We start from the raw sequence: 71,398 nt of genomic DNA, 5'->3' as shown, positions 1-71,398 counted from the left end.
GAGTCCACTAAGCACGCAAGTAAGCCGCTTTCTAGTTCCGCTAGTTTACTTCCTAAATATTTTAAGGCATATGCTGAGTATGTAGATAGCCCATAACCGTATATGTAGTTGAACCAGCTGCACTTCGTTTACGAAGACCGACTGTCAAATAAATAGTATTCCTCTGTTGTTGTTTGGGTTGGTCTTTTTACGACAGTTCCGACCATATTTGTCATCCAAACATTCTCTAGGCTTTCTGAAATGCCTACAATTTATAGTTTCAGCTCATGCCAAACGCTCTCCTCACCATATACTCACACTACCGATATATATGCGTTGTATCAAAATGTGACCTTAAATTACAATTTTTCATCGGTTGATTTGTATTCCGAGCTGATAAGGTTTTCAGTGTGCCAAGAAAGACGAAGCGCAAAACCTTCCAGATTTGGTTTGACATTCTGCATCTTTAATACTCACATTCTTTTCGATGCTGTGTAAACAAAATCTTAGGAACGAAACCGAACGACTAAAAAATTTGAGTTTCGCGGATGCCGGATGATTGCCTATACAGACAATGCGGAACTCATGGTCGACGAAAAGTTTCTGAGTACATGTACAAGTTGACGAAAGTGTAATTTAGTGACTGAAAACTTTCACTCTATTAAACAAAATAAAACCGAGTTGGTTTATTTATTAAAAGATACAACGTCCCGGAGGCATAGCTGTACCGGATGGGAAGCATGCGTCGGCTGCCTTTAGATATGGAGTCTGCAGTATTTAAGTCTCGTCCTAGATAGAAGGCTTCATATAGAAGAGAGAGCAAGAAATTAATTTATTGTCTTTTAGTGCTGCAGAAGAACCATTGGCAAAGGGTGGATCTCTCATCGAATAGTACGAGGAGAGTGACAGTGAGCTTCTTTACAGATGCATCAAAGATTGAGCGGAAGGTTGATGAAGGGATATATTGTCAGTCAATTTCCATCAACTTTAGTTTCATGCTTGAGGTTGCTGCTGTTAAGGCAGTGGTATATTTGTTGCTCCTCCAACCTACAACCTTCTTCAGAGAGGTAACTATTGAATCTGATATCAATATCACTAGCCTATCGGCCTCCATACTGTAAGGTTGAGAATCTTACTGGATGCCAGTGGCAGAAGCTAAATGAATAAAGCCAATGTAGATCAATCTCAACACTTTCTTATTAACTGTTCCGCCTTTGCGAGATGAAGGATTAAACACTTGTTAGCTTACCTTGGTTGCTTCACTGTGTAGTGGGTTGCTGCGTATAGGACTCAACGCGCATTGTGGTCTAATAAAACCGGATAAAGACTATTATTTAATAGCTTTACAAAGCACTTCATACAGAAGTCCAAGCGCGATCGCCATCTTAAGGATCTGCCATCGAACCTAACTTAACCTATTTCATCACTTGAATTATTTAATCTCACAATTTTATTATAAAGGAAGTGAGCTAAAAGCATAGTTATTTAAGTGTATGATTTATTTTTATATCCCAGAAGCTGTATACTTCAATAAAAATTTGTTTAAAAGTCTGTTTCGTTCCACATTATGTATTACATACTTTCAGCAGCATAAGTTTAAGACATCACATTAAAGAGAGTCAGCCTATAGGTTTATTGACGCTGCAGTCTTTATTCGAGTTCTGAGAAATGAATAAGGTGGTAGAGGAACTTATCAGATATCAAGTGATTAGAACTAACTTTAAGCTAAAATTGAACCATGCATGAATTCCGACAGCAAGTCCCACATATTCAAGAAGACGTGATGAGAAAAACAGATTCGTTTCTATTCATATTTTGATTTACTTGTGACACGCTTATTTCTGTGTACCATACCTTTGTATTCGATAGACTTCAATACAGTCAACAATTCAATGTGAAAATAAATACTTATGCAGGTATTTTCAGCATAAGCCTTAATAGCCACTACTAAGTATGAACTATCCATCTCCATTAACCTTAGAATTACCTCAACTATTAGTGTATACATATCTTCTTATATATGCGTTGATTCCCTATCATTTGCACTACATTCAAAGTACATTTGCGGTTTTTATGCTTAATCATCTTAAGAGTAAATAAAATATGAACCCAAGCCACGAAGATTGTAAGACATGTAATGGAGGGCACACATGCATGTACGAATACAACTACCGTTGAATATAACTGTACAAATGCATGCATAAAAGCAGCAGACATCTTTACGCCACCACTACTCACGTACTGCTGCAATTTATATGTCTAATATAGATGAACATATAATACTATATGTATGAAAGGCTCTCTAAGAAATGTGCAGTATGTTAGTTAAGATATATAAAGTAATGGTAATGGTATTGATAAGGTAATGCTGGTAATTAAAAAATATTAATAAATGTAAAGATATTGAAAAACCATAATAGTAATGGAAATAATAATAATAACGATGTTGGTAATGGTAATGGTAGTGGTAATGGTGTTGATAATGTTAAGAGTATTGGTATTTGTAATCGCAATTCATATATGAGAAAAGAATGGTAATGGTAATAAAAAAATTAATGATATTGGTACTGGTAATCTTAAAGATGAAAATATTGATAATTGTAATGATAATAAAATAAAGAATAGTTATTGTAATGCTAATAATTATCTGATTGCTTTGTTATTAAATAAGTATTATTATCACTAAAAACAACATCGTTTATTTCTGGGAGAGGGCAAATTATTATGATATTAGTAATGGTAGTAGTAATGCTAATGACTATTAGTAATGATAATAGTATTGGTAATGTTAATGATTATTTGATTACTTGACTATTTTATTATTAAATAGGTGTACAGAGAGTATTGTTAGTAGTAATAGAGAATGTAATGGAGAAATAATGTAATGCTAATTATTATGTTGTTATTATACATATCAGATTAATTATCAATGGCAACAACATTTTTATTTCTTGAAGAGCGCAAAGAGTAATGATAATAGTATTGGTAATGTTAATGATTATTTGATTACTTGACTATTTTATTATTAAATAGGTGTTATTATCAATAAAAAAGGATCGTTTATTTCATAAAGTACACAAAGAGTATTGTTAGTAGTAATGGTGAATGTAATGGTAATAATAATGCTAATTATTATGTTGTTATTATATAAGATTAATTATCAATGAAAACAACATTTTAATTTCTTACAGGGCACAAAGTAACACTCTCGCAACAATTTGTACGCGAAAATTTGTTGCATGCCACACCCCATATATGGAGAAGCATTTACGCATGCCACACACGTCAACTTTTTTCATAAAATTGCATTACAACACATTATTTTGGTCACAAAAAGAAAATAACAAAAACAACAAACACATACGACATTGAGACAATGGCAGGAAGGCACAGGGGTGATGGTTTGTTGGTAAATAAAAATAAAATAAAAGCACCCACAAGTCCATTTCACAAATGCGCATAAATTGTAACTCATAACGGTTAGATACAAGTGCTGCCAACTGCCGTTGCTGCTGGCGTATTTCACTGTTATTTAACGTATATTTCATTTTATATATTCAGTTTACAGCTACATGCATACATTGCACCAGTAGTGCGTTATGCGTGCGCCTAAAAGCGTGCTTTCACTTTCTTAAGCCTGCTGACTTCACGGCAATGGTTGATGGTTTCATTTAAAAATTCAGTGCACGTACACTTTCGTTGCAAGGAATACAAATAGTACAACAAAAAACATAAAAATTGCTATAAAGCAGCGGTAGCAGCTAAAAATAGAGCGTAGCAACAGCTGGTGCAAAAACATTGAAAACAACAACAATATTTGTGTCGCTTCTTCAGCGTTTCTCATAAAAATGTTGCTGGGCGATGTGCTCGCTATCTTACATTGACTGCGCCACTATGCATAGAGTAAAAGTCATTTGTCTGTGCGCCCGTAAGTATGCTTCAGTCTGTGCATTACTCCCGTAGCTGTAAATCAGTTGCCATTTCGTACATATTCTGATTGAAGTTAAGTACTGAACTTATTTCAACAATACTCGAGCGTCAATTTTACTACTAACTTATCATTAATATAAGCATGATGTGGTGTTTAATATATTGAGTGGCCAGCACTACGGTGAAATTGTACCAAGTCATTTCGAATAGAAGTTGTTAAGAGGTCTATAGAGAGACAGACAACCTCAATAGTAAGTACCATAAGTAAAAAAAAAATATTTATAGAGCAAGTTAATTCATTTAAACTTTTCAGGACTGCCGCACTTATGCTTGGAGTTCCAGATCAATAAAATACGTTTTGAGACTAATGCGTCTACTTGTGTCTAATGCAAATATCTACCTTAATGTACTCAGCACATTCTGTCTTTTTTTAAGCATTTTGTTGTAGTCTATGTATAGTGATTAAGTGGATCTTAACTTGATTTGAGGATCTTAACTTTGATTGAGGTCAAAGCAAACTGACTGAGGTGGGGTTTAAAAGAGTAATCATATCGATTTTATATATTGAGATAATACGCTGGATTGTTATTTGAAACAGTTATCGTGTTTATTTGCTTTGTCGGAAAAGTTGTAAGACTTCTTTTAACAGTTTGCGAAATATAAAAGAGGAATATTTTAAATGTTCAACAGAGTTTTGGTCATCGTTCCTCATATTGCAGGTGCTTTATGTCTGAGCCATGGGATATAACTAGGCCCACTACTGTTGTAGTTTCAGATATTCAAATGATACTACTTCTTCCTCTTTTAATATACCGATTACACTACATTATATGACGGATCGACTTAGCAAGCAAAATTGTTTTAATTTTAGTTCTAAGACATGGTAGTCTAGACAGATGGTAGACAGAACTGAAACCAATCTCATTTTATTTAGTTTCAAAATCTACTTATTTATTCGATTTAATCTTTCTTGGCTACTGCAAATTCGGATTTCTAACAGTCATTCATCAAGTGGTGTGTTCATCAATGAAGAAAATAAGAAGAATCTTCGAAGATTATTATTATATTTCAAGTAAGTCGTTTTAAACGCTTTTGTTTAAGAATTACCCTTTGGTATCAGCAAACGTACATACATAGCTCAGACACATTGAGGTTGGCATTGGAGCAACACGATTTTTACCCTCGGACAACAGAAAAACTGGTACAACCACAAGAACAGGGCAGTTTGTCATAGACAAAACGTAATTTCATACTCACAAAGCTTAGAATCGTCTAATGAGTTTACTATATATTTAAGATTTTCGCTGAATTTGACTTACAAACTAGAACCAATATTCATCTAAATATATTCGAAAGAAATGTAAAAACCCTTTAATATAAAGCAAGATTAAAACTAGCATGAGGAAGTTGCTGAGAAACCTTTGAAAATATAAACATATGAAGGCATCACGAGAAATAACTTAACTTTCGAACTCATGAGCAAGGGTTTTAAAACTTAGATTCTACACAATTAGTCAGGTGAAACAGTTTCTTAAGAACCTGTATTTTGAGCAGAGAGAATAAGTATTATATAAAATAATTATTTTTCTTTTCTTGTGTAGTATGTTTAAAAAATGTATAATGTTATAATATCGAATACTTAAACTGCTGATTTTCCTGACTATGAAGTCCATTCGACAACTTAGACTTCATAGTCACGAAAATCAGCACTTGCCGATATTGTTCATCGGTTCTCTCGAGAGTTATCTCTCGAAACTCTAGTCGTGAGTACGAAGAGATGGATTGAAGTAACGCAACATTTCCTCTATCTCCTCAGGGGTAGCGGGTTCAGATAGAGGCCAGATGGGAGCGCTTTGTCGCAAGAAAATATTCGCTTTATCCAAAGTCTTTAGCATAGCTCCCATCCACATATCTTACCCCATGTACCGCTTCTTTACGCAAAGAGGCCGACTATTGTTTGCCAAACCAACTTCTGAATACATGGTGCCGACCCGCACTCTTATACCTATACTCCTCTTTGGAAATGGTCATATCTTCCCTACTACGATCACACACCCCTAGCTGAGACAGTCAGCTGTTTAGCGAGCTCACTGGACATTAGTGTTGCTCTCAAGCGAGGCTTCTTACCGAGGGACGATTCCCCTACATACGACCTCTGCCGCTTAACTATAAGTTGGAACTCAATTGAGCCTGCTATTCCAAAGCCCTTGACGCCACAATCTGTCTGCTACCATACTGAGCTACTGTTTTTGCTGTCATGTCTGACTTCAGCATAATTGCTGTCGTCTCCTTCTTTGTAGCGGGGCTTTTAACATTGCCTGTGGTCCGCAAACCTTTAATGAACCTTTTTTATTTTCAATTTTCTTAACTATTGTCTCACTCAGAGCTGTTATCCAACTTTCGCGAGAGCGACCTCCCTGTTAAGAAGCCAAGGCAAAGGCTGAACCAACCCTTTATGAGTAAATCCCGACAACCCCAAAATTGAGTCCTCTCAACCTACATATTCCGAGACCTATCAAGGTTGTAAGTAGTTTCAGAATTAAATCTCCAGCCATTCCTTCAGAGTGTCATACTTATAAGCTCAGGCGACGTAATGTCCAGGTTTCAATCCAAACAAGCTTCTATCTTTCAATCATAGTCCGAATCCTTCCTTCGAATCCGAGGTGAAGTTCTGTCTCAAAGCCATTGTTTTATATTTTATGCATTCATATATGGGTTCAATTGTGCTCAAAAAATTTCCAAAAAAAAAAATCATTCCAAACCAACTTTTTAAAAATAATGTATCAACAGATAATAAAGTTTTTTTAAACTTTGAATTCCTTTCTCTGTGTGCCAAAGCAGCTCTTAACCAATTCATAAATAAATTAATATATTTTCATCACATCTGAACTTCCGTCATCAAGGGGTTAGTCTTGCTCAAAGATAAGAGAACTTATACTTGAAAAAAATAAAAACAAAACAAACAGCGCACCAGCTTAACACTATGGTACAATTTATTTATACCTAATCCAATAAAAACAACCCTGAAGTAACATTACATATTTAAAATTCAACCCAACGCCCAGCAGACGGAGCAACAAATTAACGCAGAGGTAATTAAAGAAAAACTTAACAACAATAAAAAGCATATCAAATTTATATTAAAGACGAGAATGGAAAAGCAGCTCGGCAGAAGAGAGTGTACTTTAAGTTTGGCGAAACGTTGAGAACTTTTGAGAGAAGACGGTGCGGGCAGTTAATCGGAAAAGTTTTCAGCTCCAGGCGACTGTCAAAAGAAAGACCCAAAATGGCATTGGAATACAAAACACGCGCTAACACAAAAAACTCTGACAAGTAGGTGGACAGGCAAACGTTGTTGGAGTTGTTAAGAGCAGCAGGCGGGTTGGCAGGTGATTCCGCGTTGTGTCAGGCTGTTATTATCACCCAGCTGAGTAATTGAACTACATAATTGAACGTGGTATTTGAAATTTGGTAATGAGTACAATGGGAGCAACAAAAAGAACGTGCATACTTCAAGCAAATGAAAGTGAAGCCAATGACCGGTAAATTACTTGGTGTAAATAAAAATATAATAAAAGTGAAAGTAAGGCAAAATAAGAAATAGTTTATGAGTCCGCTATTTATCATTTTGCCTTCACTCGGTGTGAAATTTTGTGCCACATATTTTCAGGAATCGTATGTGCCAGCTGTAACTGATGACCATTTGGGCAAGTAAATAGAAACAAAATCTACTTTTCTTTTAAGGCCTTGCAAGGGTGGCAGTAATCAAATAAATACAAGCAAGGCAGAGAGCATTTTGGTGGAGATGAGTTGGAGAGAACACCTTGAGAGCAGGGCTTCCAATACCCTTCGAGTACATATTCAACTGAAGTTTGATGCAATGATGCAATATCGGCCAGCCGGTTCATGATTTTAGGTGGACATGGTATTACAGTCGAACTTCTTAATGAACTCGGTTTAAATTGGCAATGCGACCGAGAAAGGAAGATCTATGAGGAATTAAACAAAACGTTTTTACTCCCCAGTAGAGAAAAATGGACCAATAGTTCTGTAATTAATAGGTCCAACCGTGAAATCTACATATCCACCGACATATCATAGATTAAATAAGGAACAGGAGCAGACCTCTTCTGTAGTATTCCATACGCTGAAGGTAGCTTTAAACTAAATGACATCAATTCATTCCTTCAGGCCGAAAGTTTTGTCATAGCAGAATGTGTCAAGTGGGTTTATTCTCTAACAAGGTTTTGCAAGCAGTTAATAACTATACTCTTAGTAGGTAACTCTGTTAGTATAATCTGGATAGCCTGTTATATAGGAATAAAAGAAAACGAAAAGACAGACCAGCTGCCCTGCGTGGGAACGCAATTTACTTAAGCTGCCCGAGACCATTTGGCTACCCTCAAGAATGGTGTGAGGCAATGGACCCTAGAGGAACACTTCAGGCCTTGGAACACTAGCAAAACAGGGCATAACACAAAGTTACTTAGGGGTAGTGTTGATGATGGAAAAACCAAATTGTTTCTACTTCTAGGCAAATAGGAACTTAGTAATATTGTAGAGATGCACACAGGGCATGTGCCCTTAAGATTACATCTTCACATAATTGAATATTTGGAATCGGCGTAATGTAGAGCGTGCATGGAGGATGTTGAGACATTAGAACATTTTCTTTGCGAATGCCTACCCTTCAACCGGATGAGACGGGATATATTCCATGGCTTCCAGTTCTCCAACATATAAAATCATTAAGTAGCTGGGTTGGATAAAAATTTCATATTTTACCAAATTGAATGAGCTTAGGGCACTTGAGGCTCACTAAAGTCAAGAATAAAAGCAGTTTTTAAGGGATCACCTCAGTGTGAAGTTGTTTTGGGTTGCATTATCGGATAGTATGTATATACTGTAATAAACATTCTCACAAATTTTGAATTCGAAATTCAAATTATTACCATCGCTATAGGGTTTCTTGTAAAAAGGGAACGGTTTTCACTCTCAAATGAAGAGTTTTAAAGATATCCAGTTCCAAGTTGAATAGAACATTTTTAATGTCATTCTCTATTGCGCCTATTTTTTTCTACGAAAAACATATCGGGAGTTGTGCGCAGACTGGAGGCCAGGCATAAGTAGGTGTTTGAATAAGCTACGATCTACAAATCTGCAGAAGATTTAGTACTTTGGAAAATGACAATCCACCGAAGCGCAATTAAATCTTAAAAGCGCAATTGGGATAATATTACAAACGACTATACCAAACATGCTCTAAAAATTATTTGATCTATGATTGCTTCAATAAACAAGATTTTTTATTGCTATTTAACTTCACATATATGTAGATTTGAGACCACTAAATCGTTGAAAACCAGTTTCCCTCTTCGGCCTCTGCGGTTACTTAAATAGTTATACTAGTAAATTCTAGATGAAAGTGATGTTAAGTAGATCTCTGGGTAAACAAACTGAACTGTGGAAGCTGCAACGGTAAAATATTTGTTTGCGCGGGCATGAGACTAGGCACAGATCCAAACGAAAATGGTAAAGCTGCTTGTTGCGGTAAAATGTTTGATTGCACGGGTATTATGCTAGGCATGGAACCAAAGGAAAATGGTGAAGCTGCTTGTTGCGGTAAAATATTTGGTTGTATCGGCATCATAATCGGTGCGGAGGCAAAGAAAAATGGTGCAGTTGGTTGTGGCGGTGAAAGAATTGATTGCGCTGATATCATACCTGCTTGAAGTCCACAATTCTGACTTTGAGCGGCCAAAGGAATAGGAAACGAATATGGGAATGGTGGGAATGGCATATATGGCATACTTGGATAGTATGGAGGACAGTTCTGCTGAGTAGTTGGTGGATTAGGTAAGCAAGGTGGTGTCGTTGCCGGAAAGTTGCAACAATTACATGCTGGTGGTGGGCATATGGGAGAACTTGGAGCGGGGGTATCAGGTAAAGTTGGCGGCAATGTTGTAACAATAATTAGAGGCACTGTTGTTGGCTTCGTCGTAGTTAGTGTTGTTTTCAAATCGTCTACAAATATACCCGCTGTTACTGTAGGTTGAGTTGTTGGCACTGTTGTGGGATCTGTTGGTGGGGTCGTTGGTGCTAGAGTTGTTGTGAGCTGTGTTGTTGGTACAGTTGTTGGATCTGTTGGTGATACAGTTGTGGGGGCTAAAGTTGTTGTGGGCTGTGTTGTTGATACAGTCGTTGGATCTGTTGGTGATACAGTCGTTGGTGCTAAAGTTGTTGTGGGCTGTGTTGTTGGTTGAGTCGTTGGATCTGTTGGTGATACAGTCGTTGGTGCTAAAGTTGTTGTGGGCTGTGTTGTTGGTACAGTCGTTGGATCTGTTGGTGATACAGTCGTTGGTGCTAAAGTTGTTGTGGGCTGTGTTGTTGGTTGAGTCGTTGGATCTGTTGGTGATACAGTCGTTGGTGCTAAAGTTGTTGTGGGCTGTGTTGTTGGTTGAGTCGTTGGATCTGTTGGTGATACAGTCGTTGGTTCTACAGTTGTGGTAGACTGTGTTGTTGGTTGAGTCGTTGGATCTGTTGGTGCTACAGTCGTTGGTGCTGAAGTTGTTGTGGGCTGTGTTGTTGGTACAGTCGTTGGATCTGTTGGTGCTACAGTCGTTGGTGCTGAAGTTGTTGTGGGCTGTGTTGTTGGTACAGTCGTTGGATCTGTTGGTGATACAGTCGTTGGTGCTAAAGTTGTTGTGGGCTGTGTTGTTGGTTGAGTCGTTGGATCTGTTGGTGATACAGTCGTTGGTGCTAAAGTTGAGGTATGCTGTGTTGTTGGTTGAGTCGTTGAATCTGTTGGTGATACAGTCGTTGGTGCTAAAGTTGTTGGAAGTTGTGTTGTTGAATCTGTGATTCCTAAATCAGCATCTGGAGCCACCGAAGGTATAACGAATATCTGAACTTTATTTCCTTTAATATAAAATTTGTGTTTGAGAAAATAAAAAATTAGAGGAATTATTTCTTGTTTGTTTAAATTCTGTCTTTACTTACGTCCGTTAGTAGCTCTTGCTCTGCGTATAGTATTTCCACCGTGTGTCAATGACTGTAAAGAACTCCAAAAAGGACTAAGGTGTAAGAAACTTGTGGCGCTGCTGACATCTCCTGGAGAATTATAGATAGCCTTTGTGGTATTACCATAATTACTAATAAATTACTGTATAACGTAATACGTACTGACATTTTTCCTGACACTGGCTTGCAGTATTCTGCTCAAGAGTCGGTTGGGTCGCACATCAAATTCACTGGTAGCCAAATTTTTGCTGCTGGTGACATGAGGTTCATAAAGCGCTGGAAAATTGTTTTTGTTTTTTAAATTCATAATTTATGAAACTAAAATTGTGGAGTATATGATCTTCACGCTTACAAATCTGCTTTGTTCGGAATAGATGTGCTTCACTGGAATGTAGTAGGGCGAATGTTGCCACCAACAGTCTTATAGTGGCAGATGCCATCACAGTTCTTACTTTTTAGAAGTGATGTGTCTGAAAATATATGAAAGCAACTTGATATGAAAAGTGTTTATGCTTCTTTTGTTTAGCTTAATTTTTAAAGTCACTGTTATATTATATATAGTAGGCTGTATTGATCTTCAGCTTGAATTTCGCGATCGATCGTGATCTTTAGATTTTGTTATAAAGTTTTAAATGCTTAAGGATTCATCAGCTGTACAGAGATTGCTTGCAATATTAGATTTTAGAAGCTTCAGAACTATTGTATTAGTAAGCTAATTATCGTGCGCTGAGTGGATGATTTTGTTCCTATCACATGGGGTCTATATTTAATTCCCAATACTGGACTTACTTCATATATTACTGGTTTTTCTGCTGCTATCCTTTGCTGTCACATATGACGCCTTCAAGCTTGGATGCGCACTGAACTTTAGCCTCTATTATTTCAATTACCTTCACCAAATATTAACTGGCAGTGAGACGGTTTAACCGTCTGTATTTATAGATGAACGTAGCCCTGCAACGCTTTGAAATATGTGCGTACGAGCGACGAACGTGCTTATATTGATACACATAACTGTGAAACAATGAAAGCCCGTGCACTAAACTATTTTATTAAACAATTAACTAACTAATTACATGTGTTAAGTGGGGAAAAACACATTTTTCAGTGACACTGGAAAACTATAAAGAAGCATTCAAACATATTAAGATATGAAAACTTAATTGTTCATATTAATCTATTAATATTATGTACCCACCCTTCACTCTCCAAAATATTGCAGTTCCAGAGTAAGTTATGTTTACAATTTTTCCAAAGCGTGATCCATTTCGGGGTTGCCGACGTTTTTAAAGGAAAAACACATAAATCTTTTGTTTAATGGGGTATATTTATTATAATTCGAAAAAACATTATTTGGCATTTAGTTTTTGAAGATTATCTTTTTCAAATGCTAGACGCGGCTACGTCTCAGATGGTCCATCCGTTGAGGCCAATTTTCGATGACTCGTTCGAGCATTGCGACTGGTAACTGGCGAATGTAACGCATGTGTTTTGCATCAAACCTGAATCGAAGCGGGATTGTCCGCATAGACTTTAGATCCCCACAGGAGAAGCCTAACAGTGTGATATTACACGAACTTGGTGGCCAATCGACCGTCCCAAAATGGGAAATTATCTGCTCACTGTAGGGTTTTCTCAATAAATCCATTGATTGATGCGATGTGTGGGAAGTGGCGCCACCCTTTTGAAACCAAATGTCGCGAGATCAGGAGTTGCACTTTCAGGCATCAAATATTCGGCTATCATCAAAGTTGTTGACGGTTACGTTCTCACCGGTATCATATTTGAAGGAATACGAACCGATAATTCCACCGGCCCGCAAACCACACCAAACTGTTTTTTTTCTGGAAGAAATGGGAGCTTTTGAATCTCAGTTCAGGTTGTTCTTTGTCCCAAATCCAGCAATTTTGTTTATTTACATACACATTGAACCAGAAATGTGCCTCAGTGCTGAGAAAAAATTGGCTCGAAAACGTAGGATCTTCTTGGAACTATTCAAAGGCCCATAGATCAATCCCTTGGCAAGGTCGAGCGGCTTCAGTTCTTTCACAAACTGTATTTTGTGCGCTTTCACCTTAAGATCTCGACGTAAAATACGCCAAGTCGTTCCATACGTCAGTTCGAGCTTACTCTCAGCCACGGCTGCTATAATTTCTTTACTGCGTGCTGGACGTGGTCTTTCTGTCGAATATTATCCAATAATGAATGCATATTGAAGTTTTACATATCCGGACATGAGACTGACAAACCAAATATAGGTGCGGCCTATTACATACCTCTTCCTCAATGGTTCAAATTTCAGCGTTCCAAAACTGAGATATTTTACTATTATTGTAGACAATACTCGACAGATTTTAATATACAAGTATTTTCGAGACCACTAAAGAATACAACAGTATATGTGTCGCTGTTTTGTGGGTTAAATCTTTACAGAAAGAAAAATTCTATTCAAATAAACATGGAAATATGGTCGGCAACATTTTTTGTGAATATTTACTTTAGCGTTTGATACTGTTTAATGGGACGGCCAACGATTGAAAAAACTTTTTCATAACATGCATTAACTAAAGGTGAGCCCATATTAGCGATATAATCATCAAAATTTTGTAATATTACTATATATCGGTAGAGAGGTAAGTAAATATTTAAGTTCACTAAGGCTATGAAGGTTTCAAGACCGGAGCATACTCTTGTAGAACCCCCAAAGGTGATCTAGTGACCGATGCCCAGAGCTTACTTAAATTATGGAGGCAACACTTCTCCAGCCTGCTAAATGGCAGTGAACGCACACCGCCAGGAGAAGGCGAACCCGATTCCCCAATCGATGACGATGGAGCAGACGTTCCATTGCCCGACCATGAAGAAGTTCGAATAGCAATTACCCGCCTGAAGAACAACAAAGCGGCGGTGGCCGATGGATTGCCGGCCGAGCTATTCAAACACGGCGGCGAAGAACTGATAAGGAGCATGCATCAGCTTCTTTGTTAAATATGGTCGGACGAAAGCATGCCCAACGATTGTTATTTAAGTGTGCTCTGCCCAATCCACAAAAAGGGAGACCCTTCAATCTACGCCAACTACCGTGGGATAAGCCTCCTCAACATCGAGTATAAGGTTCTATCGAGCGTATTGTGTGAAAGATTAAAGCTCACCGTCAACAAACTGATTGGACCTTATCAGTGTGGCTTTAGACCTGGCAAATCAACAACCGACCAGATATTCACCATGCGCCAAATTTTGGAAAAGACCCGTAAAAGGAGAATCGACACTCACCACCTTGTCGCTGATTTCAAAGCTGCTTTCGACAGCACGAAAAGGAGCTGCCTTTATGCCGCGATGTCTGAATTTGGTATCCCCGCAAAACTAATACGGCTGTGTAAACTGACGTTGAGCGACACCAAAAGCCGTTCAATAACAAACGAGGTTTCAGACAAGGCGACTCCTTATCGTGCGACTTCTTCAACCTGCTGCTGGAGAAAATAATTCGAGCTGCAGAACTTAATCGAGCAGGTACAATCTTTTATAAGAGTGAACCGCTGCTGGCGTATGCCGATGATATTGATATCATCGGCCTCAACACCAGCGCCGTTAGTTCTGCTTTCTCCAGACTGGATAAAGAAGCAAACAGTCGTCGCACTCGCGACTTGGCTCTCACGTCACTGTTGACAGTCACAACTTCGAAGTTGTAGATAATTTCGTCTATCTTGGAAGCAGCGTAAGCACCACCAACAATGTCAGCCTGGAAACTCAACGCAGGATAACTCTTGCCAACAGGTGCTACTTCCGACTGAGTAGGCAATTGAAAAGTAAAGAGAGGACCTCTCGACGAACAAAAACCACACTCTGTAAGTCACTCATAATTCCCGTCCTGCTATATGGTATACAGGCTTGGCCGATGACAACAACTCATGAGTCGACTTTGCGAGTTTTCGAGAGGAAAGTTCTGCGAAAGATTTATGATCCTTTGTACATTGGCCACTGCGAATATCGCATTCGATGGAACGATGAGCTGTACGAGATATACGACGACATCGACATAGTTCAGCGAATTAAACGGACGAAAACACTCCAGCTCTGAACAAGATTTCGACGCAGTACCCGCCGGGGGAAGCAAAGGAAGAGGAAGACCTCCACTCCGTTGGAAGGACCAGGTGGAGAAGGACCTAGCTTCGCTTGGAATATCCAATTGGCAGCACGTAGCGAAAAGAAGAAACGACTGGCGCGCTGTTGTTAACTCGGCTATAATCGCGTAAGCGGTGTCTACGCCAATAAAGAAGAAGAAGGCTATGCTGAGTCCCAAACTCTGTTCTGATCTACATTATATATATTATTTAAGAAGTTTGGTAACTTGCTAAATATTTCCGACTTTGTAAGTTTTGAGCGGATGTGATCTAAACCTGAACAATATTTTGGGTTTTGCTGTCACTGATTCCTTAAAAATTCTCAGATCAGAGAGTGGGTAAAGAAGTTTAAAAAATATCTAGACAATTTTTCATTACGATTTTGATAAATTGATATCTTTATTTTTAGTTAAAAAATACACTTTTAGTTCACTAAAATAAATTAAACTTATTTTTTTTTTAATATATTACAACATCCCATGACAAAGGCACTCAAATTATCCATAGTTTATTGGCCGTCTAACTGGTGCACGCGATAAGAATTTACGGCTTGGCGCTGGATAATACACTGGCTTTCTGGCATAAACATTACTTCCAATGCAGCAACCATTTTGTTGAGGGGTTTCTCCTCTATTGCAACGACGACCATTGCAACGCCGCGCTGCGTAAGGTACTGGAAGTGGTTTCGGTGGCTGAACTATTCGCGGTGTTATAATCCTTGCGGGAGCTGCTTGCACCGGAAAGCAGACTATACGAGTACTTCCTCTTCTTCCAGCTGGTCCATTATCGCTTATTCTCATACAATTATTAGGTGCTGAAGCTCCGGGGTAATTTCGCATTGATGGATAACTATGAGGAACTTTAGGTCGGGAGTACACATACGAAGAACGTGGAGGAACAGGACGATATGAAGGGATCTTTACGTAGGGTGAGTGTGGTGGACATGGAACAGCTGTTGGACGTAGAGTTGGCGGCAAAGTAGGTGCAGCGGTTGGTGTTGCAGAAGGTGGCACAGTAGTTGGTGAAGTTGGTGGTACAGCTGTTGGTTCAGTAGGTGCTGAAGTTGGTGCAGCAGTAGGTGCCACAGTAGTTGGTGAAGCTGGTGGTACAGTTGTTGGTTCAGTAGGTGCTGAGGTTGGTGGTGATGTAGGCGTTGATGTTAACGATTCAGTTATTGGTTGAATAGTTGGTGCTGCAGTAGGTGGCACAGTTGTTGGTGAAGTTGGTGGTGCGGTTGTTGGTTTAGTAGGTGCTGAAGTTGGTGCAGCAGTAGATGCGGCGGTTGGTGCTGCAGTAGGTGGCACAGTAGTTGGTGAAGTTAGTGGTGCGGTTGTTAGTTCAGTAGGTGCTGAGGTTGATGCAGCAGTAGGTGCCACAGTAGTTGTTGAAGTTGGTGATACAGTTGTTGGTTCAGTAGGTGCTGAGGTTGGCGCAGCAGTAGATGCGGCGGTTGGTGCAGCAGTAGGTGGCACAGTAGTTGGTGGTAGAGTTGTTGGTTCAGTAGGTGCTGAGGTTGGTGCAGCAGTAGATGCGGCGGTTGGTGCTGCAGTAGGTGGCACAGTAGTTGATGATGTTGGTGGTGCGGTTGTTGGTTCAGTAGGTGCTGAGGTTGGCGCAGCAGTAGATGCGGCGGTTGGTGCTGCAGTAGGTGGCACAGTAGTTGGTGATGTTGGTGATACAGTTGTTGGTTCTGTAGGTGCTGAGGTTGGTGCAGCAGTAGATGCGGCGGTTGGTGCTGCAGTAGGTGGCACAGTTGTTGGTGAAGTTGGTGGTGCGGTTGTTGGTTCAGTAGGTGCTGAGGTTGGCGCAGCAGTAGATGCGGCGGTTGGTGCTGCAGTAGGTGGCACAGTAGTTGGTGATGTTGGTGATACAGTTGTTGGTTCAGTAGGTGATGAAGTTGGTGCAGCAGTAGATGCGGCGGTTGGTGCAGCAGTAGGTGGCACAGTAGTTGATGATGTTGGTGGTGCGGTTGTTAGTTCAGTAGGTGCTGAGGTTGGTGCAGCAGTAGATGCGGCGGTTGGTGCTGCAGTAGGTGGCACAGTTGTTGGTGAAGTTGGTGGTGCGAGTTGTTGGTTCAGTAGGTGCTGAGGTTGGTGCAGCAGTAGATGCGGCGGTTGGTGCTGCAGTAGGTGGCACAGTAGTTGATGATGTTGGTGGTACAGTTGTTGGTTCAGTAGGTGCTGCCGGTTGGTGCAGCAGTAGGTGGCACAGTAGATTGGTGATGTTGGTGCAGGCGTACAGTTGTGCTGGTTTGTAGGTGCTGAGGTTGGCGCAGCAGTAGATGCTGGCAGCCGTTGGTGCTGGCAGCAGTAGGTGGCACAGTAGTTGGTGAAGTTGGTGATACAGTTGTTGGTTCAGTAGGTGCTGAGGTTGGTGCAGCAGTAGATGCGGCGTTGGTTCAGTGCTGCTGCAGTAGTGTGCAGCACGGGCGGTTGGTGCAGCAGTTGTTGGTGGTAACAGTTGTTGGTTCAGTAGGTGCTGAGGTTGGTGCGGTTGTTGGTCCAGTAGGTGCACGGCTGTTGGTGCTGCAGCTGGTGGTGCGGTTGTTGGTCAGCAGTTGGTGGTGACAGTTGTTGGTTGCGCAGTAGCTCTGTGGCTGAGGTTGGCACCAGCAGTAGATGCGGCGGTTGGTGCAGCAGGTAGCTGGTGCAGCAGCATGCGGCGGTTGGTGGTTGAGTGCACAGTTGGTGGTACAGTTGTTGGTTCAGTAGGTGATGAGGTTGGTGCAGCAGTAGATGCAGCTGGCGGTTGGTGCAGCAGTAGGATTGGCACAGTAGTTAGTGAAGTTGGTGGTACAGTTGTTGGTTCAGTAGGTGCTGCAGATGCTGGCGGTTGCAGCGCAGCAGTAGATGCGCGCTGGGGTTGGTGCAGCAGTAGGCGGCACACCTGGCGATAGGCTGGTGCGGTTGTTGGTGCAGGTGCCAGGCCGCGCCAGTCGGTCAGTTGCTGGCTGGCAGCAGTTGTTGGTCCAGCAGGTGCTGCGGTTGCTTGCAGCAGTAGGCTGGTTGCTGTTGGTCTGTGCAGGCGCCGAAGTTGGCAGCAGTCCAGATGCGAAGCTGGCAGTTGGTGCCGCAGAAGGTAAGTACAGCACAGAAACTGGTGGCGGCCAGCTGGTTGGTGCAGTAGGCGATGGAACTGGTGCGTGCAGCAGGTGGCACAGTTGTTGGTAGCTGGTGGGCGGTTGTTAGTTCAGTAGGTGCTGAGGCTGGTGCCGTTGCAGGTTGGCGCAGCAGCAGATGCGGCGATTTGTGCTGCTGCAGTGGCGGTGCTACAGTGGTTGGTGCTGGTCCAGCATTGCTGAGGCTGCAGCAGTTGATGCGGCGGCTGGTGCCGCAGCAAGTGCGGCACAGCAGCTGGTGATCTGGTGGTACAGTGTTGGTCCAGCAGGTGCTGAGGTGGGCACAGTGCGGTTGCGGATTGGTGGTAAGTTGAGCAGGTGGTGGCAGGCGGTTGTTGGTTCAGTGGTCCAGCAGGCGCTGAGGCTTTCAGCAGCGCGTTGCAATGGTGCGTGCAGCGTTAGTGATACAGCTGCTGGTCCAGCTGCTGGTAGCACAGCAGTTGGTGACAGTTGGTGGTAAAGTTGTTGGTTCAGCAGGTGCTTAGATGCGAGCTGGCTGCAGTGCGGCGGTTGAGCCAGCAGCAGTGGCACAGCTTGCTGGTGAAGCTGGTGGCGCGGTTGTTACTCCAGGTGCAGGTAGCACAGTAGTTGATGCATGTTGGCGGTGATACAGTTGCTAACTGGTTCAAGTAGGAGGTGCTGAGGTTGGTGCAGCAGCAGTAGATGCGGCGGCTGGTGCTGCAGTAGGTGGCACATGTGTTGTTGGTGAAGTTGATGCAGCAGGTGGTACTGGTTTGTTGGTCCAGCAGGTGCTGAAACTGGTGCTGCGCACGCGGCGGCTGGTGGCACAGGCCAGCAGTTGGTGAAGCTGGTGGACAGTTGCTGGTCCAGGACAGTCCGAAGCAGGGCGGCACAGCTGTTGGAAAGAAAGGATTGCTGGTGCAGTAGGTGCTGAGGTTTGCACAGCAGTTGGTGATGTATGGTTGGTACAGTTGTTGGTTCAGTAGGTGCTGAGGTTGGCGCAGCAGCAGATGCGGCGGCTGGTGCCGCAGCAATATAGGTGGCAGGGTGGCAGCAGCTTGTTGGCACCAGCTTGTTGGTGAAGCTTGCGGCGCGGCAGTTGGGTCCAGCAGGTGCTGCAGTTTGAGATGCAGGCGCTTCACATTTGGTGGTGTGCATTGCTGGTCTGTTGGTGAGGATTGGTGCAGCAGGTGCAGAAGCAGATGCTGGTGATACAGTAGGTGCTGAAGTTGGTGCAGCAGTAGGTGGCAGGTGGTGCAGCACAGTAGGTGAAGAGGCTGGTGGTGATAGTTGGTGGTGCAGTTGTTGGTTCAGCGCCAGCTATGAAGTGCTGAGGTTGGCGCAGCAGCTGGTGCTGCAGCAGATGCGGCGGTTGGTGCAGCAGTAGGTGGCACAGTGATGTTAGGTGGTGCTGCAGCAGGTGCGCAGTTGTTGGTTCAACTGTTGGTCCAGCAGTCGGTGCGGTGCAGCAGATGAGGTTGGTGCAGCAGGTAGATGCGGTGAAGCGGTTGGTGCTGCGCAGTAGGTTGTTGGCGGCTGGTAGTTGGTGAGGCCGAGGTTGGTGCAGTTGGTGGAAGCTGCGCTGGTTGTTGGTTCAGTAGGTGCTGAGGTTGGTGCAGCAGTAGATGCGGCGCAGTTGAGCGGTTGCTGCAGCAGTAGGTGGTGATGCTGGTGATAGCTGGTAGTGAAGTTGGCGGCGCGACTACTGGTCCAGCAGGTTGTTGGTTGCAGATGCCGCGGCTGGCGCCGCAGCAGCAACAGGTTGGTGGCAACGCCACGGTTCAGTGAGGTGCTGATATGCAGCAGCAGATGCGGTTGGTGCTGCAGTAGGCGGCACAGCAGCTGGTAGTTGGTGATGCGCGCAGTTGGTGGTACGGGTTGTTGGTTCCATTAGGTGCTGAGGTTGGTGCAGCAGTAGATGCGCCGGTTGGTGCTGCAGTAGGTGCCACCGTAGTTGGTGGTACAGTTGTTGGTTCAGTAGGTGATGAAGTTGGTGCAGCAGTAGATGCGGCGGTTGGTGCAGCAGTAGGTGCCACAGTAGTTGGTGAAGTTGGTGATACAGTTGTTGGTTCAGTAGGTGCTGAGGTTGGCGCAGCAGTAGATGCGGCGGTTGGTGCTGCAGTAGGTGGCACAGTAGTTGGTGATGTTGGTGGTACAGTTGTTGGTTCAGTAGGTGCTGAGGTTGGCGCAGCAGTAGATGCGGCGGTTGGTGCTGCAGTAGGTGGCACAGTAGTTGGTGAAGTTGGTGGTACAGTTGTTGGTTCAGTAGGTGCTGAGGTTGGCGCAGCAGTAGATGCGCCGGTTGGTGCTGCAGTAGGTGCCACCGTAGTTGGTGGTACAGTTGTTGGTTCAGTAGGTGATGAAGTTGGTGCAGCAGTAGATGCGGCGGTTGGTGCAGCAGTAGGTGCCACAGTAGTTGGTGAAGTTGGTGGTACAGTTGTTGGTTCAGTAGGTGCTGAGGTTGGCGCAGCAGTAGATGCGGCGGTTGGTGCTGCAGTAGGTGGCACAGTAGTTGGTGATGTTGGTGGTACAGTTGTTGGTTCAGTAGGTGCTGAAGTTGGTGGTGAAGTAGGCTTTGATGTTAGTGATTCAGTTATTTGTTGAATAGCTGGTGCAGTTGGTGCTGCAGTAGGTGTCACAGTAGTTGTAATTGTCAGTGTTGTGTTAGCTGGTGCAGTTGGCGGTACCGTTTGTGGTGCACATGGTGGCATAGTTGGTGGCGTCATTGTTGTTACGCTGGTCGTTGGTTCATAGGGTAATGTGACTTCTTCAGTGGGCGCCTCGCCAGGAATAATGAAGATTTGACCGTGTCTTATTCTTATATGATGGCCTTTGTAGTGAGGAGGAATTTACATTGTCTTTAATCAAATCTTGTTATTTAATGTAAACTTTCAAATACCAACCGATTTCTGAAATTTCCGTGCGATTTTCTGTATCATTTACAGACCTAATCGTGCGTTTACCATTTAAAGGCTGGTATGCTACTTTCATATGAGACGTAGGTGTCTCTAGTTTAGGAATAGGACTGAGAAAGTGTTCGGAAAGGTCACTTCTTTCTTTTGCCCATTTAAGTACTGCAAATTATATACAGACAATTACTTATAGCCTGGTGAATTCAATAATTACTTATTTTTGTTATACTTACGCCTCTGGATTATGCTGCTTTTACTGGTTTTGAATTGAAGTGCTTTAAAATTGGTTTTATTTTGTAATCTCTTAGCCAGAACAACAATATTTAGTTTAGTTTTCATTGGCAGTTTTTGAAATCTTTCTTCAGCCTCAACCAGTTTGGTGCCATACCAGATCCATATCGCTATGGCCATTAGCAGCCAACTGGTCACGAACCTCATATTTATATTGTTTAAATTCTTATTTTACGCTTAACGCTATAATTTTATAGAAAAATTATATCAAAACTTTACAAATATGTCTAATCTTTATATGTCTAGTTAAAAAATATAAGTTTTTAATTTGTCTCCTCTCGCTCTTTATATACAGGAAATTTTGCTGTTTGTCTTTTTCTTAATATCTACTTTTGTGTTTGTTAATTTTTACTAATATTCATTAATACCCTTGACAGGTTCTGGTATTACTTGGTAGCTCTTGTAGTAGATCTAAAACTAACCTACTAAAATTATCAGGATTCCACTTAATTCTAGCACTCTTTGATTCTACAAATTATGTGTGTCTAATCAAGTAATACAATGCAACCAATTTGGCATATTGAAATGTAGTTAAAATGGAACGAAATATGATGTACCCAGCTAATCTCTATTATTGACTTCAATTGGATTACAAACAATTGCTTTTCCTGTGGAGACGAGTGCTGTGCTCAGTTGACATCCGGTACCATGTGATACCAAAAAAACATAACAAGGAACCAAACCCTCAAGTGTCATCAAAACGGCTTGAGAATATCACAAGTCACTAAGCTGAGTTGACTAGTTTCGATGCCAGCTAGTTCGTCTGGATGACTGAAGCTCCAAGATGATGCAAGATGCAATATGTGACCAAAAATGCCTTAAGGATGTCTCGTTCTTCGACACGAAATTTTCACCTGTCTGCTTGAAATTGAAAGCAAATAACACCACAAGCAGACAGGTGAAAATTTTGTGTCGAAGAACGAGCCATCCTTAAGGCATGTTACAAATATAGCAGAACCACCTTTATTTTTCTAAAAATTCTACATAATGCTTCGAAGAACCAAAAATAAACTAGTTTGGAATGTCACTTATCATCTCATTTTCGCTACTATTTCTAATCATTTTTGTAGTCATAGATCTTTAAAGTATTGTGTTAGAAAACTTGGTTCCTTCAACACTAAAATTGTGTGATTTAAAGTATTGTATTGGAAAATCTGGATCGTTGGACACTGAAATTTTGCGATTTCGTTCTTTGTAAAAAGTCCTAGGTATGACTTGTTATATATAATAAAATCATTTTGTTTACACTTTTTGATTATTTTTGTATTCCAAATCATGTTTTCTATCACTAAAACCTCGTCTGTACCAAATATCTGCCAGACGTGCCGCCTAGCAATTCTCGCTTTGTTTGTTCGATTCAAAAGTATCACTTGAGCTCTATTTCGACACAAAGAAAACATCAGCGCGTTTTCAAAAGTGTTCACTTCTAATACTTTTTAGGCACTTACGTGTGTACACCGCTCGACTGCGTGCATAACTGTTAACTGAATTTTCATAATTTCAAATAATTGTTTATATTTGCTATCGCGCGTTGTTTGTTTTATTATTTTTTTTTTTTTCGATTCAAAATATTTGCGTATTTGTGAGCTGCGAACGTGCTATTGAAAAAATATTTTCGCATATTTTACAAAGTCTATAGTAGCATCATAAGCGTTATTAAATAATTGAAAGCAAATAAGAGTATAAAAGGAACAACACATTGACTTTAGTTTAATTTCATCGAGAATTTAACATGAAATTGATATTTATTTTTGAAAATTGTTCGTGCGGGTAACACCTTTTTTCAAAAAGTAGTTTTTTGACGTCTAATAATAACAAAAAAATCTGAAAGTGTCTCCAGGAGAAGACCTGTACTAATTCTACTTCTATACATTTTCAACAGATCTTTATTTTAGTAGGAAGCTGCATATAAACGGTATCCTTTTTATACCGAAAACAACTTCAAAGTCTAATTATATGTTACCTATATCATATATTCTTCATAGAAGAACTTAAAATTATAGAAAAGCTTATTAGTAACTCTAAGCGTTTCTAGGTAGATAACACCAACACAAAAAAAAAATATGAAAGACGCAATACTGTGAAGATCTCTGATAAAAACATTTTCAGAAATAGCTATGTACGTTTTCTTTGCTAAATAGATTATCTCAAACAAAGTTTAATAACCTTCTTCGCACATTGTATTTTTATATATTTTTTTCTCTTTTCCTATATCTGAAAACGTTTTGTTTCACATTTGATTTCTCTTACATTCCCTCTTTTACTCTATTTACTCTATGTAACTTTCAAAAAGCGGCTTTCAAATTGCCGACTACACTACTCTAAACTCGTGCACTCGTGAATATTTCCGACAGGTACTATGTTGCGTAGGTCGCTCTAAAGCTCAGCGAAACTGGGTATATGAAGGGCTGCAAACAGCAACACGCTGAAATTCTCGCGTTCTTCAATTGTGTCCGTGACAACCATTGCTCCCCAGAAACTACTCCGGTGGTCTGTTTCTCCGCTCATATATAGACGAGGAATATGTGAGCGGTGATAAGTCGCTGGAGAGGAGAGGCACTGAGCTTTTTCATGAAGCTAATATGGAAGGTTGATCCCCCTTTTCTTCAATAAAGAGCACTCGACAAGCTTAGCTTTTGACTATTGACTATTTTTGACTATTTTGTTAAAGTCGCAGTAGACTTACTGCTCCGAAGAGCGATTTCTTTCAGAGGGGTGAGCTGCGCTCAAACTTGATCAAACAATGTTTAATATTACTAGATATATCAGCCTACTTCATATTGAGTGACCCTTACCCTAACATTGGAGTGGGACCGAAGTCGATATCCAGTGGCATCCTCTGCTCTTACACTGGCGCATTGGACTAGCGTGCGCTGAGCATCGTTGGTTGATAATCAGCCCATTTCGCGACTGCCAGTTCTTTAGGCCTAGATTAGAATACATGAGATCTCTTGTGTAAGACTAAAAATCCAGTCAAACGCAAAATTGTAAAGTTTTATTTACATACTTGTAATCATTGCTACATTAGTCAGCTTTTACTAGACTAAGGTTGAAACCACTCGGCGGTCATACCTTCGGCGAACCATGAGACTTAGCCGAAACTGTCGTTAGCCACGTAAAAAAATTGTAATCGGTTCAAAACGCTTCGTCGATTTATGAAGGTCATCTTGATCAATTTTATAGGAGTTTTACGTTGAACAACGGACTGGTATTTTAAGCTGTTCTAGCTATCTTGTTACGATTGTTCTCTTAATCTGATCTTACCTAACAAAATTCGCATTTTCAGTTACTTCCATTTCTTCTCTATTCGACGCACATTAGGCTTGTTCGAATGAATTTAGCGTTTAAGGTTATGGGATACTTATTTGTTAAAAAATAACTCCGTAGAGGAATTCTGTACTTAAAGAGATAATGAGGGAACCCTTATAATAGACGCAATATTTCTTTAACAGAATATTGTAAATTCAAGGCGAGAAATTTGGTATTTTGGTGTTAGGCTTGCTATTGCCTCGAAACTTCTGATTCCTACTCGTATTATATGCGGCTATGCACATTATTCTTCATTAACATTTAATAAAATGAAATATAACGTTTTATTCACAATCTGCGTGAATTTTTATTGGAGCGTGCCGAAGTATACACATGGGCGCGTACGTGACTCCAAGAATTTGCTCTTATGCAATAAAGTATAGTTTTCAAGTATTAACTGATTAATATATGTAAATAAATGGTGTTTTTATAATAACTTCTTTTACTATTTTAAAAGACACACCTTTTCTTTAATACCTATAATAGAATCCGGTGTAAGCGTCTTAGTTTAACAAAACTTCTTATCTGCTGAGTATGTCTAAATATCATTGACCAAAACTCTTAGTTCCACAAGTGGCTTCCGAACAACTGCCGGACTCGCTCCCAGAAAGCAACATATTAATATAATAATTTTCTCAGAAGACTGATAACTTTCTCTGTATTTTATTTATATTTTTTTTGGTGCAGTCAAGAATCATAATCACGAATCATGCTTTCGCAACCAATTTTTCGTGATATTCTGGATGGTCTGATGAAGGTTTCTGAAGCGATTCTTTATAGAAACCCGCAACCTCCGGTTTTTGTTAATATGCTTGCATCGGCCGAAAAATGAGTTTCTGTTATAAAAATCAAATAGTTGGGCTAAAACTTATTTTCGGGCTTCGGTTTCAGCTGGAAAACTTAAGGTCAAGAACAGAAAATTCGTATAAGTTAAGCTCTTTGTGAGAAATTTTACCTTACAGAATCCAGCAAACTTCAGCTTCTGAAAAAAATATTAACTGAGAAGAGTAAGCTGTGGTTAAAGAGTATCTGTTTCAATAAGACATTGCAATGATCGATATTCTTAAGAATGTCTGAAATCTTAGAGATCCAACTACGAAAAAATGCTATATTATTCGAAGGTCATTTGAAAACTCAGATCTTTGAAGAAGTCGAACATAAAGCCAATTCAAAATCACACTTATTACCAATTTAAATCTTCAAGATTTTGACAGCGCTCTAGGAATGACCTCAAACTCATTAAGAAAACGTGACAAAAGTTATCACTTGTTCTAGGAGCACAAATAAAATCCTATAAAATATTCCTAAGCTCTTTCAATTTTCAGTAATTTAAGTAAACTCTGTCCACTTTTTTTCAGTCATCATTTATTATCAAAGAGTGTCTATATTATCGATACATTATTTTAAGGATAGAAGTGATCAAGTCTTATCTGCACAGGTTGTGCCGATTTCACGTAATCCGATGGCTGTGATTGCTGTGGCGAATGTTGAATTGGAGTCGATGTTGGAGCAACTGGTGCAGCATGATGAGAATGATTTTCATTACAACACTCCTCAGCACCTTTCGATGTGCTCCACTTGTTGCAACGCCGACGATAGCAACGTGTTCTTGGCGCTGGGCGTGGTACTGCAGGAGGTAAGACTAATATTTGGGGTGAAGGATTCTGCGGTGAAACTGCTGGCTTCGGCACACATACTACACGTGTTTTTCCTTTCGTGCCGTCGACATCAAAATCGGTTATTTCGAAGCAATTAGTCGACGGTGTTTGTGGTGGTTCAATTGGAATTGGAACTGGCGTTGGTACTTTTGGTGCATGTGGCCCATAGTATGGCAAATGTGTAGGTGGATATGTGGGATATTCTGGATATGGCGGATAAACTGGATATATGGGATATGGTGGCAATGGCGGCAATGGAGGATATGGTGGTATTGTTGGTGGCAAGGTTGGTGGTTGAGTAGGAGGTAAAGTCGGAGGGAGAGTTGGTGGTAAAGTGGGAGGCAAAGTGGGTGGAAGAGTTGGAGGCAAAGTTGGAGGCAAAGTTGGTGGAAGAGTTGGTGGTAAAGTTGGTGGAAGAGTTGGTGGTAAAGTTGGAGGTAAAGTTGGCGGCAAAGTTGGTGGAAGTGTTGGAGGTAAAGTTGGAGGCAAAGTTGGTGGAAGAGTTGGTGGTAAGGTCGGTGGAAGTGTTGGGGGTAGAGTTGGTGGTAAAGTTGGAGGTAAAGTTGGCGGCAAAGTTGGTGGAAGTGTTGGAGGTAAAGTTGGCGGCAAAGTTGGTGGAAGAGTAGGAGGTAAAGTAGGCGGCAAAGTTGGTGGAAGGGTTGGCGGCGGAGTGGTTGGTTTAATTCTCGGCTTGCAATGCACTCTTTGCCTTACACTATTCAAGATATTCAGATCGGCATTAATTTGTGGACTTATGTCAACCCCGGTGAAGACTTCATTATTGTTGCCAACAATATCAGCACCGGATATGCCTAAAAAAATATTAAATAATAGAAGTGTTAAGAACATTTGACTTCGATTGTAATAATGCCAACAATACTTACGCTCCTGCACATTGCCGATATTGTTCTCACCACAGTCCATTTCACCATCCGAACCGGGCAACAATATATTCGTCACACTAGATGGATCTTGCAAAATGTCGCCTACAAGACCGGTAAGCTGCTCGACTTGATTGAGCACTTGCAAATTCACACCCACTTGTGGCTTAACTTTGGCCAAAGTGCTTACCTTATTGTTGTCACCACGAATAACGGTAGCATCATTGACTAAGTGGGAGTAAAATTATGAGAGTTTATTGTTTATAATTAATTTTTCTAACAAAAAAACACGTACTTTGCTGTCTACTGCCGATATTACTGCCACTGCCGCCACCACCCAGTAAGCCACCAAGTAATCCGCCTCCGCTTCCACCTCCAGAACCGGTTTGCGTCACCGCATTGAGTAAGTCAATGTTGAGATCAAGTTGTGGTGCCACGTCGGCCAAGGTGAACACCTCGTTACCTGACCCCTGAATCACGGTCCCGCTGTTTTCTATAAAGCAAATGTAGAAGTTTACCAGTGATGCCACTAAAATCTAAAGTAATTTCAAGTAAGTCAGGTCCAAATTTACTTACGTGTTTGACTGCCACCAATATTATTGCCAGCGGCTCCAGCGCTTCCTGGCCGCACTGGTCTGCCTGCTACTGCTGAAAGGACGGGAAAATTTAAATAATCCTATAACAACTACAACATAAACTTACCAGGTTGCACACCACCTGCAGAACTGGTGTCACCACCAATGACGCGTTCTACGCCACTGGCTTGCTGATTCACCACATTCAAGGCATTGACATCGGCATTCACTTGTGGATTAACATTCAGTAAGCTGCTAACGGTATTACCACTGCCAAGTATGCTGGTGCCTGCATCCACTAAAATATGAAAAAATTAGAAAAAACTCATCATAACAATTTACTAGGTGAGAATACTTACTGACTTGCTTGCCACCGATATTGTTGGTCGCACCGCCCAAGCCGCCGAGTAAGCCTCCTAATAAGCCACCACCTGAACCGCCACCACCACTTGCACCAGTAACTGTTTGTGTAACCGAGTTTAATAGATTCACATCAGCGTTCACTTGTGGATTCACATTCGCGAGACTCGAAACCGTATTGCCATCGCCTACAATGCGTGTCCCTGTATCCACTGGAAACATCAAAGTACGATAAATTTACGGAGAAATGTAAACAGCAAGTATTCTACAAATCTATAGGATCGATCACTTACTGGCTTGCCTGCCACCAATATTATTGGCTCCACCACCGAGCCCACCAAGCACACCACCCAATAGACCACTACTTTTGCTCGCACCTCTACTGCCTGTGGCTCCAGAAACGGTTTGTGTAACAGTATTAAGAAGATTTACGCCAGCATTAACTTGTGGATTCACATTAGCGAGACTCGAAACCGTATTGCCATCGCCTACAATGCGAGCTCCTGTCGATTCTGTTCGAAAGTGGAAATTTAAATATTTTACAATTATTTACCTCAAATGTGACTTACGTGATTGAGTGCCGCCAATATTATTTCCAACACCCCCGGATACTGTAGGGCGACTTACGCTGCCTGCCTTGGCTGCACCACCGGTTACGCCCGTCACACCAGTCGCTTGCTGTTTAACAGCATTTAAGGCATTCACGTCAGCGTTCACTTGGGGATTGAGGTTCAGTAGGCTGGAAACCGTGTTGCCACTGCCTACAATACTGGTGCCGGTGTCCACTAAAAGTAAACACACAGTTAGCATAAATGTATTTTTCTTTACACAAAAAATTCTCTTACTCATTTGCTTGCCACCAATATTGTTGGTTGTTCCACCGAGTCCACCCAGTACACCACCTAATAGTCCACCGCTTTTACCAGCACCCGAACCACCCGTGGCTCCAGAAACGGTTTGAGTAACTGTGTTTAGCAGGTTTACACCAGCATTTACTTGCGGATTGACATTCGCGAGACTCGAAACAGTGTTACCATCGCCGACTATGCGAGCTCCAGTTGATTCTACAGCAAATAAATGTGTTCAGTATTTCTGTCAAATCAGATGTACTTTGGTATATCTGCAAACTTCACTTTCCACTACTTACGAACTTGACTGCCTCCGATATTGTTTCCAACACGCCCTAATCCTGTTGCTTTAGCACCACCTGCTCCTGTAGCACGACTACCGCCGCCTGCAGCTCCTGTAAAAGCTCCCAGACCAGTCGCTTTCTGACTGACAGCGTTTAGCGCATTAACATCTGCGTTCACTTGGGGATTAAGATTCAAAAGGCTGAAAACCTGGTTGTTACTTCCTTGTATGGTACTGCCTGTATCCACTAATAACCGAGAGTTGAGTCGGTTAGTGATCTTTTCAAAATAAGGCAAGGTGGTTATGTAATTGAATACTTACTGACTTGTCTGCCACCAACATTGTTCGTAGCACCACCGATTCCACCAAGAACACCTCCTAGAAGTCCACCACCTGATCCCCCCGTGGCTCCAGAAACGGTTTGCGTAACTGTGCTTAGCAGATTTACGCCAGCATTTACTTGCGGATTGACATTCGCGAGACTCGAGACCGTGTTGCCATCGCCGACTATGCGAGCTCCTGTGGATTCTATTAGAAACCAGAAGTTTATAAAATTGTTTGTAGGTTTGAATTCTTTACTTACGGAGTTGGCTACCACCAATATTATTATTTCCAGCACCTCCAGCAACAGGACGACTTGCACCAGCAAGATTACCTGTCTTGGCGGCGCCACCGGTTACGCCAGTCACACCAGTCGCTTGCTGCTGCACAGCATTTAGAGCATTGACATCAGCGTTCACTTGGGGATTGAGGTTCAGTAAGCTGGAAACCGTATTGCCACTGCCTACAATACTGGTACCAGTGTCCACTGAAGGAAATAAAATGTTTACAATAAAATCAATTTTTCTATACACAAATAATTCTCTTACTAATTTGTTTGCCACCAATATTGTTGGTTGCTCCACCAAGTCCACCTAGTACGCCACCTAATAACCCACCGCTTTTTCCCGCACCTCCACTGCCTGCTGCACCGGATACTGTCTGCGTAACGGTATTAAGTAGATTTACGCCTGCATTAATTTGTGGATTGACATTCGCAAGACTTGAAACAGTATTCCTGTCGCCAACAATGCGCGCTCCTGTGGATTCTATTAAGAAACATGAACTTATGAATTTGTTGGTGCGCTTGCGAACCCTTAAACCTTTTTACTTACGTTGTTGAGTGGCTCCAATATTATTTCCAGCACCTCCAGCCACCAGAACCGGTCGACCAGCTACGCCTTGTTTCCCAGATTTTACTACACCACCGGTTACGCCAGTCACACCAGTCGCTTGTTGCTGCACAGCATTTAAGGCATTGACATCAGCGTTCACTTGGGGATTGAGGTTCAGTAAGCTGGAAACCGTGTTGCCACTACCTACAATACTGGTACCAGTGTCCACTACAAATGAAGGAAATAGTTGGGGCAAATTAATTTTAAATTAAGTGTCCGTAATAAATGTTTACTTACTAGTTTGCTTGCCACCAATATTGTTGGTTGCGCCGCCGAGTCCACCCAGTACACCACCTAATAGTCCACCACTTTTAGCACCACCTGCTCCACCTGTGGCTCCTGAAACGGTTTGAGTAACTGTGTTTAGCAGGTTTACACCAGCATTTACTTGCGGATTGACATTCGCGAGACTCGAAACAGTGTTGCCATCGCCGACTACGCGAGCGCCTGTGGTTTCTATAAGGAAATGGAAATTTCAAATTTTTGGTGTGAGTAAGAACGTTTACATTTTTATGACTTACGTGATTGAGTGCCGCCAATGTTGTTTCCAGCCACTCCTGACGCTACACCAGAGCGACTTACACCACCAGACTGTCCCGGCGAGTCTGCACCGCCAGTTAAGCCGGTCGCCATCTGTTGGATGTCATTTAAGGCATTTACATCAAGATTCACTTGTGGATTGAGATTCAACAAGCTCGAAACCTGATTGCCACTACCCACTATGTTGGCTCCTGTATCCACTATTATTACAAAGGATTTATTTAAAAAGGTATTACAATACTATTTTGCCAATTTTTTGGTTGACTATATTACTTACTGACTTGCTTGCCACCGATATTATTGCCACCACCACCTACACTATTAACTGCACCGCCCAAAAGACCACCACTTTTTCCGCCAGCACTACCACCAACACCGCCGCCTGTTACACCGGAAACCGTTTGTGTAACTTGATTCAAAAGATTTAGACCAAGACCGATTTGTGGATCCACATTAATTAAGCTGGAGACCACATTTTTGTCACCAACTATTTTGGCGCCGGAATTACCTGAAGATAATATAAAACGTTGAAATTTAATATAAGAAGTGAGTAGGCGTCTGTTTTATTATCGAAGAGTTTATATATTGTGAGAATCGGCAAATACTTCAACACTTGATTTTATAATTACTGTGATCATCTAGTTCAAAAGATTCAAGACAGATCTCGCTCTTTGTTATTACTTTTTTCTTAGTTAACCTTAAACTTGATACTTACTGACTTGCTGACCTCCAATATTATTAGAAGCCCCAACTGCGTGACCAGCAATCTTTTCACTAACTGGTGCGGTATGAGCGGATTGTGAGATCGCATTAATGAAGTTTACGCATGCGCTCACTTGTTGATTGAGCTGGCCAGTATTTGTTACTGTATTACCGGAACCGCGAGCAATATGGGTCACAGTTTGTTCTGAAACATTTTTTAATAAAATTCGTTACAAAACGCTAAAGGTTTGAAATTTTTAATATTAATATATTTCATAAGTCTACTTACGCCCCGACCCGATAGATCCAGCACCACCACCAACAACTTCTTGTTTCACCGTATTCAAAGCATTCACATCGGCGTTCACTTGAGGGTTTACATTTAGCAGACTAAAGACTTGATTACCACTACCCAGTATACTGGTGCCTTGGTCCACTGCAAGGAAATAAAAGAAAACAGTTTTGGCACATTCCCAGATTCTTTTTTATATCATTTAGAGCTGTAAATACTTACTGACTTGCTTGCCGCCGATATTATTGCCAGCACCTCCTATTCCGCCTAGTAATCCACCGCCAGCTACTCCAGATGCAGTCTGTGTAACAGTGTTCAAAAGATTTACACCAGCATTAACTTGTGGATTGACGTTGGCGAGACTCGAAACTGTGTTCCCATCACCAACAATACTAGCGCCTGCTGATTCTGGAAAAACGAGAAAGTACTTTTATTTAATAAAATACCACAAAAGACCGCTTATAGGGGAAGTTTTCTAAAAAGCAGAAAAAGTTTTGATTTAACACAGCAATCGACAACATTTGGACCATTTCTACTTGCGGAAGGGAGGTATTTCAATATGAAAAAGTGGTAAAGTTTCTCAGGTATTTTCTTAAAACTTACAGTAGCCTTCAGAAATGGCAAAATATGAAAATTCTTCACATAAAATTATAATAGCTATCTTTCTTCAGAGGGGTTAGGTTAAGAGGGATCTTACTGCATCAGCTTAAAATGCCTGTCCATTGTGGTACCTACATTTCCTATAATATATATTATAAGACCCTCACAAATTGACAAAGCGCTTTGGGCCTATCATAAATTTATTGAGATGGGTAATGTCAGTTTCGGCTATGTCTCCTAATTCGTCGAAGATAAGACTGCCCAGATGTTGCAACCTCTGTCTTGCAAGTATTGAACGATCGTGGAGAAAGTTCCTTGAGGTTTCCACCTCATCTTCCTCCGTGCAACTTTGACAACTTGCGAACTTTGCTATGGCAAGTAGTTCAGACTAAAAGGATCTTGTAGTCAGGCCAAAAGGATCTCGCAGACATTTGGACGGGACGTCCACCTGCTAAGATCCATTTTCCAGTGCTAGAACACAAAATGCAATGCAGGTACAACTCGGTCCCATTACGATGTGAACTGGGCAAGGCTACCCGCTCCGACTTGCTCATCGACTTTGCTGTTTCCAGCGATTCTACTATGACCCGGCATCCAAAGAAGAAACTCCTTTACTAGCTCTGAGCGCACAGTAAGGGGGCACAGTGATGGAATTGCGAGCTTTGAACATGAAAATCTCATTCTCATTCAGACTAAACAAAATGTTGAAAAAAGTTTTAATTCATCAGTTTTTTACTTACGTATCTGTCTACCTCCAATATTATTACCGGTCGAAGCAACACCTCCGGCCGCAGCAGTAGCTTGTTGCTTAACGGTATTTAACGCGTTGACGTCCGCATTCACTTGAGGATTCACATTCAACAAACTACTGACTGTGTTTCCGCTGCCTTTGATGAGGGCGCCGGTGTTCACTAAATTTTTGGAAATAAGACTCTGTAGTAGTAGCAATTATGTATTTTTATAAGTAGCAAATAACTTACTAACTTGGCCGGAGCCAATGTTATTCCTGCCTGCACCAGCTGCACCACTACCCGTTTGAGTTACCGAATTCAAGGCATTGACGGCCACGCCCGCCTGAGGGTTCACATTCAAAAGGCTAGTAACGGCATTATTGCTACCGGCGATTTGGGTTCCGGAATTCACTGCGAAAAAAATATATGTATAATATATTTGAATATGTATATAATATAGGGGTTTCCAATAAGAGTATTATGATTTCTTAAAAAAAGACCAAAATTGCTTTGTTTTCATCAGTCAGGGAAATGCAAATGATGTTTATTTCATGTGAAGTACAATCGATACAATTAAGTTCTGAATATAACATCATTCAAATGGTTTCTACGACTTCTTTTGCAAAAACGAATTCGACGAACCAAATTTTCGAGTACATTTTCCTCTAAATCAAGTCGTATGTCATAAATAGCACGTTCAGTATTCTTCGGACTTCTAATGCTTAAAGAGAGTCTGGTTTATTGCTAAAGACCAATGGCTTCAAATAATCCCACAAGAACTTGTCTAATGGTGTTAAATTACAACTTCTTGGCGGTCATTCAATGCCACAATTTCTTCATATATCCGAATCTCCAAACTTTTCTTGCAAGATGTTTTCAAGACCCACTCACTTCAAGTCTATCATCGATCTATACCGCTCTACATTGGCAGTAACAGTATTACCCGTGTCAATTTGAAGGAAGTACAGACCGATGATTCCACCAGACCAAAAACCACACCAAACTGTCAATTTATATGAATGTAATGGAGGATAAAGCAATGTGTAGAAGTTCACGCAAATGAGGAAAGTTCTCTGAGCGCCATTCACTTGGGAGTGGTCAGAAATGATTTCTTTTACATATGGCTCAAGCAGCTCACGACTTTCGGTCTTAGATCAAGTATCCTCAAGATAGCCGAAAAAACCTCCATTTGAAAGCGAGCTAAAGTAAGAAGGCGAAACATGCCTCCCCAGGGTTGTGCTGTGTTTGAAAGCTGCCACGTAAAACAACATCTCCAATGAAAAGAACATAACAGCTTCGGATGAGAGACACCCCTTTTTATTACGACCACGACAACGCATTATGGATTACAATTTAAGGGCATTCACGTCGTATATCCGGTCCCTTAATCGGGAATCGCTGACATCACCGCCATCCAAGAGTGCGATGGACGGTACAAGGACTGACTGAGACGAGTAGGTACTTGAAGCATTCACTACAGTGGCAATATAAAGAAGTGCAAATTCGGTGTGGGATTCGTGGTGGAAGAGAGACTCTGTCGCTGAGTCCTGGCATTCACCCCAGTGGATGAACGTCTGATCATAATCCGGATCAAAGCGAAGTTCTTCAACTTTAGCTGATTTACGCCCACGCCCCGGCGGAAGACAACGACAATGTGACCAAAAATGTCTTCTATGAGCGCTTGGAGCTCACCTATGAGAGATGCCACAGCCACGATGCCAAAAACATGCTTGGCAACTTTAACGTCAAGGTGGGCAAAAAAAGCATATTTGGCACAACGGTCGGTAAATTCAGCTTTTATGATGAAACATCCCCAAATGAATTGGAAAGCCACCAACCAGTTCGACTATATTGTGATAGACGAAGATACGTCTCCAGTGTTTTAGACGTGCGTACGCTCCGAGATCCTAACATTACCTCGGACCACTATCTTGTTGCAGCGAAAATACGCGCCCACCTCTCTGCAGCAAAAAATGCACGTCAACAAATCCAAGGCAGGTTCGACGTCGGGAAGCTGCAATCACAACAGACAGCCGGACGATTTTTTGCTCGAGTTGCACTCCTGCTCTCTGAGAGCACTCATCACGAATTCGGTATAAGTGAACTGTGGGACGTCATTTCAAGCTCCTTACGTTCAGTTGCAAACGAAACCATTGGAGTGAAGAGTCGCAGTGAAGAAAGAACAGACCGCCTACCTCTTAATGTGGTAGGATGGGAACACAACACGTGCGGGATGGAATAGATACCGAGAGTTGAAGAGGGAAGCGAGAAGTATTTGCAGACAAAAAAAGGAGAGATGCCGAAATTCGTGAGTACGAAGAGCTTGGCAAGCTGCTAGAAAACGAAACGTGGATTTGCGACAACTAAAGGAAGATTTCAAGAGCAGAGCATACTCTTTTAGAACCCTGATCCATTGTCTGATGTCCAGAGCATACTGAAATTATGAAGGGCGAACCTCTCCCTTACAGTCGAGGATGGTGAACCCGATTCCCCAATCGATGACGATTAAGCAGACATTCCATTGCCCGATCAAGAAAAAGTTCGTCCTTTTTTTATCAAGAAGCTGCTCATTTGTCATCTATCGAACAACTGAAACATATAGCTGCCGTACAAACTGACTGATCAAATTCTAGTCCTTGTATTTTTATTTTTCAAAGTATTTGCATTAAATGCGGCATGCATTACTATACAAATCATCGCTGCATTCTCCGGTGAAATTGTATGGATCGGCCCACTGTGTCATATATAAGTAGCTGCCATACAAACTGTCCGATCAAAATAAGTTCTTATATGAAAACTGAAGGATATCACTGCTTCGGCCGAAGCTAACTTCTTTTCTTATTTTTTTATAATTTTTTGTCGAATTTATTTAAAAAAACATAAAATATTATAACATTTTTTTTTTTGATTTTTTGGACATGTTTAATTAATTTCTGAAAAATTAATTGAGAAAAGTTTTACTGGAAAAATTTTGAAAAACTAAAACAATTATTTCAAAGTTTTAGTTACTTAAATTTTTCATCTCTAACGTAAATTTTTTTCAATTTGCATTTTTTAATTTTATCTCTTGCATATTTTGCATGTTTTCCGTTCACTCCGAATTTCTATCTATCACTCACTTATCTGTTTGGCACCAATATTACCAGCTGCAGTATGCTCTAAAAGAGCGTAGCCTGTGGCTAGTAATAGCCAAATAACGACGCGTCGCATTGCAGTAGTTTGAATATCCGTTAAATATTTATTTTTGCTTTCTTCAACAACAGCTTTTTAAATGTATATATATTTTATTTTTCAGAAATAATAAAAGAATTCGAACAAAAAGACCGCACTTTCGAGCCAATGCGCGGGTCACGGCCACAATGTGGTTGAAGAGGGCTTTCTGATTGCTTTATATGCCGAAGCTGAAGCTTTGCGTGCTGCTGTGTGCTAGTATTCTTCTGCAACTTCTGCAGCTCAAGCCATTTATCAGCAACGCTTTTTCGTACACGTCTGCCAGAAGCGTTCAAGACGTGCGGCTATGCGCTGTTATCTGTTAAATGGTTATCTTAAAGTCTTCAATATTTCTATAGATAAATAGTAGATTGTAGTCGGAAAAGGGGACTGTAAGATGTGGTTGGTAGTTTAAAGATTCAACAGATCAATGTAGGTAGAGCTATACATTGTGAGAATAAAGTACCCCGAAATTGTAATTTAAATTCCGGAGGTACGTTATTTCAAAAAAATTTATTTATTACTATGCCAAATATGAGCGCGATCTATCAACCGGTTTGCTTACAGCAGCTGCTCAAGTCGGTACACCTCAGTGTTATTAAACAGTGAAGGATATGGTGCTTGAAAATCATCTGGCAAGTGTTAGAGAGATGGCAAGAGAGCTCGACATCTCTCGCGAGTCCTTTCGATTTTGGTACATATTATGTATATTATAAAACTCATTCTTGCTGGAGTCGTCCCGGCAAAACTGAATTTTTTTAAAGAGTACCGTAAACAGGTCTCTGAGGACATCTTCGCATGAGTTTAAGAGTTTGACATGCAAACAAGTCAACAATAATTGAAATGGAGGAAACAATAATTGGAATGGAGGAAAAAAACGAGCCGAAACCAAAAAACCACACTAAAGGCGCTCAAAAATCAAGGTAATGGCTCTTTGGTGTTTTCGATAATCGTGGTTTTGTGCATCATGTATTTGTTCCGTAGAGACAGACGTTATCAAGCTACGATTGTGGCCGAATTTAAAGCCAAAAATACCATCAAGCAACCAGCGTATTCACCAGATTTGGCTCCGTGTGTTTTTTTCTTGTCCCCCAAATTGAAATTGCCGCTCCGTTTTCAGTCGATTGAAGAGATAAAACGAAACTCGCTGAAGGAGATGAAGGTCATCCCAAAAAATGCTAATAAAAGGTGGAGATTACTTTGAAGGCGGCAAAATAAATATTGATGAATAATTTATTTACAATTTCCGAATACTTTTTTGTCACAATTATATTTAACATGAACACTTACAATTCAAAGTATTTCCTATCTGAAAATATAACATTTTCATTTCCTTCAGGAAATTTGTGAACAAAAAAAACTGCGTCGGCTTAACTGGACTGAATCAAGCCAGTTTTCAACACTGCTCCGATATCTGATTCTCAAATATTTTTTTTCCAAACTTGCCACATAAGGTCGATTGTTGTTATTATGGAGAATTATTGCATGGTGTTTAGGCGAAATTTCCGGATGTCTTTCGGCTATTGTTCGCTTCAATTTGATGAGTTGATGTCCATTGATTGGACCACCCGGTTTAAAAAGCTTAAGTATAATACATCATGTCCTTCCAAACCCAGCAAACATAGCCTTGGCGTCATGGATATGCGGCTTTGTCGTTATTTGGGCCACAAATATAAGTTTTTGCATTCAAGGTTGTCACAATGAAGCAATTTTTCATCAACGTGGCTCGATCAGTCTCAAGCCGATGCAAAATGGCACTTCAACGTCTCTGGGCTTCAATTTATATAGCACTCAGTTTCCTTGCTTTTTAATATATCCAGATCCTTTTGATAGTTTTGAAATGGCTGCTTGCGTGACGCCCAAAAATTCTGCGAGCTTTTCACGTGTTTGGCATTAATCTTGATCGAGTAATGCTTCCACTTTCTCATATTCAAACCTACCTACCCAAATCTACGTAGAGTTACTTTATCAATAGCCTTTTTTGACAGATCACTCATGAGTCGTATCAAGGTGTGATTTTACTTTTGTTCAGTATTGTTTGGCATATCATTATGAAATGACTTATGCCTGAACAGGGTTTACAAATCGTTCAACTTTAATACGAAAACTCACGTTCTGTAAAGAAAGTGTTTCACACGCTTTGCACAACTTATGGCCAACATAATCGGCCTACTGCCGGTGAGAACTAACATGATAACCGAGTATTTAATGCCTGACATTGAGGCTCGCGATCTCGACGACATTTGCTTTCAACAGGAAGGCGTCACTTCTCACACACCCCATCAATTAGTGGATTGATTGAGAGAACACTTCGGTGAGCAGACGATTTCACATTTAGGACCAGTCGATGGGCCACCAAGATCGTGTGATATTAAACCGTTAGACTTTTTTCTGTAGGAATATGTAAAGTTAAAGGTCTATGCGGACAATCCCGCTTCGGTTCAGGCTTTGAAGCAAACCATCATGTTTGTAATTCGCCAGTTACTAGTCGAAATGCTCAAACGAGTCACTGACAATTGCACTCAACGGATGGACCATCTGAGACGTAGAAGCGGCCAACATTTTAAAGAGATAATTTTTAAAAAATAAATGACAAAAAAACTTCTTTCAAATGATAATGAACATAACTCATTAAGTTTGAAGTTTCTGAGTAAGGAGGGAATCTCGAAATGGATCACCCTTTATATTTGTAGAAACAACTATGATTTCCGTTAACGTAAAGCCAATAATACTAAAACCTACAACGGACAAAAATATATAACAACAACAACTACCACGACTACCCGACTACAACAACCAGCGCTCAATCACAACAACAACATAGAAGCCAAGAAAACGCTTTTTCTCTAAACGCAACTGTTTGAATTTCAGAAATGATAAACAGTATATTTTTTAGTCTCGTACAGTAGTAAACTAGCATCTTGGTTTCACAAAATTATCAAAGCATTTCCGGCAGAAATGAGTTTCTCTTCAATGTTTCAAATCTATAAATACTTGAAGCTTCTATTTAATTAAAAATTGTCTTCATACATGCTCATACATAACTTCTTAAACACCTCATACAACCGTTAACCCAGTTAATTGCCGCTTAAGTGTTGCTCTGGCGCGTGCCTCTTCAACACTTTTATGCATGGTCTTGCTGAAATAATTTCAGCTGTACTTATGTGTATGTCTGTAAATATGTCTGTCTGTTTATTTTTATTAACACATGTACAATTTGGTTTAAATAACGTTTGATAGAACAACAACATGCATGACATTGCATTTTTATTGGTAATGAAAATATTCGCAACCATTGCATTTCTAGAATAACTAGGGATGTTCGAAATTCGATTATACAATTTTGCCGAAATTGTACTCAATTTCCATAACTATTATTGCTAGTCCCATAATTTTAATCACGAGTTTGTCTTGACCACCTAACGAGTTATAAGCAAATCCGTTTTTCTTCAGAGACTGGACGAGCCGAAACCCAAAAAATCGCGCATTGAGAAGTCGAAAGTATTGTCTTCGCGCTGATTTGTTTTTATGATTCCAGGGTGTTGTCCACAAAGAATTTGTTCCACCCGGCCCAAACGTTAATGCGGTATTCTACCTTGGAGTTTTGAAGCGTTTGGTGCGCCGTATTCGACGTGTTCGGCCCGAATATCGCGAAGATGAAAGTTGGCGTTTGTTGCACGATAATGCGCCGTCTCATCGATCGACGCTTGTGACCGATTATTTGACCAAAAATCACACTTTAACCATTAACCACTCCCCGTATTCCCCTGATTTGGCATCGTGCGCCTTTTTCCTTTTCGGAAAAATGCATTTGCCCATGAAAGGAAAGCGTTATGCAGACCTAGAGGCCATTCAAAAGGCTTGCACCGGCATACTGGCAGCCATATCGGCTAACGAGCTAAAACACTCGTTCGACATGCTTTTGGACCGTGCAAAAAGCTGTACTGAAGCAGAAGGAGACAATTTTGAATAAAATAAATTGATTTTGCCGAAAAAACATTTATTCTGTTTTTTTTTTAAGCCCTGTTTGCTTTGGAGCGCATTTTGTAGTTACCATGTTTTTCTCGTATTATTCTCGTATTAGACTTTACAAGAGCTGCCTAATATGGTTATTAGATTCGAAGAACTGCAAAGAAATCAAATCTTACTTGATTGGACTCGACATTACTGACACATGCAGTTCAAAGATTGGCATAACCCGACAGAAAACTTTCATTCGGTGCTACGTCATTACCGAGAGAAAGCAAAGGATTCTACCTCCCTAAGTCGTTGTTAATCAGTTTCTGAATTTTTGGGGAAAAAGGAGCGTTGTGAAAAAAGTAGGATGAAGCAAACTATCAGAACTCTCAGAAAAGGTTTAGTCATCATTGTCATTCATTTTCAGAAGGTGTGTTTTTTGGACGTGTAATTTTCAATGAAAGAATCCTCTTTTCGAAGTTGGCGCTCTTGGCAGCTGTTCCTGGATTTTTATTTGTTTTGCCATCTCACTATGAACTTACCTGGAAACAACGTTTGCATATTGTGCAAATTATTGACCAAAATACATGTTCGGTTGACGTGACACAACGCGTGCTGTATCCAACAGATTCGACATAATCCCCCAGCAGAGTTAAAAATTGAAGAAGACCCGAATTAGTCCATACACGATAGCACGTAACAATTGAAACTGAGCCGATTCACTTTTCGGAATTTGCGGAAGCATCTTACTTCGCGGACTAACAGAATCCAAAATGTGCAAGAATTGATGCCGAATAACCTTCAATCGCGATCCCGATTCTCTTTAAAAAAATTTGTTCACTGACGAAGCTCACTTTTGGTTCAATGGTTATGTTAATAAATGAAAGAAATTGATGATTATTCACAAGCCATTGTTGAGACGCTGTTACGTTTTCAATGAGGAGCACTATAGAGCCATAGATCGTGCACATATTGCCCGTGGATATCGCCGAAAGGTGTATGGCTTGCTGAAAGTTGTCATCAGGCTCAGAGAGAACACGTATCTGAACACTCGGAAATCCTCACTCACTTTGACTTCATACCGGATCACTTTGATTATGGAGTCGCCTAACCCAACTCTGGCGGCTCCTTCTCTACCCATACATCGGTGAGGGAGTTGTGGGTGATAAGAAATCGTTGGAGGAGAGGCCACAGCGGTAACGCAGTAAACTGTAAAGCTAATGAGCTGGCAAGAAAAGGAACGCTAGAGCCGCTATCGGCAGAATAGAAGCGGATCGGTATGCTCTCGTGTTCTACAAGAGAGGATTGTCGCCTCGAAAGAGAATATTCGACTCACAGAGAGTCGTAGTTGCAGCAAAATGTGGTCAAAACTTGGATCTGTCGGCTGGTATTTATTCTAAAGATAGTTTTTTAAAGTCTTTAGGTAATGTTAACTTTTTTTAGTGTAATTTTAATACGAAAAAGTTTCTCACAGTCTCAATACGTCTTATTCGGAGGTGGTTTAGAACTTGCCAGTACAGCTTTGCGAAAAAACAAAACACTTATTGAATTAAACCATTACGTGGGTCTTAACTACTATACCATGCTAACTAATTCACTAGCAAGAAATCTTATGTAATGCGTTGTGCTATTTTTAGTCTGTATTTAAAATTTATTGAATAACGCATTAACTATTGTAATTAATTTCATTACATATTGGTGTCTGACAGGAATTATGTTGTCGTTCATATAATGACATAATGCAATATTGGCACGTCCGTTATTCGCACGCACATTTTTGACGCGTTCAATTTACGCGCTTTTACAAATAAATACAAAAACACTAAGTAATGCTAATTCAGTAGAAATTAGTGAGTGACGGCGAATACTAAACGTGAGTAGTGTCTTTGCTATATATTTATTATTTACTTTTTTTTAACATCCAAAAATTAAAGTAATAATTATTATTTTATTTTTAAAAGCGTTTTTTTTTGGTACAATTTACAGGCACGTAACAACGATTGGTGCTACGTGTGGACCTGGTTCGAAGGATACTTAGTAAAGGTTGTAAATTAAAACAAGGTATGTTTAAGGGTACAAGGATATTATAATGATATAATAGTAAGAATTTGACATAACTTTAAAATTATTAATTTATTCTTCAAAATCTATTTCGTCCTCTTCAAAATAATGCTCCTTGGCCACAATACACTTGTGTCAACGTTTTTTCCAATCCTCGAAGCAGTTATTGAAGTCAATTTCCGGCATAGCCTACAATACACATAGCGATTCAGGTATAATGTCTTCAATTGATTCAAAACGCTTTCAGCGAATCGGTCGTTTGAGCTTGCTGAATAGCCATAAGTGCCACGGATTCAGGCGTATACGAGATTTCGGCACAATATTGGTTGAAAATTTGGCGAAAAACTCAATAAGATTCCATGCAGTTGCGACGGTGCCTTATCGTAGTGCAAAAACCAAGGCTTGTCGGCTCATAATCCGGCCTCTTTTTACGAATAGCTTCGCACAGCCGACGCATAACACAAGTAGTAGTCCTTGTTGACAGTTTGGCTGGTCGAGAGTAATTCAAAGTGCACCACAACTCGATAATCGAAGAGAACTGCTTTGATTTTTGACGTGATTTTCCGTGGTTTACTCGGCTTCGGCTCACCTTTGCCAAAACAAATCGCCAGTAATAATACGTTTCATGATATCCTGCTAGTCGGAAAGCATTATTTCAAAGACCTTAACGTGACGCTGCTTTTCGAAAAACTTGAATAATTCGGAACCAAGCGTGGTTTCACTTTGCTTAAATACAAATGATTTTTCTAAATGGTTTTCACTAACTTCTGATATTTTATTGACGTTTTGATCATGAATCGATGTTGATGGCGGTCCTGGTCATGGTTTGACCCCTTTTGAATAATTTGTACCAATCAAAACCACTTCCTCGCGACAAACAATTATTATCGAAGGGCTTTTCCAACATTCTGAACGTTTCGGCTCTAGAAGTTTGATTCCGCCCAAGCACCTAATGTCAAGGACAAGGGGACTAGCTGTTGGTAACCAGCCTCTTGTGTAAACTGCCGCTTTTTCAACTATCTGTAGACGTAGATTAAAGTCCTTAAATCTGTGTATCCAAATAGAAATCATAGCCGCTCAAAAGTACCTACCAGGACACTGGAATTTACCAAAGTACTGGGCCTATGTGTTTCATACAGACAGAGGGAAGGTCAAGAGCGATATCATTGACACACCTCCTAAAAACTTAGGAATTACGTTTGAGTAAGATACCTTATGCCAAACATGTTTACAAGATCTCTAGAAGCTTTTACAGAATATATAAGAATACGAACTAAAAGTCACTGACATATTGTAAGTTTTGTAAGCTTCGGATGCCAAGGAAACCCTTATATACCAGCCAGTTGCCGTTTGAGTTTTATACGGAAAAAGCTGTAACAAGAGCTAGATTTTCTATCCTTACGGCTCTAAAAAATTTAAAATTTAAGGGTTAGGCTTTAAATCGTCGGTTTCAAATTTCCCAAAAGCAGATTCCGAAAACAAGAATTTTTACATTGGCGCTTTAAAAAAATCCTTGCCCAATCCAACACTGGTGTGTCCTCTTTTTATTCGCTTTCCTTTATTGCGGTTTATGGCGGTTTAAGGCCGCGCTTTCAAAACATGACCCAACACCAAGGTATCATTAATTTTTTCGCATAGAATCCTTTCCTAAGTTTTAGGATTTAAATTCTATAGATTTTGCATCTTGGGATTGAATTTTCGGTGGTTTTGTGGCAAAATTGCCTTAGTTTCCTATATTAACTTTAAGTCATTTAGAATTTTATTCACTTAACACTAACCAGACTTCGCTTTTAATGACAGCTGAAACAAAAATGGGCCGGGCCATCACGTGGCTCTTGGTCGCATTTATTATTGCGATCTTAGCGCCAAGCGTTGTTGGACAAGCTAACAGCACAGCACAAAATTCTGGGAATAATCAGACGAGTATTCTGCAATCAGTTAGTCAAACGAAGCTGTTGGAAAATCTATTGGGAATCTTAGGAGATGTAGTCAATAACTTAGGCGGCGCACAAACCAGTAAGTGATTGACTTCAAAATCAAAGAAAACTCTCAGTGAATAATAGCGTTTATTTGATTTGACAGCAACAAATAACACAAACAGTGAGCAAGCATCAACTGATTACGATTATTATGATGACGTCGAGAAACCGCTACTAAGCGGATGCTTAAAACTTCTTAGAGCAGCCACCATAGATCCAAATACTAGCGAGCCTGGTGTACTAGGTAATATTATACGCACCTTACGGAATTTACTGGGTAGTCTTCTTGGCGATCAAACTGGTGAGTAATATTTTATAGACAAATAGTTAACAGTTAACAGTTAAATTTCTCAAACCAATATTTTAGGGGACACCACCCAAAGTTCAGGTTTATTGGATCTGGATGTTGTAGCCGATCTGGTTGGTGACGGTAAGCACATTACAAGATGTGATATTAAGCAAGTGTATAATATATTGATTCCGATTTGCACGCTTTAGGGGAAACCACTTCCATCAACACTAACACCAACAACTGAATCTTCCACCACACCAACCAGTTCAGAATCAACAAGTGAAATTTCCACATCACCAACAACAGAAACCTCTACCACTGAATCTTCCACATCACCATCAACACTAACACCAACAACTGAAACATCCACCACACCAACTAGTTCACAGTCAACTAGCGAAGATCCCACATCACCAACAACAGAAACCTCTACCACTCCAACCACTGAATCTTCCACATCACCATCAACACTAACACCAACAACTGAATCTTCCACCACACCAACCAGTTCAGAATCAACAAGTGAAATTTCCACATCACCAACAACAGAAACCTCTACCACTCCAACCACTGAATCTTCCACATCACCATCAACACTAACACCAACAACTGAAACATCCACCACACCAACTAGTTCACAGTCAACTAGCGAAGATCCCACATCACCAACAACAGAAACCTCTACCACTCCAACCACTGAATCTTCCACATCACCATCAACACTAACACCAACAACTGAATCTTCCACCACACCAACCAGTTCAGAATCAACAAGTGAAATTTCCACATCACCAACAACAGAAACCTCAATCACTCCAACCACTGAATCTTCCACATCACCATCAACACTAACACCAACAACTGAATCTCCTACCGTACCAACACTCCCTACAACTGGACCTACAACTATATTGTCTACCCTAATTACGTCGTCTACAAGAGCTGAAGCGACAACGCAACCAACTACGGCAACTTCGACAATATTAACAACGCTTTCGACTACTCCAACAGTGCCTTCGACTTTGCCACCTGTAATATCAACTCTGTCAACTAGTGTAACGTGTGTGCCATCAGCAATATCAACTTCGTCAACGAGTCTACCTTGTGCGACACAGGCCACTAATGAACCCACGGAAACGACGACACTACCTACACCGACCCCTGCACCGACCCCGGCACCAATACCTTTCCTGCCCATGCCCATGTTCAATCCGTATCCGTGGTTCTACCCAGTCTATCCTTACCCCTTCCCCTTCCCCTTCCTATTTTTTGATTGCTTCCAAGTACAAGACAACACAGCTGGATTACCAAATGGCGCTACGCGTATGCTTTGTGTACCGAGATTAACGTTTTCACCAACACAACAACTGGTAACCGCTAGGTAACCCGAAGTGGATATTTTTTTCGATACCTAACTTAATTCCTAATGTAATTATAAAGTATAGTATAGTATGGTTTAATGTAGAATAATTTTTTTATGCTTTTGGTTCTTGTCAAAGATCTCTTGCAGGTTCGCTGAAACAGAAGATTTTTTATATTATTTTTACACCTAGTATAATTTCTAATTAAATTATAAAGAATAAATACTTATGAATAAAATCGATTTACAAAAACATTTATATGAACGGAGTTTTCATGTGTAATATTCAGACTGCTTAGAGCCTTTCATAGTTCTGGAGCATAGCTTTCCCAAGACTAATGTTTGTATGATATTGCTGTCGATTGACAACAGACTGGCAAATTATTAAAGGCCAGACTAAGAGTCTTTATGAAGTCAACTGCAAAACTTAGTGTTGCCTGACATATGTTTATGCTTTCGAAATTGATCTGATTCCTTAAAAATGTAATATAAACCGGACAACAGAGATAGGTATTTTTTGTTCGCTACTTAATAATACGACTAAGATTTATCAACGGACGTATCCACCTATCCGACAAATGAAATACGGACGACAATTAATTTACCAATTTAAGCTTCAATTTATGCTTATGAAAGCATACTTTTCTTAAATTTTCTTTTAGAAGTTTTAGGAGGTCCAAGTGGACTTTCCAACTCATTAGTAGGCTCCTTTTTTCGTACCTTAACCAACTGCTACTTATTAAAGATCCTTAAAAACGATAGATTTAGAGTTCATTTATAAAAAATCTCTTTAAATTTTCATTTCCTACATTTTGTGGGTCGAAACCGAATTTTCTGAATATATGGAAACATTATAATTTGCCTTGACGGTATTAGCACCAACAGAAAAATCTGAGCTAAGGCGTAATCTCAGAAGACTTTTTTACTCGTTCGAAAGCGGAGTCCGTCTAACTATTAGGCACAATCTCTTTACCGATTTCAAAAAGTGAGTTTCAACTAAAGTCATTGAACAATGAATTTTCTTAAATTCAGATAGATAGATAGATCGAAAATAATTGAGGTTTTGCACTGCGACCTATGGTCTATTTGCCCTCTCCCATATGGTAAGTCGATGTAATCGATGTCCACGTGGATGGAGCCTAAGGCCCTGAGCCTGCTTCTACAAATTGCTAGGCAAACTATAATCAGGTGTTCTGGAGTTTCCTATTGCATGTCGCAAAACCGGCAGTTTGCGCAAGATACTATGCCCATGTTGGGCAAGTGCTTCTTGAACCTCCAGTGCCCTGTATAGAGCACGAGAAGGAAATGTAATTTGTTTCGGGGAAGGTTGATCATATATCTAAACCTTGCAAGGTTATAACCTCTCAGTAGTGGGGTGATTTGGCGCATTCCTGCTGCCACTGACATAAACAGCTGCTGTAAACACACTGGTTGACAGATCGCGCTAATTTTGGCATCATAATTAAGGACGGTTGTACCAACCTGAAAAAATTTAACTGTCTTCCATATAAGCGGGAGATTTAAATGAAGAATTCCCGATACTTTCTTGACAGAGTGTAGATATATATTTCTAAAAAATATTGAGTAAAAATGCTCGAGTATTACAAATTATACCAAAAGTGGCAGATTTTTATTTTTCCCATACAAAAAATACATTACAGCTTTGGTTTGACTCAGTTAAGCGATAGGTATCCGTTGTTCTTCCATATGCTTATAAAGAGACTCCATTACAGCACCACTACTCGAACATCACAAAGGGTTTCATCTGTATCTAAGTTCTGGAAGTCTTTGTAGAAGAGGAAATTAATAAAAAGAGTAAAAAGTAGGTGTAGTTTAGACATATTTATATAGAGTGATCAGATGACATTGATAAGAAATAAGTTATATGGAGTATCATACAGCTTAGAAAGTACTGGCTTCGATATCAGCCTTTTTAAAATTGAGTATTTTAATATAACATTAATTGATTAACACAATTTTTCTTCTACAAAATAAAGAAGTGATTTTGAAGTTTTATGTCTCTAGGTTATAATTACTCGGAGATATCTGTGGTTATAGCCCTAACTCGAGCTCCATACAACGGGGTTTTCAATAGGGGCAAACAGTAGACCGGTAGGAATAGCAAACGACGACATATTTTTTCCCGCTCTTTTGACATTTCTCTTCAGTAAGGTTTGCCATTTTATCAGGAAAGGATATACGATTAAACAACGAGTCGAAATTATTAAAATTTACTACCGAAATTCGCAGACAGTGGCCTCAACTTTAAGAGCGCTACGTCCAATCTATGGTCGTCAGAATGCCCGTAGTATCGAGAACATTGCTGCCGCTAGCGCATCAATTGAGGAAACCCAAATCAGTCTCCCACACGTCGTTCTCAATCGTTGAGCATCTCTTGACAGCGTTGTGGCGAATTTTGCAAAAGGATCTTGGCTTACATCCTTAGAAGATCTAATTGACGCAAGAACTGAAGCCGCTTGACTACCAGAACCGTCGTATAAGCAACAACATGAAAATGATCCGAAATTTCATCGAAAAATCATGACTTCATCAATAAGAAAAATATGCGTTATTGGTGAGGCAGCAATCCACACGTACTCCATGAGTTACCATTGCATAACGAAAAACTTACGGCTTGGTGCGGTTTATAGGTTGGCGGCGTCATTGGACCGTACTTCTTCCGTAATGATGAAGACCGGCACGTTACTGTGGATGGAAATCGCTACCGCTCAATGATAACAGAAAATTTTTGGCCCGAATTGGATGATATAGACTTGGACAATATGTGGTTCCAAAAAGACGGTGCCACCATCATTTTATAGAAAACCATGTTTAGTGATCGTGTTATCTCACGAAATGTCCGAATCAACTGGCCGCCTCCGTCGTGCGATTTGACTCCGTTAGACTATTTCCAGAGAGGCTACGTCAAGTCTACGGTCTATGCCAACAAGCCAGCGACGATTGATGAACTTCGTATGAATATCGAACGTGAAATTGCAGCAGTATCGACCGATTTATGCTTGAAAACAGTCAAAAATTGGATTTAAAGTCTGGACATCTGAATGCGTGCCGGAACATGAATTTAAATTCACAGGAATAAAGAACTTCATTGATATTTGATTTTTGTTTTATTTAAAAAAGCTGTTGTAGCGCTCTTGTTGCGGGTTTTTTCAATAAGAGCGCTACAACTGATTATTGAAAATACTTTGACCAAAATTAAAAGCATGAAAGCAATGAAAAGCGTTTCAAGCTCTGAAAGGGAATTTGGTATATAGTTCAACTTATGGTATTGGAAACCAAACATAGTGAAATTGTTGAAGACGTAATTTGACTGAAGGATTTGATTTGATTTGGTATCATGAATCATAGTCATGAAATCGCCATAACAATCAGGTCTAGCTAAACGAAACGTACTCGCATTAAAGCCAAGCCAAGAACCGTGATTTAGGCTATATAATGGGTTGTCAAAAAAGTCTTGCGGTATTTTTATTGAATTTTTTTATATATTGAAATTGAAATGAATTTTTTATGACTCATGCCCAGCTCTTGACCGATGCTACGGCTGCTACTATGCCGGTCTCTTTCGACCAATTCAACGATTTTATCGCAATTTTCGACGACAAGCCTTCCAGAGCGTGGCGCATCTTCGACCACCTCTACGCCAGAACGAAAACGTTGAAACCATCGTTGTGCGGTGGAAATGAAAACTGTATCGGGTCCATAAACTGCACAAATTTTATTGGCGGCTTGAGATGCATTTTTGTCTTTATCGTAATAGTACAGTAAACTATGCCGTATTTTGTCTTTATTTTGCTCCATGTTTGCGACGCTATAACTCACGAACGACTTAAAAGAAACGACAATCAATCAAACACGTGTTAGCGCGTGAAATGAGCTTTCCAACAAGGTATAGCATGACCCGATGAGACGAATAAAACGACGAATAAAACTAAAACTACGCGCTTTCAGCGCCAACTAGCGAAAATACCGCAAGACTTTTTTGGACAAACTATTATAATACCACAAAAAGTCCAGCCAGCTACAACCTTTCTTTCAATAAAATTGTTTTTCTCCAATTTGGACCTGCTTACCCTGCATAGTGTCACAGTATTTCTACCACATATGTTTGCTTACCTTTACCTGTATTTACTGAACGCAGATTTCTGATCACCGTGTTCTCTGGCAAAATCGCCTTGATGTCTTCCAAAGTGGGACTTCTGTGCTTCGCTGCAAGCAAAAGCATAGTTTTAGTACTGAACTGGAAAACAGGATACATAAGAATGTAATAAATGACTCACCAATCGCTGCCAGCTGTTTTATTAGCTCTTCTTGAGATGTCGCCAAAGCGAAAATGACGCATAATGTGAAGAGATGCAGTATGAGACGCATTTTGTTACGCAAATATTTACTTTGAATAATAAATTTATTATAACGGTATTGTGTTTTGAAAATAAATTATAATAACTCATGCACAATTGAACGCTTCTAAGCAAAATATACCGCTTTTAAATGTAATCAGTTATTTATAGCGATTTGTATGTACATGTGCGTGTACCTACATAAAATTATTTTCATAGCTTGAATTAAGGGCTGGGGAAAAATATACGTGACCAAGTTAATTACATAACTTACTTTTTAAGTTTGTCAGCAATAGGGGGCGTTCGAAAATATTTCTTTGTTCTAAGTGTAAATGTATACAAAAATATATACAGACACGCATACATATATACATAGTTATTTACACACATATATATTATATATAGACGAAAGTTTGAATATATATGTGTGTAGTGTGAATCAAGTTACATTTTGGACCATTGAAACATATTTTTCTAATACGGTTGCGGTGTGGAAAATATCCCATCTCTGCCGACTGCAAGCTGGGCTCTCATCTTCCTCCGCCCTAGCTCTGCACTCCACTTCTGCAATTTTCTGAAGTTGGGATCGTGAAGGTAGGTCTCTTGTGATGATCAATGCAATATTGCTAAGTTCCCCTTTGAGTAGAAGCTTTTTGGTGTGTCCACCAGCAGCACTACTCTAAAGAAACTTTGTGGTATGCTCTGTGTCGCTGGACCCGAAGTACACTAGTGTTCATTTCTTAATACATGCAACACTAGAAGGGCTAAATAGTCTCATGCAGGTTAGAAGAATTGTGTTCCCAGCTGCCTGTGAGGGGATTCCTATAAGACTGGCTACCTAGATATTATAAAACGAGTTAACGACTGAAAGTATAGTTATTCTTCGCTTATGTCAACTAACGAGTTACTATAGGAGAAGCCCACTGTACTATGTCCATAGTGACGCCACGTCTGGCGCCAATGGTCTAAAAACGCAAACAGGCTGGCCGAGCATGGCCGCAACATAATTGTTGACTGGTTTGCATGTCAAACTCATAAACCCACGTCTCATCGGCAGTTTTAATGCTCTCCATGAAAGTGCGATCGGCAACGTTCAAGCATGTCCAAAGAGACCTACCTACGGTACTCGTTTTGAAAAAAATTCAGCTTTGTGGGGACGAGCCAAGCAAGCATGCATTTCATAGTCAAAATACTTACCAAAATCATACGAATGAGCTCGCGAGAGCTAAGGAGCTCTCTTGCTATCACTCTAACACTTGTCTTACGATTTTTAAATACTTCCATTTTTTAATATTTTCATTAGTTGAAGATTGTTCAGAACGAGACATATCTTCAACGATCTCTCGACCGTCTTTGAAGGCTTAGTACCACTCGTAAGCTTGTGTTTCGACAAAACGGAATCACTATAAGCCTTTGCCAACACGACAGCAGGTGACCACCTCCAAAACAATAATTTTTGAGAAAAGTATCACTAAAGACTTTATTACATTTTATTTTACTTATTTATTTTATTGCAAATAATGTCGCGACTCCTTGCAAAAACAACAGTAAGTCTGCTTAAAGTTCCATAGGTAGATAATACTATAAAACTTCGAATTCTTTTATAGTATGTAGCATTAAACGTTTCAAACTGGTGGCAATATTCCTTTATACTATTTATAGTATGTAAGAAATAATTCTCAAAATTGAGTCTAGATTGATGCTTGTGCTGTAATATTAAATTCTTTGAAAACTTTTAATAGGTGGCATCTCTCCTTAAAATATTTTTTTCTAAACGCTTTCTGAAATCTTAAAGCTTTGCTTCCACTTGTATATAGAATGTGTTACAAAATTAATAAAAAGAAAGTAAAAATATTTTCGGTAATACTACTTCTTCATCGTTCCTGTTTAGCAAGAAATAAAACACCCAGAAATCTTTCTTCGTACTCAAAGATAAACGAATTTCGACCATTACTATTGTACTACATGCCTTTACTTTTTCGTGCGAGTATTGCACTTACAGCTACCTTCGACATTCAGCAAGATTTTTGTAAGAAAATTCATCATCTTTGCTAGAAGCAGATTTTTTTCATAAAGCGCCGTTTAAGAACCACACTCTATATCTTCACATACATATGTCTTTCATAACCACAATATAATTTTCATCTATCAATCTCTCCGTTTCGAATATCTTCAACTCATCTCTTCCACCACTTCTTTCTTACCCACCTCAACGCGCATATTGCCTTAGTGAATTTCTTCCATCACCGTCTCACTTTGACAGTAGCGTTTACAGCTCGGATATCAACTTACAAATTGCATTTGCACTTTGAGCGCCATTTTCCGCTTTTACCACCATTTTGTGAGTGGAACCAAAGTCGGAAAGGTGTTAAAGGAGTAGCACTATGACTGATTGATTTATGTTGGCAGTAGTCATGTCAGCTGTCAACTACCAGTCACACACTCAAGCAATTTTCAACGAACGCAGTGCGAAAACATCTCGGTTTTGACTTGCTTTTCTAATATGCGTTAACCGCTTTCACTCACTGGCACTTGTTAGTTGATGGAAATAAATAAAAGATAAAGATATTAAAATATTCTTGCCGATTCTTTAATATATTTTGAGATGAATAAATATAAAATACTCACGGATTACGCACTGTCAGATATTTTCTTCAATTAAGACACTCCTCATTATAACTTCGTTCAAGTTTCAATAAATTTCTAGCGCCTTTCATCTAATTCCCAGTTATGTGCTTTACAAAAAATTTTTGAAGAGACCTCATTAAGCTCAAGCATCAAGCGCTAAGTTGTGGCAATCAAAAGTTTAGTTAAGTTTAGTTAAGTACATTATAACGCTCTATTCGATCTCATTCCTTTTGTCGAAGTCCGCGAAATTTGCAAATTCTAATGCAAAATAGAATTAGAGAGGTAGAAATTAAATACCTCATCACTTTGAACCCAGAGCCAGAGCCAGAGCTTGTAGCATTTAATGAGAAGGATCTCGCCCACAAATCGAACTATATAGGGTAGTTTACGGGTTTTCGCCGGATCAATAATCATAAGAGATGCAATCTACCTGCCTACCTTGCTATGGAACCTATTAGAATAACATACTTCCTCGGACAGATCGAAGGAACAAAAGATCAAATTTTTCGAAGCATTTTGATTTCCTCACTTTTATTTAGAAGTTATAAGTTCATCCATATGCTTTGCTTCTGATGAGCTTCGTTTGCTAACAATAAGCTGAAAATAAAGAAGTAGTCTCAATATCCCCAAAATTAATTTTATCTTGTCATACTTGTATATTTTCGGCTTTGTATCAGTCTCAGCGGCTACGCTGGCTAGGTCGTCCGAATGGATGAAAACACTCCAGCCCTGAAAGTATTCGACGTAATACCCGCCGGGGCAAGCAGAGGAAGAGGAAGACCTCCACTCCGTTGGAAAGACCAGATGGAGAAGGACCTAACTACATTTAGAATTTCCAAGGAGATCAGTCTCAATTTGAAATGCATAGAATGAGACAATCTAAAGTTGTTCTAAAATCTTTGTGAGACCTCACCAAACTATTTTGCTATCAGAAAGTGCTGATGTAGTAAATGCCAGTGTTCATATTATATTTCAAGCTTTAGTCGCATATGTTCGGGGTCTAGCCTAAGCGTGTATAAATTGACGTTCAGTATTCCACTAAATTTTGAGCTAGAGGTTACGCTATGGTTAATTTTTCGTTGAGGCAGGTTTTTATGTGGTCGATTCCAAACTCTACTCACAACCTCAGGGGTTTAAACTTCTCACTTTAGCTCGCCTCCAAACGTATGTTTGCTCAGTAGATACTTGGTCTAAAACTGGAGTTTGTGAGGCATGTGTTAAAGAATCGTTTGTGGCAACTCTGAGGTTAATGTCAGTCAAAAACGTTCCCCAATTCTCTGAACTTCGACTATGTAGTTTTCCATTTCATACCAATTTAAATATTTCAAGCTGCCACTGATCTCAACCCATTGCGCGCATCCACAACTCTCTTTCAATTTCCACATACGCTGTAGTTTTAAATTCACAGCCAATTATAACGGCGATATACATACATATGAATATTCTAAGAACCTTGTTACCGTTAGTTTCACAACCACAAAGTCAAATGGGCAATCCTTCCAGCCTTGTATTGCTGTTAAAAGGAGCACAGTGGCAGAAAGTTATAAATATTGTGAGGAAACTTGTTCTTCATTGCTATTCATGGACGCTTAAGGCTAGATGCATAGTGGAATCGCCATCAGCACTGTTAAGTTGGTGAAGAAAATATGTAGAAAAGAAATATCTGTAGAGCAAAATGTCTGCGGTCTTTGATTGTTAAGTTGTATGTGTTGCATACGTTTCTTTGCTCGTCGCTCCAAACACTGCTTTACCCACGACTTCACTATGTGCTCAGCCTCAGCATTTTTGATGAATGCATATTGTCATTGATTTTATTTTTGTTTTGTAGGAGCGCACATAGCTCTTAAACCGCTTATTTTTTTTGTTGATGCTACGCCGCAATAAAGCGCCGCCACACACGCGTATGAAAAGCCGAAAGGATGGCTGGAATGAGGGCGCGTGGACTGCGCGCTCGTAGAGACCGCTGTGCTGAAGTTTCATTTTCAACGAAAACAACTCTTTCTTGTTCCTCTTCATCGTGTTTCTTCACTGCCTGCTCTGCAAATTGTCTGCGTAACTTTCAGCAAGCAACAACAAACCATCCTTTGCCCGGCAACAAAAGCGTAAGTTGTTCGAATCGAAGACATAAAAATGCAAAAAGACGACTACAAGTGCTGCGTGCAAAGGCAATTTAACTTGGCGAGATTTGCCAGCGTCAACAGATGTCGCTGTCATGTGAAGGACAATACTAACAAGAGCACATACAGTTAAACTGCTGCATGACGCATGTAGTCCATGACATTGTTGCTATTATTGTTGCCTTTCGCGCGTTTATTGTTTATCAAACGTCTTGTCGCGAACAGACGCCTGGCTGCGAATTTGCTAGAACTCGTATTGTCGTGTGTTCTGCACACGTAACATTGCTGTTGCTGTTGTAGCGTCTTCCGAATGGTATTACCGGCCGCTGCCGTCACTGTTGTTGCAAGCAATTTTCTTATTATACTTGCGCCGCAGCATCTCGTCAGCTATATAAGTGCCGTCATTCGATGTGTGCAACAGCAGCAGTACAATAACAATAAATCAAATTTATTTTATATATTTGTATGTATCTATCAGAGATCTTAATGTGTCTCCTGCATATTGAAGCTTGAGCCGTAAAACATGTAAATATATGAAACCAACCGATTTCGAAAGAAGAAAACAAAGTTCTAAAGAAACTCAATTTTCTTCTAACAACTTTAAACTTGTTCTGCAGTGTCCAGGAAAAGCCTCTATATATGTACTTATTTGGGTAGGTCTTGTGTGGCGTATGGACAAAAACGCTCCAGCTCTGAAAGTATTCGACGCACTACGAGCCGGGAGAAGCAGAGAAAAAGGAAGATCTCCACTCCGTTGGAAGCAACGGACCAGGTGGAGAACAATCTTGCTTCGCTTGGAACATTGCGAAAAGAAGAAACGATTGGCGCGCTGTTGCTAACTCGGCTATAATCGCGTAAGCGGTTTCTACGCCAGTAAAGAAGAAGAAGACGCTGAAATATATGTAGGTTCTTAGACAGGGCTACGAAAATATAACCAAGCATGAGCTGTTAACTGTAACGGGAAGGTTCTTTTGGTTTCAGAGTACAAAGTGGAAAGCAAATATTCGTTTTTTACTTACTTTGATCAACAGATGACTTCACATAATACCACAAGAAACCTTAAGAACCAACTCTTACAACTTTCTGCCTAGAATATAAGTAAATGCTGAAGTACAGCTAATACTAAAGCGTCTTGTTTGAAACTAATTAATTCCAGATGGCAATAATATACACTGATTTGGTAAGAAAACACAAAAGTTCAATACATTTTAAAAACTTTAAAGGCAACAAAAAGTCTCTTAGCAATTATCTAAGCTATTGTTCAGACTGTGCTGGAGCTATCCTGACATGACGCTCTTACCGCCTATTTGCATATTCAATTTGACGTGCGGCTATTGTCGTCATAATTTTCATCTGCGAACTCTCAATATATTCATAAAGATTTGCATGTGTATTTGGTACTCTGACTTTCTAGAAGTATCAAGATTTCTTGCGGAGAGTCCATTGTAATAAATAATATTTTCCTATTTTATATAATTCGATGGTAAATGAATTATAAACTCACAACAAATTGAAAAATCGAATTGATCTTTACATATATGCCTAAAAGTATGCTATGCGTTATATGGAACGGCAATAAGAACGGAAGTCTCCGAAATTAAAGCGATCACTGCAACTCATAGCAACCTAAAAGTATGCAATTATCGCTGTGGATCACTATGGTATTCTCTACGATACCGTTATTATGCTTATGTGTAACTATAACAGAGTTTAATAATGAGCAGAAGAATAATTTAGGCATGAATTCAGTGCATATGTCTGTTATATAATTCAAGAATATCGAGCCTGAAGTAAAAGCTCTGTGAAAGGCTTACATATTCGTATAAAATTTTCAACATACATATGTATATGTTTACAAAATATGTGAAAAAACAAAGATAAACTAACCAAAATCAAGAACAATTGTCTAGTGTACCACGTTATGTTGTTTCAACCAAATGATTTTCTTTCTGGCTAATGTGAGCTCCTAACGAGTTCAAACGTGTTTATACAGCTGAGGTAGGTCTATTGCCTAGTTGGAAGAGAAAATTAGTCATAATAAATTTTGACTATTTTATCGAAAGACTAAAACAATTGGATAGCTCATGTATAGATATACTTAGATGTATAGAGACGTATCTTCCGTCTACCGTAACTTGATCGATCTGGTTGGTGACTTTTCGATTAAGAGACACCCAGTTAGCTTGAACAATTTTTCTATGCCGGTATCTAGTACAACAGATAAGCATATTTCGGGCTCCGGCGAAGTCGATATGAACTTACTTGGTTTAAAACCGAAAACCGTAAGGTGCTTGAGCTACTTTTTTAAGAAACGTATCTGCCCACTCCCAAACTAAACAATTGGCCTAATGATGGCCTCCATTTTCCACCAATCAACCAAGCGTAAAGGGAGGGCTTTTTCAGGCATCTTCGGGCAGTTAAAATGAGCCAACTTCCGCCACTATTGACTTTTGTCTTGTTTTGAAAAAATTTAATCAATAAAGAAGCAGCCTCATCACTAATCCCAATTTTTATACTCTCGCAACAAAGTTGCTAAGGAGAGTATTATAGTTTTGTTCACATAACGGTTGTTTGTAAGTCCTAAAACTAAAAGAGTCAGATATAGGGTTATATATACCAAAGTGATCAGGGTGACGAGTAGAGTTGAAATCCGGATGTCTGTCTATCCGTCCGTCTGTCTGTCTGTCCGTCCGTCTGTCCGTTCGTCCGTGCAGGCTGTAACTTTAGTAAAAATTTAGATATCATGATGAAACTTGGTACACGTGTTCTTGGCTCCATAAGAAGGTTAAGTTTGAAGATGGCCAAAATCGGCCCACTGCCACGCCCACAAAATGGCCCACAAAATGGCGGAAACCGAAAACCTATAAAGTGTCACATCTAAGCCGTAAATAAAGATATTAAATAATAAATAATTTTGGCACAAAGGATCACATTAGGGAGGGGCATATTTGGACGTAATTTCTTTGGAGAAGTGGGCGTGGCCCCGCCCCCTACTAAGTTGTTTGTACATATCTCGGAAACTACTACAGCTATGTCAACCAAACTCTACAGAGTCGTTTTCTTCAGGCATTTCCATATACAGTTCAAAAATGGAAGAAATCGGATAATAACCACGCCCACCTCCCATACAAAGGTTATGTTGAAAATCACTAAAAGTGCGTTAACCGACTAACAAAAAACACTTCATTTTACGGAAGAAATGGCAGAAGGAAGCTGCACCCAGGCTTTTTTTTTTAAATTGAAAATGGGCGTGGCCTCGCCCACTTATGGACCAAAAACCATATATCAGGAACTACTGGACCGATTTCAATGAAATTCGGTATATAATGTTTTCTTAACACCCTGATGACATGTACGAAATATGGGTGAAATCGGTTCACAACCACGCCTTCTTTCAATATAACGCTATTTTGAATTCCATCTGATGCCTTTTCTGTATAATATATACATTAAGAACCAATGATGATAGCGGAATAAAACTTTACACAAATACGGTATTTGAAAAATATGTAAATGACGGATAATGAAATCTCGATTATCACTTTATCATGCGAGAGTATAAAATGTTCGGTGACACACGAACTTAGCCCTTCCTTACTTGTTGTGCGTAAAATCGATCAAATATATTTATTAAGGTCGCCAGACCTATATATGTGCAAAGGGTTAAACGATTTGAGTGTACCGTGCCGTTACTTCGGCTCGTTGTTACGTCGTGAAAAGATTTACGTGTAGAACTGAATCTGAGTTTGAGATTTCCATAATAACATTATGTGAAATTGCGGTTTCTTAAATGCATATGTATGTATGTCTAACGAACTCAGTGAGTGGATGAATATTTGCATACCGACCAATATTTACTGCAGTGGCAAAAGCTCTCACTACCAAAATAGCATATGTTTCACTCCCCTCACAACACTTCTCCGGATGCATGAAAATATTAACGAATTTTTTTTTACTGCTCTCGAGTATTGTTAATGAAGTAGCGCCAAAAGTTTACCAAGGATTATCCATATGTGCACATGTATGCATTTGTGCGTGTATTTTTCCCAGCAGCATGCTTCAGTAACTATTACAAACCATAACAACACCAAATGAGCCAAATCAAAGCATATTGTGGGCGTGCAACAATAGTAAGCTAATGTCAAGCCGTGTTGGGAGCCAAAGCAAAAGTGTACAAAAAAGTAATTTTGGTTGTTCGGGTGACAAAGGAGGCAAAAAGGTTTATTAGCTGACACACGCACACCAAACACACATCTATACACACTAATGATGAGAAATGTGTCTGTATATGTGCGCACTTATAACCACTTGCCTTCACACGCGCCATATACGCTTGCGGTTGCAAATGTTTTTGTTATTGCTGTGCTGATGACATTATGAGCTCATTACACATGACCAAGTATGCATGCGAATTTTGGTGAATGAGCGCCGACGGTGGCAGCACGAAAGGCCACATAAACGTAAATGAAAGGATAAATTAGTTAATGACATTATTACTTTGTCAACAAGCAGACGCATAGCTGTATTCATATATGTACATATGTATATGTCAACATATGCCACAATACAAGCCTTTTACTGTTACTCACACATACATATGTATATACAGACAAACACACAGCAAAATACGAGCGCATCCTTGCTGTCTGTCAGGCGCTGTTTCGTATCTGTCAACTTTCAATAGCCTGCTGCCACGCAGCAGTCAACAGCTGTCAGCAATGAGACTCCACACACATACGCAGATAAACATGCACACGCTAACGGTGCTTTCGCCTGCTTGGGCGACACAGCTGGGCGCAATTGGGACGATTTTAAATTAGTTGTCCACGCGCGTCGCACAAAAGCAACAAATGAGTGGTTGTTGTTTCTTATATTGCTATTATTGTTGTTGTTGACTGGAAAGCTCAAAAAAGTAACGAAAATGAATAATAACAAAATGCGAAATGATGCTCATCAAGCGTTCTTCATGCATTGTCAGCGGCATCGGCGGCAGCAGCAGCGAGTAAATAGCTCTCATCAGCTGCGCGGTGAGGTCGCATGCCTGGAAATTAAGTCATTCCTCAATCAGCTAAGCGCTGACGGCAGCGCCAGTGACTTATGGCCAAACTGAGACTATTATATGTATGTGTGTGTGCGTGTGAGTGCTTCCTTTGAGCACAACACAATATTTATTTGCTTAAGCGACAACAACAGCAGTAGCAACAACAAAGCAAAACACCAACAACAACAATGATAAAATTAGAGTGAAAACTCCTCGGTCACGTGTCAGGCGGCAATGCGCCTTTATTTACTCCGCTATCTGTCTATGCGTATGTCTGTCTGTTGCGCCTTTGTTGCCTTGTTTATTTACTTATTTGCTTTTTGTGCCCGAAAATTTCCCATTCACCCACTAATGGCATACTTAGCTAAATTCGGCCGACAAGCCCCAAACACCGCATTTGGCTTTGTGTAAATTTAATGAAATTTAGTTTGAACTCCTGGCTTTGTGCCGCCGTGATATGCATATCTTATTTCGTTTTGATTAATTCCGTGGAAATGTGGGAAAACTAGCTTAATTAACTCATCATTGTAGGCATCAAAATAAATTGTGAAAATTTTAATTGAATTATCTGCCTGTTCGTCTTCGTCCTTCTCTTATTCCACTAAATCATTCGAATATCACATTTTATAAATTCCAGCCACTTATTCACTTTAATCACTGAGCTATTACAGACCAAAGGTCTACATCTATATCCATCTGCATTTTAGTAAATAGATAGAGAGTCTCGTGTATAAGAGAAAAAGCTACATGAGTACTCTCATCTTTAGATTTAGAACAGTCTATTTCAACCAGCGCACTCTCCACATATTCTCTCCTCACTATAGTCACTTATAGCAAATGAGGTTTTGGGAAACTTTGAAGGAAGAGCTCCCAATTTGATAGCCTATGCAGACGAAATACCTATATTATAGACGGGCAAGTTCCAAGACGCAGCTAGCAACGTCATAAAGATCCTAAAGCAATGGGCGATATCGGCTAACCCAGAGTTAAACGCCGGTAGGATGGATATGGCTCTTTACAAAGAGATACAAGTTCCTGTTTGTACACTTTCGATACTCAACGGAAGAAATTTAAGAATTAAAGAGTAGACCAAGTACCTGAAAGTTGAGTAAAAAGACCAGCGAAGCTTTCCACACGAAACAGTATGCTAAAGTTAACATGAAACCTATCATCTGCGGTAGGCAAGCCAATATTGTGGCGTTCGAGGAATTTTCACCATAACATTTTGGCATAGCTCAATAAGGAGGGAGTCAGTAGATAAAGGAGACCACATAGCCTCGAATCAAAACTACCCTTCAAGCTGCCGGAGTACTGCATTATCTTCCAGGCAAAAGTCTTTACGGTCAGAAAAGCTACTAACATAACTTATAACGCAGAAGACGACATTAGGAACATCAATCTTAACAGCATAGATTACTTGGTTAAAAAAGCCCTCAACTTAAGTAATATTCGGAATCGGAAATCTGGCGGATTTGAATATAAATTACGAATTTATTTCTAATAACTTCGCTAGACGACAGATGGCTAAACTGCTGATATTACTTACTCATATCATATACTTGTAGTATAAGTGGGTTATGAGGAAATCCTGAAACATTTTGCAAAGATCTGACGATTTGGAATCAAATATTATTCCAACTGTACATCGGAACAGATCAAAGGAGACAATGTTTTTATATTCTTATATTCTTATATATCTTCCAATTCATTTACATTAAAGTGTTCAAGATAACACTCTTCATCCATGCCCTACGTAGGCTCTTGCAAAAGGCGAGCTATATTAGGTCTGGTCATCCATTTTTCAAAGATGGTTTTAGTAATCTCTATGTGGAGTTGTATAAATGTAAAAACTCGCAGAAAATTTTGTACTTGCTTGACTCAATATTATTTGAAGTGTCAAAGATGGACAACAGGAAAAAGAAAATATATTTTACAGGTTTTTTATCGGTAAAATAAAGAGCGCAACCCAGGCGGCTGAAAATGTAAATATTGTTTATGGTTTAGATACTATAAAAGTCAGTCATGGCAATTTTGGTCTCGTCGATTTTGTTTCGAAATTTTGATGTCAAAAAAGTCGCACGCTCTGAAAGATCAATTGTCGAAAATATCTTATATTTGTCTGAACATCATACAGCATTATTTCGATTGTCATAAATTGGAGCCGATTCTAACTAAACATTGCTCCATATACTGTTTATCGTCATTGAAATAAAGCTGGATATAAGAAGAAGCTCGGTATGTGGGTGTCTCCTGAACTAATTTCTACCCGCGATTCGTTGCTGAATAGTAATAAAATCGATCCATTTCTGAAGTGGATAGTTACTGGAGATAAAAAGGAGATTATTCATGACAATGTCTAGCGAATACGGTCGAAGTCAAATCGCAGTGAGAAGGTACAAACAAGCCTGAGCAGGCTGAGCTAAGTTTAACGGACAGGGGATTGACAGTATATCTTTTACTATGAGCTGCTCCCTTATGGTCAAACTCTTAATTTGGACGTATAATGTCAGACTTGCCAGGTCACAGGCAATTTCCTTGCTATTGGCCCAAATTGCCAAATGGCAGTGAGCGCATTATACGTCCAAATTAAGAGTTTGAGATCAAAAGTTAGGAAGTCGCCAAAAGCTTTGGTAAGAAGCTAGTTTAGACCTAACATCAAGTTATTATTATCAGTTATTTGATTGGATTGACAGGAAATCTTCTACTATGAGCTACTCCGACTCCTCCATTTTTTTGCCGATATAGACAAGGGTTTCTAAGAGAATAGCACAATGACATCATTTTTTAACATTTATCAGAACCAATCGACACTAGCCTTTATTTGAGCGGCATAAAGGCAGTTCTTTTTCACGCTGTCAAAAGCAGCTTCGAAATGGACGTGAGCTTTTCACGGCCCTTTGATATGCTCTACTTGTTATTAAAATATTCGAAGGATAATCTGCCCCATTACTGCGTTCTAAAGAGTAGTTGCGATTAGTAATTATTATCTATTAATAAAGAGGGCACATACCAGATTAAGTAATCACAGCATTACTTCAAATATTACGCTACCCGTCATGGCTTTAAGCGGATTAGCCATTAAAAAATAAATAAAATAAATAAATTTTCATTTCAGAGCAAGATTAAATAGCACACACAGTGGCACCGACTATTGAAGGGAAGTACATCTGTTTTTTAAATATGAAAATTTACGCTCAATTTGAGCCAGTGGCGGCTGATACAACAACAAACATGCAAGTAGTGAAAAAATATTCGTGCCACACAGATTGCGAATAAGTATGAACATTTGTGGGCGCATTCGTAACTGAATGTTTGAATGTGTGTGTGTAGGTGTTTCGCGATATGTATACGTGTGTGCGTATTTCACTCTAGGGCTTAATGTAAATTGCATGTTTATGCTTTCAACAAATCAAATAAATTTTTATACACAAACAACACAAACTCACACACACACAAATAGGACAGATACATAGATTGCCAGTCAATGTATTGGTGAGTTAATGCAAATATACTTGTATGTATATGACGGAGGGTCTGTGAACTTTTCAAAATGGCTAGCGGCAATGGGAAGCGCACGTAACACGGCGCAAAGTTCTATTTGCTAGCGGCAGCGCTTGTTAAAGGGTGTGTTTGGGATAACACGGATTTTTCGAGTTTATCAAATATTTGCTGATATTTTTATGTGTACGTTGAAGTGTGAGCAGCCCGAGAGTTTGCTGCTCTCCGAGGATTACAAGCGGCTACACGGCGCTCAACAAGCAACTATAAATTTATTTGCTGTAGCGTGAAAACAAAAATTACAACAACAATTACTAGTAAGCACTCACACTCCATGGAAAGCAACCGAAAATATGCTTGAGCAGTTTTACGAGTCCCTTGTTGTCCTGGCGCGTCCGTCTGCTACAACCTTTTGTTACCTTCCTGCAGCATCTTCCCACACCGCGCGCGTTGTTCATTGTCACTTCAGCTGCTTTGCACCGTTTATTGTGTGTTCTACGCTATTGTTGTTGTTGGTAATCTAATCCGCTTAAGAATTTGATATCCAATAAAGCAATCGTAGCAGCGTGCGTGCTCTCCAACATTGAGTGATTGAGAGTGGTGAAGAGCTCGTGATGAAAAATTAAAAAAAAAATTGAAAAAAGGAAGAAAAGAAAGTATGCACTGACCAAATTAAAATAAGCGATTATTTTTTAATAAAAAGAAATCTCAGCAAGTTTATAACGACTAAAATACTAATATAATATTTTCATTTCAAAATTAATTTAATTTTTTCATGAAAGTTTACTAAAACGAAGATCTCATATCTTTTACATTACATTAAAAATAAAATTATTTAAAAAAATGTCTAGTTATTTGTCAAGTTATCCAGAATACTAGCATACCCACCTCGCTCGGACTTTATCAAAGCATACGTGAACTAATAATTAACAAAAAAATTTCTGTTGTGGGAAATCAGCTCGACAAAGCGCCCTGAACCTATCACAAATCTGCTTAGTTGCTTCATTTTTATTTCCTCAATTTCACCTGGATATTCGAAAGAATGAGATCGTGGAACATTAGCGTTGATCTCCAAAAGATGACAAGGGAGGACCTTCGAGCAGGAAGTGTTGCGTTGATTCTATCTTATATTGTACCAAACAGCTGATGTAGCTGGCATCAGAAAAAATTTTCAATCTTATCGCCTGAATCCCGATTGGACAGATTCTAGTTAGAGTAGTCCTACAACCATTGAAAGTTGTACTTTGCTGAAAGCAAAGAGCTCACTAGCTTTACGATTTACTCTGAGCCAGAAGGACTTTGCGATTACTCAGCTGCTAATAATTGACCCAAGCTTGCTGAGCTGGTCTGAGGCCTAACAATCCAGTAGTGAACCACAAGAAACAAAGCTCTTACCCGCTCCCGTTTTGCATTTAATGAAACTGAAGTTTCTGACCTAGCAAGCTCATCAGCCTTGTAGTTTCCTGAAATTCTGCTATGGTTATCCACTGTTATTCATTCAGTGGTCTTGACCAGTCAGCGAGGTCTAGGCTACTATCCCGGGGTTAGTCATCACTCTGAAGAGGGCTGCACTCAAGGGCAGTAAATCTACAACGTTAAAAAATTGTTTTTGCATCGGATTGTGACTGGTGATTAAAAATCGATACATCACTATAGTTCTGTAGGCAAATAGTTACATGTGAAACATAACCAATCAGGCAATTCACCGGTTTTGCACTTTATTTGTTGGAATCCGACGTGCGTGCTATATTATGAACTTCTAAAACCGGCTGAAACCATTAATAAAGAACGCTACTGACAACAACTGATTAAATTAAAGCGAGCGTCTGCGAAAAACGCTCGGCACGACGATATAATTTTCCATCAAACAGCTTATCTTGAAAGACCGTTTAAAAATATTTGTGGAACAGCGGCTGCGAAGTTTGCATCACCCGCCTTATAGATCAGATCTTGCCCCTTCTAACTACCATTTGTTCCGGTCAATGATGCGTTCTCCCTGGAATACAGTTCACATCAGAATAGCGTATCTAAAACGATTCATTCTTGGCCGCCAAGTCGGAGCAGTTCGTTTACTGAGACAAAAATATCTTAACCAGTATTGCCACCTAACTAAAATAGTTAAATAAACTAATGAAGCGTATGTTTAATGTGTCGAGTTTGTGATGGTTATCAAAAGGAAGGTATTTGAAAGACTTATGCTGCAGATTTTTGAAATAGAGTTGCCACCTTCTTTATAAATTAAAATTATATTGCTAATAAAGCGAATAAAGCATGGAATTTATATAAAACACTACTCGTGTGTATCAAAAAGAAGATATTTAAAAGATATGTGCTGAACAATTTTTGAATCAGAGTTGCCACCTATTTTAAAAGTAAAATTATATATAAGCCATATTGATAATTAGGTAAACACAAGGCTCAACTAATTTTTAAATGCCAGAATTGTATTAAAAATATTCGAAAGTAAAAAAATATTTATTCTTAAGGGGTTATATACAGTTAGGAGGTCGAAAAAAAGGCATTTTTCAAGAATTTTTTCTAAGCAAACTAGTTGGTTTATTGATTTGAAACTTGGCAGGTATATTATGACAACCTTAGACTATACTCACATATTTTTTATTGCCAAAAATAATTATCGGGAACGTTCTTATTGCCAATTTTGCAGAGGTCCACAAAAAAAGGTCTCTTGCGGTGAGCACGATATCTCTGGACTGGATCATCTAAAATGCAAAAACCAAATAAATTTCATTAATATAATAAATAATCTAGTGATTGATCGAAGGAATTAGCAAAAAAAAATTGTTTGACAAAATGGTGGCTACTCAAAGCAAAAGGTTCGATTTTCGACCAAAATTCGGGTCCTTAATTGTTTATAAAAATAAGGAATTTTCATCGGATGGGGAAATCCTTCGATTAGTTACTAAAAAATATAGCTAAAAAGCTTGTGTAAAAATTTCAGACCGACCGGTTGAGCCGTTTCTGAGAAATCTTGCTCACCGACTTTGAAAACACCGTTTCGCGAAAAACGAGTTTAAAGTTTTGAAAGCACTTTACATGTAGTCGGCGCGCCTTCACTAATGTGTCTATAACTTCGAAAATATTCGTCGGATCGACTTGAAATTTTGTGTGTGTATACTCAGATATATATATATTAAGAAAACGCAAAAAAAAATCGATTTTTTGAAAATTCTAACTGTATATAACCCCTTAAATAAGACTTGTCTGTACTTAGGTAGGTATGATTATATGCGTGATACTACAGTAAAAAAGCCTTAACTTTTTTATGCAATAACTATCAAAAAATGTATATTTTATATTATACATTTTATACAAACACAAAAGAAGGGAAATTGTAGCCAGCGATGCATTTCAAAGTGTCAGCCGCAAGAAAGTCCCTTTCCTACCTTTCTTATCGCACCACTTTCGCACGCATTCTTGCCATTTATTCATACACAACACAATGGACTCGTAATGACAGCGTTTTTTGCTTGCATTCATATATATTTTTTAATAGCAAAGTGCAGTAAAAAGGACATGCTGACAGGAAGCGCAGGACATGCAACCCTCGACATGTGAGGTGGAAGCAAAAGAATGGAAAATTGCAGGAATTAAGTACCTGAAAAGTGCTAAATTGTGCACTCAACTAAGTAATAATGGCGTGGCAAACAAAAACCCAAAAAAAATAATAACAAAAAGGCTTGCAAAAAACACAGAATGCGGAGAGCGTGAGGAAGACAGAGCGCACGCTATGAAGTGCGGAAATGCCAAGGCATAGCAAATGTTGTAAGTGAAACCGCACGCTTCCCTACTCAAACTGGCTTTGTTTTTTTTTCTTCCTTTTATTTTTCGGAATTTTTAAAACGCAACGAATTGGCTTCGCTAAATTCCTTGACAATGCCGCGCTCTTGAAAAGAGTAAAAGTTAACCCGCTAACACCGCTCATTGCAAAGGTATTATCTGCACGGTATTCTCTATGACGAAAAATGTCGATGCTTTTGATGAATGGTTATATTAAGTATATATGTATACATTCGACGTTTTTCCCTTCCTTCTATTGTCCATTTATTGCGCAATCGTGCGTGTTATTGTATGACGTGAAAATGTACCTGCTTCTCGACCACATACATAGAAGTTGTCTATTGTAATTTGATCGGCAGCCACAAAAATTTAATCCTATTATGTACTTGTGCATGATCTACTTATAAAAACAACAAAAAAAAAACTCAAATATTATACTTCAATATTTTTCTTTTTCTAAGCCTTTAACCCTATTCCCCAAAAAAATTATAAATAAATCAAACCTTGAAAATAGTAAACTCAGCGCACGTCGGAAATGTCAGTAGCCGCAGTTTACCGCTGTCTTAATGTTGACAGACACGCACGTCCATGCTCTCTTTGCGTTCATAGCTTAAATACTCTCGCGCGCTGTTTATTCGCTCCCACAGTGATCGTGTTCTATTTAGTTAGTCTATTATTGCCCTTCTTCTTACTTCAATTATTCTCATACTATTTCAGTTAGCTACTCATATTACAAGAGCATTGTTGAAATTTATTTGATGTACTAGGAAACGCTCCCCTATTAAAAGCAGTAATTTAATATACCTAGTGTGTGTATACACATATATAACAGAATCTTATTTTGCTAAAGTTTTTCCATTTCAAGCTTGGGTATATACAATACTCTTAAGAGAGAATCAAGGCTCTAGTTGATCCTAAAGAGCGACGGAAACAGATTTACAAGAAGGCACCTTGTATCTCATCATGCTCAAGATTATCCCACAATTCCATTATACTAAGGCCATGAAGTTACGGTAAGAATGGTCGGTTATCTATGTTCGAGGACAAACACCTCGTTTATTCTACAGGATTTCTCCATCATAGAGAAGCTCTGCCTATCTCTTTTATATCTTTTGGTAACTTGCTATAATACTTTAAGAATTATGTGACCTGCGTCTTATTTAGTTTTTATAATATTTATTGTCGAGACAAAAATTTAGTCATCTTCCTTCTCGATCTAAACGAGTTCCTCTCGATTATAGGAATTCTAATTTCGATATACATAAGTCCGGGACTATATACGATTAGATATCTAGCACTTCGAAGTTATGGCCATGAGCAGTATCATATGGTCCAAGGAACGGGTGTGGTGAGCGTTTACTTACTGACAGTATATACATATGCCATTTTGCATTCTCCACCCGATCCATTCACAGTGTGATATTAAATAAATAATACCCAAACGAGTTGTTCAATCTGAATCATTGTTTAGATGTTAATGACTCGTCAAGGTTGTTCCCGATTTTGAGTGTTATATTATTTTAGAGTATGGTGGACAAGACACCAAGTTCATACCATATTTGTAGACTTAAAAATGAAATGTTCAAGGCAGGCCCGAAATTAAAATCGCTAAAATTCTAAACCTGAATTCTGGTTGCGCTCATATTTTCACCATCTTAGGCCTATTAGTCCAAACTTTATAGCTTCCACTAGTATTTCCAACAAATTATAGATATTTGATCGAGGTTTTCAGCTTAAAGAAGTTACTCCGAACTTACGCTGGATTCAAGATAAGCTAAGCAAAATATGTTTCGTTAGGAAAGAGCACGTCGAATTTAAGATTTAAGCCCATGACCGTCCTGGTCTGACTTTAATATACTCGGCAGCGTTGAAACACGTCATGCCTGTATATAGATAGATAGAAATGAATTGAGGTTTTGCATTGTAAGCAATGGTCTATTGTGCGCTTTCTTATGTCACATATGGTCACAAAGGTCCAACACTCTGAAGAAATCCAGGAACTTGCTGGGCGCGATGGCGGTGATGACCACGTAGATGCATCCAAGGGCCTTGAACCTGTTTCAACAAATTGCTGGGCAACCTAGAATTAGGTGTTCTGAAGTTTCCGGTTCCAATGCGCAGAATCGCGATTTGCACAAGCGGAATTAGTAGGTTCCTCGTCCACTAGCATCTGCTATTCCTGACAGCCCTTTAGCGCTGACGGTTTACACTTCCAGGGCCACAAAACTACGGCGCTGAATCTATAGTTTAGCTGGAATCCTTGCTGTCGAATGATTTTGTAGGACTCATCATAAATGGAGATGTGGAGTCTTAAACCAGCGTCCTAGAGGCTGCTCCCGACTACTCTCCAAGACGAGGTACTGATGCCCTTGTTTTGGATCCTGATTAAACCAAGTGGGATCTTGTAGGTTCATCCTGAACTACTGGGAAGAAATACCGTTGTTTTGTATAGACGGTATCTATTCACCCCTCTTCAAGCATAGGACTGGGCCTTTTCATTCTTCCAGCTTCCGAGCGATCTACGCTAGCCAAGTGGTTATGTTTTCGTCCTTACAGTTAATTAGCAGCAGTCCTGACCTAAAATATACACCATGAAATTAGCTGGTGTATCCGCACCCCCTCTTTATCTCATCCCTGATACTAATCTGCAATGCAGTAAGCTACTCAGTCCCCAAAACCTCCGCCGGTGTGTTACGGGCCAGTACCGCCATCGAAATGCCTTTTAAGGCCTCCGAATATTTGTGCTGACCCGCCACCAAAGGAGTGGGGGCTGAAGCGGAGCGTTGTTCTCTGACCGCCTGTTGCTGGTTCCCTTTTATCCTATTAGAACTCGGAGGCTCTTGAGGCATCTGGTTACATCTGGATATGCAGCCCTTTCGCTACCTCGCTTCTCCGATAGGGGTTGTGTTAAAAAGGCGGTGCCTCCGATTCGCATGTCTAGCAACCACTCGAAATTAGCTCTTGCGCGTTTCTTAGTAGGCAGAGGAGGATTGCTACCCCTGCTCCTGAGATAGAAAGAGATAAGACGGCAGGAGTTCTACCTCTTGATAGGATCCTCGTTTTGGTTGTAATGAGCTCAGGGTATAAGAAAATATCTGTTATAATTTCCAATTCCTAATTACATTTTTGAAGGCTTCTTTTGCTTGATCGTTCAAGGGCGAGACACATTTTAACTTTCTTTTCCAGATATTTCTCGCCTGTAGTTCCCATCAACTGCTTCTAATTTAAAATCTAGCTAAGTAAAAGTTTACTATTATTCGACAAAGCACTTTTGTGGTTGCCACAATTCTCTCAGCTCTAAAAGCTAATTTTCAATAGAGCAAAAATTTCATTATAAATGGAAACCCCTAAATGGCGTATAACCACAAATTTAGCGACTTTGCGCAGCGCTCAGTGCCTATTTAATACGAAGCATTTGGTCTGCTTCAACGAGCGTGCGGCATTCTGCGGCAAAGAAAATCTACGAATCTACGACGAAGCATAAGCGAGTATGAATGTAATTACGAAATTCCATTTTGTTGCACAGCAGGACATAATAACAAATATTTTGTTTCATCATACACATGTTTTGCTGTTGTTGTCACAAGAAACCTTAGAGCTTAACGGCACACTGCGAGGTATGTTGTATTTTTTGTTATTTCTTTCCTGTAAGAATAATCAAAAGGATACCACCTTAGGCGCATTCATGGCGTTTGGCAATTTACGCTTTGTTGCGTCGCCTTGTGACCAGCTGACGCACCGTAATGTCTGCGAACGCGCAGCATATGGCACGGC

At 39.8% G+C, this 71,398-nt stretch overlaps 4 protein-coding genes across 7 annotated transcripts; 1 reads left to right on the top strand and 3 right to left on the bottom strand.

Annotated features, from left to right (window-relative positions):
* Positions 1-9,188: 9,188 nt before the first annotated feature.
* On the bottom strand, positions 9,189-11,798 carry LOC120776036 (mucin-2-like). Of its 2 annotated transcripts, XM_040106482.1 has the most exons (6): positions 11,719-11,798; positions 11,282-11,399; positions 11,092-11,205; positions 10,909-11,019; positions 10,742-10,827; positions 9,189-10,528 (listed from the first exon to the last, which is right to left on the bottom strand). In XM_040106482.1, exons 2-6 carry the CDS (start codon positions 11,367-11,369, stop codon positions 9,341-9,343), a joined length of 1,587 nt encoding a protein of 528 aa, XP_039962416.1. In that variant the 5' UTR covers positions 11,370-11,399; positions 11,719-11,798; the 3' UTR covers positions 9,189-9,340. The 2 variants fall into 2 exon arrangements, with proteins under 2 accessions (XP_039962416.1, XP_039962415.1); XM_040106481.1 differs by having other exon boundaries at positions 9,189-10,827.
* Positions 11,799-19,530: 7,732 nt separating this feature from the next.
* On the bottom strand, positions 19,531-21,479 carry LOC120774663 (mucin-2-like). Its single transcript, XM_040104391.1, has 4 exons — positions 21,275-21,479; positions 21,033-21,203; positions 20,028-20,959; positions 19,531-19,971 (listed from the first exon to the last, which is right to left on the bottom strand). Exons 1-4 carry the CDS (start codon positions 21,477-21,479, stop codon positions 19,531-19,533), a joined length of 1,749 nt encoding a protein of 582 aa, XP_039960325.1.
* A 4,522-nt stretch (positions 21,480-26,001) lies between these two features.
* LOC120775923 (uncharacterized PE-PGRS family protein PE_PGRS3) lies at positions 26,002-36,592 on the bottom strand. Of its 3 annotated transcripts, none has more exons than XM_040106326.1 (22): positions 36,445-36,592; positions 33,575-33,736; positions 33,335-33,505; positions 32,217-32,402; positions 31,992-32,138; positions 31,716-31,907; positions 31,278-31,508; positions 30,698-30,916; positions 30,401-30,628; positions 30,116-30,334; positions 29,830-30,054; positions 29,568-29,774; positions 29,263-29,493; positions 28,961-29,179; positions 28,685-28,900; positions 28,409-28,627; positions 28,115-28,327; positions 27,883-28,053; positions 27,757-27,828; positions 27,476-27,673; positions 27,184-27,408; positions 26,002-27,111 (listed from the first exon to the last, which is right to left on the bottom strand). In XM_040106326.1, the coding sequence occupies exons 1-22, from the start codon at positions 36,533-36,535 to the stop codon at positions 26,045-26,047; spliced, it is 5,109 nt and encodes a 1,702-aa protein (XP_039962260.1). In that variant the 5' UTR covers positions 36,536-36,592; the 3' UTR covers positions 26,002-26,044. The 3 variants fall into 3 exon arrangements, with proteins under 3 accessions (XP_039962260.1, XP_039962261.1, XP_039962262.1); XM_040106327.1 differs by having other exon boundaries at positions 27,757-27,825; XM_040106328.1 differs by lacking the exons at positions 30,116-30,334; positions 30,401-30,628.
* A 5,899-nt stretch (positions 36,593-42,491) lies between these two features.
* On the top strand, positions 42,492-46,353 carry LOC120774662 (cell wall protein DAN4-like). Its single transcript, XM_040104390.1, has 6 exons — positions 42,492-42,553; positions 44,354-44,569; positions 44,636-44,833; positions 44,900-44,994; positions 45,031-45,063; positions 45,142-46,353. Exons 2-6 carry the CDS (start codon positions 44,365-44,367, stop codon positions 46,207-46,209), a joined length of 1,599 nt encoding a protein of 532 aa, XP_039960324.1. The 5' UTR covers positions 42,492-42,553; positions 44,354-44,364; the 3' UTR covers positions 46,210-46,353.
* Positions 46,354-71,398: the final 25,045 nt, after the last annotated feature.

Source organism: Bactrocera tryoni, chromosome 4, assembly GCF_016617805.1.
Source record: "Bactrocera tryoni isolate S06 chromosome 4, CSIRO_BtryS06_freeze2, whole genome shotgun sequence".
NCBI lineage: Eukaryota > Metazoa > Arthropoda > Insecta > Diptera > Tephritidae > Bactrocera > Bactrocera tryoni.
Note: the sequence above shows the minus strand (reverse complement) of the source record. Positions and strands in the feature narration are given on the sequence as shown.

Excerpts from the sequence above, each read along its gene's own strand:
- LOC120776036 (XM_040106481.1), bottom strand. The coding sequence starts at position 11,369 with ATGGCATCTGCCACTATAAGACTGTTGGTGGCAACATTCGCCCTACTA. Across the intron at positions 11,020-11,091 it reads CAGTGTCAGGAAAAATGTCA|GAGATGTCAGCAGCGCCACA; the intron begins GTACGTATTACG and ends ATAATTCTCCAG. Across the intron at positions 10,828-10,908 it reads AGCAAGAGCTACTAACGGAC|GAAATAAAGTTCAGATATTC; the intron begins GTAAGTAAAGAC and ends TTTATATTAAAG.
- LOC120774663 (XM_040104391.1), bottom strand. The coding sequence starts at position 21,479 with ATGAGGTTCGTGACCAGTTGGCTGCTAATGGCCATAGCGATATGGATC. Across the intron at positions 21,204-21,274 it reads AAGCAGCATAATCCAGAGGC|TACTTAAATGGGCAAAAGAA; the intron begins GTAAGTATAACA and ends TATAATTTGCAG. Across the intron at positions 19,972-20,027 it reads CTACTGCTGCACCAACCTCA|CTGCTGTGCCGCCTACTGCA; the intron begins GCACCTAATGGA and ends ACCAACTACCAG.
- LOC120775923 (XM_040106326.1), bottom strand. The coding sequence starts at position 36,535 with ATGCGACGCGTCGTTATTTGGCTATTACTAGCCACAGGCTACGCTCTT. Across the intron at positions 28,328-28,408 it reads TATTGGTGGCAGGCAAGCCA|TGGATACAGGGACACGCATT; the intron begins GTAAGTGATCGA and ends TGATGTTTCCAG. Across the intron at positions 27,829-27,882 it reads TGCAGGTGGTGTGCAACCTG|CAGTAGCAGGCAGACCAGTG; the intron begins GTAAGTTTATGT and ends CCGTCCTTTCAG.
- LOC120774662 (XM_040104390.1), top strand. The coding sequence starts at position 44,365 with ATGGGCCGGGCCATCACGTGGCTCTTGGTCGCATTTATTATTGCGATC. Across the intron at positions 44,570-44,635 it reads CTTAGGCGGCGCACAAACCA|CAACAAATAACACAAACAGT; the intron begins GTAAGTGATTGA and ends TTGATTTGACAG. Across the intron at positions 44,834-44,899 it reads TCTTCTTGGCGATCAAACTG|GGGACACCACCCAAAGTTCA; the intron begins GTGAGTAATATT and ends CCAATATTTTAG.